A 72,089-nucleotide genomic window follows, 5' to 3' on the forward strand; every position below is an offset into this window, starting at 1 on the left:
AGCTTGGTTGGTTAAGCATCCGACTCTTGATTTTGGTTCAGGTCATAATCTCAGTGTCGTGAGACAGAGTCCCTCATTGGGCTCTGCACTGGGTATAGAACCTGCTTAAGATTCTCTCTCTCCCTCTCCCTGTGCCCCTTCCCAGCCCCAACTCCCACTCCCACATGTGAGTGAGCTCTCTCATGAGCTCTCTCTCTCTCTCTCTCAAATAAATAAATAAATAAATAAATAAAAATAAGGAAAGGGGACAAGATCTGGGGGCAGTACTTAGTGACCACAACCATACCCTTCTCTCTATCCAAATTAGTTTTCTAGAGCCTGATACATCATAGGGACCAAAGAAACAGCCCACTACCATTTGGCGGGAACAGCAATGGCGAGCATGCAGCACACACAGTCTCCCCTCTCCCAAACACACACTGAGTCTGCCTAGCCTGGTGGAGCCCAGCACAATACTGAACCAAAGGAGAAGGCTGGCCCATCCAGATGCAGAATGGGTCCAGGTAGCAGGTACATTTCCACTCATCCCCAAGAGAAGAGGAAGCATCCATCAGTGTGGTCTCCGAGGACACCCCCTCCCAAATACTCAGAAAAAGTTAAGATTACAAGACAACCCAATCCCTTAGTCCTCAATGAACCCCTTACTCGTGCAGCACAACTGTCTTTGGGTTTCTGGGCTGAAGTAAGAACTCAGGACTCTGGCTGCCTTGCCCTTGTCCAGTCTGTTGTGCCCAGAGCAGCTGAAGATCCCTTGGAAACAGCAAACGCACTGCCAGGCGTCTTAGAATGAAGACAGGCTTTATTTTATTTTATTTTTTTCTATAGGCCCTTTTTGAGACAACTCCTGGTCTGTAGAAGAAAGAAACCACGAGACTGGAAGGGCTTGCTGTCTCATCACTTCCAGAGCTGGCCGCTCGGCCTTGTTGCTCTGACTTGACCCCACGAGGGAAAGGGAGGAGGCTCGTGGTTTCTTTCCAGGTTTACCCCATGCCTTCCCTCTGCGTCCAGGAAGTCACAAATGGGGCCAAGAAATGGATAGTTGAACTTGAGGAGGAAAACACAGGAGGCCTCATCCAATCCAGAAGTCATAAAGGAACAGCAGGAAAGGTCTGTAAGGCCCGGGGTAGGTTTCCGTAGCCATCTGCCAGGCTGACATTTCTGAATCATTTCTTAACATTTGGCAAAGAGGTTTTGATGCTTAAAACTCCTTTTTTGGCCAGGGACCTGGAAGTATCACATCTGTACACAACAGTGGGTTTTAACGTTTTTGTACCATAACCCCTTTCAGTTTAAAATATTTGATGCTTTCTGGGAATGTTCTCTTAGGTTGAAGTATTTTCCCTCTTCCTCAGGTCACCTGACAAAGCAGGTTTCCAGAAGTGACAGGACTTTCTTAAAATCCTTAATATTTGGAATCCTTTAATATAATGCTTGTAGGTGATCAGACTTCCTGTTTTCTGATACTCTCTTAGTGGTGGTAACAAGTTCATTGATATTTTTTGAATGCCAACTCTGTGCTAACTGTGCTGGCCCTAGTGGGAAAAGAAAGGAAGGCTATGAGTCACCCACTTAATTGCATAGAATATAATTTCATGCTAATTATTGAGCTAAATTCCTTAGATCTATTTAAGATTGATCAAATAAATGATGATTAAGCATTGAATGGTTACTTTGTACAACTATGAAATGACAATGCGATCTCTACAGATATGGGTAACTATGTTCATTTCCTGGGACTGCTGTAACAAAGGACAAAGGACAAAGCACTGTGGTGGCTTAAAACAGACATTTGTTTTCATACAGTTATGGAGGATAGAAGTCCAAAATCGAGGTGTCAGAGAGAAAAATGAAATTCAAAAAGAAATATGCAGCCCTTTGTTTATGGCAGTATTATTTACAATAACCAAAATATGGAAGCAATCCAAATGTCCCTCTATAGATGAACAGATAAAGAAGATGTGGTATATGTATGCATAATGGAATATTACTCAGCCATAAAAAGGAGTGAGGTCTTGCCATTTGTGACAACATAGATGGCTATAGATGGTATTATGCTAAGGGAAATAAGTCAGACAGAGAAAAGTAAATATCATATGACTAAACCTATGTGTGGAATATAAAAAGCAAAAATAGCAAAAGAAAGCAGAAACAGATTCATATATATAGAGAACAAACTGATGGTTGCCAGAGGGAAGGAAGATAAGGGACATGGGCAAAATGGGGGAAGGAGAGTGGGAGGTACAAGTTTCCAGTTATGGAATATATAAGCCATGGGGATGAAAGCCACAGCATAGGGAATATAATCAATGACATTGTAATAGCATTATCTGGTGACAGATGGGAGCTACACTTGTGGTAAGCACAGCAGAACATATAGAATTGTCAAATCATTGTGTTGTACATCTGAAACAGGTAACATGGTATGTCAACTATACTCCAATTAAAATAAATACACAAATACATATTCAAGGTGGCAGCAGGGTCGTGTTCTTTCTGAAGGTTCTAGGGAATGTCCCTGGCTCTTCCCAGCTTCTGGTGGTTGCTGGTAATCCTTGATATTCCTTGGGTTATAGAAATATCACTCCAATCTTTGCCTCTCTCTTCATATGGACTTCTCCATGTGCCTGTGTCCAAACCTCTCCCTTTTTATAAGGATACCATTCTTTGGTTTGGGCCTACCCTCGTCTAGTATGATCTTATCATAACTCCATTGTATCTACAAAAACCCTATTTTCAAATAAGGTCACATTCATAGGTAGTAAGAGTTAGGACTTAAAACATACCTTTTGGGGGAACACAATTCAAGCCAGTATACTATGTTATGTAAAAATAACAAAAGATTTTCAGAATGTTAAAACAGAGCTGCAAGTTCTTTGACACTCCTCCCACAGAGTGGAGTCTTTGTCCCCTCCCCTGGACTCTCCATGGACTTGTGACTTCTTTGACCGTAGAGTATGGCAGAAATTACATTAAATAACTTCCAAGGCTAGACCACAAACCGCCACACAACTTCTACCCTGTTCACTCTTAGAACCTCAAGGCACCATATAAGAAGTCTGACTACCCTGAGGCCACCATGTTGTAAGGAAGCACAAGCCATGTGGAAAAGCTACATACAGTCAACAACCCCAGGTGGGCTCAGAATTCCAATTCCAGGTGCTAGCTCTATGAAAGAAGAAAGAAGTTTCCAGATGTTTCCAGGCCCCAGATATTCCAGGTATCCCCAGACATTTGAATTTTCCCAGCTGAGGTCCCAGAGTTCATGGATTAGAGACAGGCCACCCCTGCCATCTCCTGTCCAAATTCCTCACCCAGAGAATTCATGAGCCATAGCAAGGTGGTTGCTATTTTACCGCTCTGAGTTTTAGGTTGTCTTGTGTGGCAATAGGTCATGAACAAACATCATGAATAGTACAGTCACATTTTTTTTTAGAAAGTCTGAATGTATGTGCATGCACAGGAGAAACTTAGGAGCTTGACCCCAAACTGTTAACAGAGATTATTTTTGGGTGGTCGGGGGGTGGTTACACTCTCCTTTATCCTTTTCTATATTTTTTAAAATTCTTTAAAATGAGTTCGTATTTCTTAATCAGGAAAAAAGAAATGATTTTCATTTATGAGAAAAGATATCACTGAAATATGGTGGTTGTGTTTTCAGGCATAAGTAATGAAAGACTCCTAGCAAAGGTTGAGGCATCTCTGTGTGGTAACCATAATCAACACACCAATTTTTTTTTAAGATTTTATTTATTTATTTGACAGAGAGAGAGAAATCACAAGTAGGCAGAGAGGCGGGGGGCAGCGGGGAGCAGGCTCCTTGCTGAGCAGACAGCCCAATGCAGGGCTCAATCCCAGGACCCTGAGACCATGACCTGAGCCAAAGGCAGAGGCTTAACCCAATGAGCCACTCGGGTGCCCCAACACACCAATTATTTTGCAATCAAAGCTTGTTTTAGCGATGTGACTACAAATCCCAAGGCTGAGTCTAGTCTCTTCAGGGCTGGGTCATAAGTAAGTAGCCGTGACTGAAAAGAAGTTTCAAGCCTTTCTCCATCACTGTCTTTCTTCAGGTGGCCAGGACTAGAGCTCATACGACCACCCCATTCTGTGGGAATGGGGGAAGGCAGTGGTTGTGCAGCAGTGGGGGAGGAGAGCAGGTGCAAAGACAAGAGAAGTGGGAGTGAACCCTGAGGTCCTAAAAGATGGAGACAGGGTATTGGGGCTTCTCTCCCCTGGCAATGGAAGGGGACAGTTTACCCATCTGCACTGGCTTGGCATAGGGGTGCCCCACACAACCACGGAACTGGGCCTGCGTGCTGTTGATATCATGTCTGCCCCTGCTAACAACGTTTCTACCGTAAAGTGTGTCACTGGAGCACATCATTTTCCTTCAGAGACGTAGTATTCAGAGGTTAACAGCACATCCTGCCAAGAGCACAAACACAAATCTTGGCATGACAAATGAGATCTTGGCCCTCTTGAATGGCCACACTTTAGAAACCAAGGGAAAGCTGGGAGATGCAAAAGGCCACAATTGAAAAGAACAGTCCTTGTGACTTCCACCAAAAAATGTCAGAATGGAGCCAAGGGTGAGTTAAGTATTATATGCATGGTTTCTAAGGAAACTTTAAAAGCAAATAGTGCATCAGGGAGGAAGGCACTCATTACACAGAGAAGTTCCCAATCCCGGGACCAGCCTTCCCTTCTAACTTCCACAGAACACACCGTGTCAAGGACCCCTGGCACAAAGGCACCCAGTGGCCTCCACACAGGTGGAAGGAGTTTCAAGAGACCAGACAAGAATTAGGTGCTAAGATGCTTTAAGTTCTGCTGGACCAACGTGAGATACCTTCTGTGTATATTCCAAGGTGCCATCACTCTACTAACAGCCAATAGCCTTTTCTGCTAGATTTGTGACCCTCTGTGTGCCCACTTACCCATCAGCAGGTACTCGGGTAGAGTTAGCTACTTATGTGGCTCTGGTTTCTAGAGAGGAAGACATGCAGTGGAAAGCAAGGCAAATACTTCCAGCTTCTTCCTTTTCTTCTTCCCATTGCATTGCCCTGACAAAATGAAACATCTTCAGTAGCCAGGCAAGGCAGTTTGGGTCTGGGGAAACTCCACACAATTTATACGATATTCTCTGCCTGTTTTAAGACCCCTGTGGCTGGTCTTCAGTGTTTATACATCTCTGATAGCATCACACTCCGCCCTCACTAACATTTTCTTGGCCAGAAGAATCTCCCTCTAACTCGTTCCAGTGACCTTTGTCCTCACAGTTCCTGAGAACCACAGCTTACCCCATCCCACCCCATCTTAGTGTATATATGAGTGTATTCACCCTCTCTAATATTCTTGTGAAGTTTCAGATCTTATTTTATATGTATTGAATGTTTATTCCTATGTGCTCGTTTCTTGCTACTAGCTTGATTGATTTTTTTTTCTGTTTTCTAATGGATTATTATTTGAATATAAGGCAGCTTGGTTGAATTTTGTTGATAATAGATTTTTTTTCTCCACTAAAATTATTACCTTCCAGAACGCGGTTGGGGAATGCTACCATAGAGTGTCAGAAAGCGGTTATTACATGGGGTGACAGGATAATTCTTTATGAAAATATGGATTCATAATAGTGAAATCTGCTTTGTTATGCATTTTGATACATTACACTGTAAGTTTCTCTCAGCTAGAAAGAGCTCCTGTTTCCTTATTACAGGACATACCATCCATTTTCATAGTACAAACACAACATTCAGCTCGAGTGATGGAGTTATATAGGCCTGTCCCGACACTGAACTTGTTTCAACACACCTTTGCCCATTGCAATTTTGCATCTACAAAATAATAGAATGCTAATGCACTCATGTTTTGGGGGGGGGGTTGTTTTTGTTTGTTTGTTTGTTTGTTTTGTGTTTTTTTTTTTTTTTGGTAAGGGAGAGAGAATGTAAGTGTGTGCATGCACAGGCTGGGGGAAGAACAGAGGGAGAAAGAGAATCCTAAGCAGGCTCCACGGCCAGTGCAGAGCCCAAAGCAGGGCTCAATTCTCACCACCCTGAGATCATGACCCGAGCCAAAATCAAAAGTCAAATGCTTAACCAACTGAGCCACTCAGGTACTCCTGCACTCACGCTTCTAAGTAAAAGATGAGAAGGTCTCTATGTGGCTCATCGCTCACTAAGATAAAATAAGTTGTAATTAATTGTGGCTATTTTAGAACATACAGAATTTCTAGATCAGAGATAATAATGTTATTTACCCATATGAATCCTATCTTAAAAACCTATGAGGAGATCAGAAGAATGGGCACAATGTATCACCATTTGTGTAAAAAGGAGTGACACATCCTTATATATGTTTATATATGTATAGAATATCTCTACAATGATATATAAAAATCTGGCATCAGTGGTAGCCTCTGGGGGAGATAGGAGGATACAGGCAAGCAGGAGACTTGCTTTCCACCATGGACTCTCTTGTACTCTTTGAATGTGAATTCTTTTTTTTTTTTTTAAGATTTTATTTATTTATTTGTCAGAGAGAGAGCTCACAAGTAGACAAAGAGGCAAGCAGAGAGAGAGGAGGGGAAGCAGGCTCCCTGCTGAGCAGAGAGCCCGATGTGGGGCTCGATCCCAGGACCCTGGGATCATGACCTGAGCCGAAGGCAGAGGCTTTAACCCACTGAGCCACCCAGGGGCCCCTGAATGTGAATTCTATCACACATGGGTATTGCACTCATAAATATAAGCTTCTACACCAAGAAGATGCTGAGAAACTAATATTTTATGTTAGCATGACATGGTGAGAATGAGATGGGAATTTTTTAAATTAGCAAATGGGATATAAGTTGGTATAATTGCATTTGACACGACTGAAGCCTTAAAAATTTCCTTTATCTGTATTTCTGATTCTTCTTGCAGGATAGATTCCTAGAACCAGAATTACTACATGTGGTAGGCAGAATAATGGCTTCCACAAATGGTCCAACGTGTCCTAATTCCTGGGACCTGTGAATATATTATGTTACACACGGTGCAGGAGGGAATCAGGTTGCAGAGGGAATTGAAGTTGAGAATCAGATGATTTTGAGAAGGAGAGGTTATCCAGGATTATCCAGGTAGTCTCAGTGTAATCACTGGGATCCTTATTAAGTGAAGGAGGGGGACAGAAGAGTCAGTGTTAGCGTAATGCCCTAGAAGAAGGAGTCAGTCAGCCATTGCTGGCTTTCAAGATGGGAGGGGCCATGAATCAGGGAGTGTGGGCAGCTTCAGGAAGTTGGAAAAGGCAAGGAAAGGAACGAATCTTTCCCTGGAGACTCCAGCCCTGGCAACACCTTGATTTTAGCCCAGTGAGCTCATTTTGGACTTCTGGCCTCCAAAACAGCAAGATAAGTTTGTGTTGCTCGTGGTTTCAGCCACCAAGTCTGTACTAATCTGCTAAGAAAGCAGTATAAAACTACTACATTGTGTCAAAGAAATATTCATTTATAAGAGTAAAAAAATCTGGAGAGAATCTAAATGTCCAGTAACAAAGGAATAGAAAGTCAATGATGCTACATATATATGAAGGGATATTACCCTATTGGCAAGCATTTGATTTTGAAAGTTCTAAAATGTTTATGGGAAAATATTAATTTGAAAAAAAGCCATTAGTAAATCTGTATCCGATTCCAGTTACAGAAATCATACGCTCCTCTATACATTACATCAGTCCAGATTCAGCCACAGAAAAGAGAAATTACTCAAGTTACTTCAAATAGAGACATATAAAAAATCAGACCTATACAAAATCACAGGGAAACTGTGGAAGAGGGACTCAAGAGGCTTCTTGAGAGGTCGGCCAGCCCGCCAAGATCATAGCCACCTCCACCCAGATCACAAGGGGGAATGTCAGATGAAACGTTGCCAGAGGCTGTGCCTCCCAAGGCAGTGGAGAGATGATCCTTTTTCTTCCCCTCCTTTCCCCATAACCACTACATTCTACTCCTTGTAAAATGTACTGGTGTGTACATTCTAGAATGTTCTGGTGTGTACACTAGTGCGTACTGGTATAAAGAATGTTTAAATCTAACCCCACATTTTCCTACCTCCATAGTTATAAACAAGAAGCAAACACCAAAGAAGCTATTGCTGTGAAGAATGTAGGCTCTGGAGTTTGAAGACCCAGATTTAAATCCAGCTCCATTATTTCTGTCTTTTCCTACATGACCCTCCCTCTTGGTGCCTGAGCACCTTTGTGGGTAAAGGGAATAGTACCAGTGCCTTCCCCACAGGGCTGCCGGAGGGCCGACACACTTAGTAAAGTAAACCTGCTCAAAATATAGTAGCCATTGTTTTTCTAGTATTTTCCTATACTTCTCGGGTATTATTTATCATGTATTGATTTTATCATCAGAGAAACAAAAACCTCATTTTAGAAAAATCCAAGCTGGATGTTAAGCTTCCAAAAATAACCCCAGTTTGAAGAAAAATCTATAACTTTTAAAACTTCTTGCCTTGCATCAGGTTCTGTCCGCTGTATATCTGCTTCCTGTTGATAAGGGGAAGAATAAAGACACAAGTTCTATTTAAAAGTCAAGAGTCTGGAGACTGAGTATTTTCATTCTCAAGGCCAGTAATTCTGCACAGCAAATGTCACTCTCCATCTTTTGCATCAAAAGCACCCTGTTTTGACATCTGACAATGAATGGATACATCTGGGGGGATAAAGGGAAGAAGTTGTGAGAATAAAAAGGGGTAAAGGAGACAGTTGTTTTTCAGTGAAGGCTGATTTGCTAGTTTGACTGTTAATTATACAGCATCTAAATGTGGACATTTATAACTGATTAAAAGTAAACTCAGACATCTCCCCTTTGGTAGTGGCTACTCAGTTTCCAGGCTGGTCCCCAGATTCGGGCACCACTGTCTCTCCTTAGGGAACAGGGACCCTGAGGGAATGAGCCTGACAGTTGACATTTTCACACACATGCTTTGTCACTTGACGCCATGGCCTCCCTTTGGGTTAGTCATCTCCAGATTCTCTTGCCAAAAGAAGACTCTTAAATCTGGGGCTCTCGTCATTGACCTGTGCAGCAGAGGACATCTTCTAAGGGCCACACGGGTGATTGACTTTATAACAACATCCACCCTTTTTAATTACTTTTGAAACCTCCCTGCTAGGATGAGTCAGGTTTTACTCCTTGCAAATTCTTCAGAAGGTTTGGGAGTTGGAAAGACATTCACCAGAGCACGGATAGTAAGTAAACCATGACCATCACTGAATTTCAGCATGGCCCATTCTATGGCTTGCTCCTTTTCTACATTAAACAACCTCACGGTCTCCAGAAACCAAAAAGCATCCAAGTACGTGAACTTTAAAGGACTTAAGTATATAAACCCTCATAGGAAGTGATTTTACTTTTATTTCCAAATTCCATTACACACAAGTAAAGGAAGTAAAGCTATTAATTTGGTCAGCATTACAGATAAGGATCAAGCAGGAAATGACTTTTCATGTGACATCATCGAGGGCCTGTGTCAGAGCCGGGACGGGCGGGGCATGTCCTTTGTCCCTTACAGATCTTTCCCAGCCTTCTCTGAATGAAAGAATGGTACAGGCAGGAGCAAATTTAATTCTGTTACCTCAACATGGACTGTGTGACCATGATGCAGACATTAATAATGAAAGAAACAAAGAATGAGAAAAGAGGAAAGTGGGGGCGGGAGGGAGGAAGTTAAAGCTCTAATTATTTAGTAAGATAAACCTTAGCTGGAGAAGCCAATGCATGTTTCTAGGAATTTTATATCCTCATTGAGGAATTGTGTCCTTGTGCCCTTTTTAATAAGAGCATTTCTACTTTAAAGAATATTTAGGATGGTGCTCAGTGGAAATCACATTCATCTCACACATCGTCAGGCCTGAGGATGCAGAAGAAAGACAAATTGCGCTCAAATCCCAGTTTGTGTGACTCTGGGCAAGTTACTTAGTTTCTTCACCTGCAACATAGTATCAGTTATGGCTACCACCCTGGGTGGTTGTGAGGATTAAATCAAGTGATGCTTGGAAATGCCCAGCACTGTTGGCACCCAATGAAAGTTTGAGATAATTTCCTCTCCATGACTGCTTCGTAGATAACTGATTGGTTTTTGTTTTTTCGTTTTGTTTTGTTTTTAGATTTTTCTTTAAGTTGTTAGATTTAGATTTAGATTTTCTTTAAATTTAAATTTAATTTAAATTCTTTAAATTAAAACATAAACGACATAAAATTTGCCATCTCATTCCTTTTTAAGTACAGTTTAGTAGTATTAAGTCCATTACCACTGTTGTGCAACCAAACTCCAGACCTCTTCTCCTCTTGCAAGACTGAAATGCTCTCCCCATCGAACGGCTCCCATCTCGCCCTTTCCGCAGCCCCTAGCAGCCACCATTCTATTTTCTCTTTGTGAATTTGACCACGCTGGGCCCCTCATTGGAGTGACATTTGCCTTTTTGTAACTGGCTTACTTCAGAAAATCAGTTTTTTAGATCACTTCCTGTGACTTGACAGATTTTTACTCAGACAAGTTTTGACAATTGTATATGGCAATATTGCACGATTCCCAACTATTTAGGAAAAAGCATAAAGTTGTCAAAAATAAAGGGGATCCATTATGAATTAGAGCATGTGAGTTGTATGCATGGATTTTACACAAGTAGAGCCAATTTTCAAATCACTTGCCTTCACTTGTGACTTACCCCTTTTACTGCTTGTAAATTCCTAGAGGTCAGGTGGTCACTGGCATGCATTAAGAATATGATAGATACTAATGGACTAATTAATAAATTAGTAAATCTATGAACTGCTAACAAGAAAATATTCATCATAGGGTATTTCCCTTAGTATTGATTCTGTGCCACATCTTTACTCATCGACTAATGGCACTTAGAGAAGGCAAAGAAGGTCATCTTTTGAATCATGGACACTTCTGTGTCCCATCAGCTTTTTAATGTCAGCACATGTCAGATTTGTTTAGTTTTCAAATTCTGTAGTACTAATGGATTTCTAACGGCAGGATTGGCAAAGATTTTAAAAAGACTAAAATATTCAGAATTGGTCAGGGTGAGAAGAAATAGGGGCTTGAGTACAAGCGCTAGTAGAAATCGAAACCTTTAAGAGGGCAGTTAAAATTTTTTGTGCATTCTCCCGCTCCCCACAACTCTGCAAGTTTATTTCTCGTTCATTTATTCCACAGAGATGATCATACAAATGTTCAAAGGTAAAGACCGTGGCAAACTGAATAATGGTCCCCTAGAAATGTCTGCATCCAAATCGCCAGAACCCGAGAAGGTGTAGGTCATGTTCATGGCAGGGAGTAATAAAGATTGCAGATAGAATGAAGGCTGCTCATCAGCGGACCTAATATAAGATGCCACTGGATTATACCAGGTGGGCCCGACGTAACCCTGAGGCTCATTTAAATGTGGGTGAGGAAGGCAGAAGAGGCAGCAGACAAGTGATTCGATGTTAGTGTGAGAAGATGCAACCAACATTTGCGGGTTTTTAAGGTGGAAGGGAGCCAGAAGCCAAGGGATGGAGCAGCCTTTAGAACTAAAAAAGGCAAGAGAAAGGATTCTCGCCAAGAACCTCCACAGCCAAATACAACCCCGCCAACACCTTGATTTTAGCTCAATGAGATCTGTTTTGGATTTCCGACCTCCAGAAATGGAAGGTTATCAATTTGTGTTGTTATAAACCACCAGGTTCATGATCTTTTGTTACAGCAACAATAGGAAACTAATACAATGACCACAGGGGTTTGGAGCAGCGCCATTTGTGACAAAATCTGAAAGCAATCTAAACCCCATCAATAAAAGCCTGATAAAACATCATGTCATTACCATGGATGCGGATGATTTTAGACTTTCACCAAAGAGAGAGCTGCTGGAGGTAACCTTGCCAATCGATTTAAAATGAAAGAGAGGGAAAATATAGCAAAGAAATTCCAGTTTCTAAATTGTCCTGCTTATAAATGCATCGCAAATATAACACAACACAGAGACATAGTACCTTTGGGTCACCCAGTCTTACTTCTTTCTTAAAATAAATCTATAAATATGCCAAGTCCTGTGCTAATCAGGGGAAGGTAGAGAGAAAAGAAGCTGACTGAGTAGGGAAGGAGAAGCAGGCACGAGAATTCTATCAAATGCAGGAAAGGCCAAGGCAGAGGAAAGCATGGGCACATCGGGAGCACAGGGAGGGGTACCTCACTAAGTCAGGGTAGGAAGGCAAGACAGGGAGAGCTGCCAGGAGGAGGAAATGCCTGAACCCAGTCCCAAAGGAGGAGTGGGATTCAGCCAGACAAAGAAGACTTGGAAGGCCTTACTGGCAAAGGAAAAAGCTTACAAAAGGCTAGCTGGCATGACGTCCAGTGCGGAGTGTGGGTGGGGTGGCACAGGAGAAAATCAGTCATCTTAAAAATGCTACACAAAGACGTTTGCAGAATTAGCTGTTTTATGTTCTCAAAACCTATTTCTACGCATTCATAATAGAATCATGAAACCTTCCTTGCAGGAGAGGATGAAGGGATCTGCCTCTCCTTGGCCAGAAAAGAAAGACCTGGTTCCTCGGAGTCGCTGTCCCATGCTCATTCCTCCAGGACTGTCTGCTCCCCAAGGGAGCCCCTCTGCCCCAGGCAAGCTGGAACCACTTCCGGTTCTCTCCAACCCTAATGCATTAAAGAATGAAAAACATTTCGTGGTATATTTTAACCATTTATATTTAACAGATCACTGCTCTTAACACATACAAAATACAATGAAACAAAATTGTGCTTTTCCAATGGATTCCAGACTAAAATTATATTAATTCATCGTTCATTGCAGGCCCTGTGTTCTGGTAAAGGAACAGACATTTGAATTTATATAATGAACGTTTTCTTCTTTCAATCCCTTCAATGATTCTGACTCTCCATAAAACCTCACTTAGACAAGAAAGAAGCTTTGAGAGAAAACCTTTGAGTGCCTTGGAGAATGAAGAGCCTGCCGGTGCTAGGCCCTGTTTATACTGCCTTTAAGAAAGAGAGCAAAGTTGTGCTTCAGAATCATTGGGTGGGGAGGGCAGGGGAGGCTTTTAGAACATACTGAAGCCTGTGCCCCACTCTCTACATTCAGAAACAGCTGGTTTAGAGTGTGGTACAGGCATCTTCATAGTTTTGCAAGTTCCTTAGCTGATGCTGATGTAAAGCCAGGGCTGAGAAATACCATACCGGCAAGTAGGAGAAACTGGAATCCTTTAAAATTTTATTAACTCATTTGCAGATATTTGTTAAAAGATGAACAATAGTAAAGACGAACAATGGTGGTTTAAAAAAAAAAAAAAAAAAGGCCAACAAATGGGAGCAAAAGGAAGATTCGATAAAAAGTCTCACTGGGGACAGACTGCAGGGTACGGGACAGGCACCCTCACCCTGGCCAGCAGGCAGAACACAGGGCACAATGAAGGCCCAACTGCCAACAGCAATAGACCAGAGAGATGTTTGCACATTAAGGGAGGGGGAAGGAATCCAAAAGAATTGTGAATGGTCTGTTAAAGTCTGCCCACTCAGTTTGCAAATGTCATGGGGCCACAGCCTGAGCAGGCAGTTAGGAGGTCCCCTGTGTGGATGGAGAGACACCTGCTGGGCCCTCAACCCCTATGTTGAAGACCCCAGTATTGGTCAGAGGGGGCCTCCATGGCAACCAGGCAGACAGAACCGCACTCAGAGAAAGAAAAGATTCTCAGGCCCTAACCAGGATGGCCAATCTCCTGCTGAAATATGGATAGGTGTCCCCAGAAACTTGAGAGTCGATGTTCTGGGTCAGACCTCTCTAGTCAGGCTACTATACCTGGGGGTGGGGGACAGTGATGAGGGGGCCCCTAAGAACTTAAAAGTATTCTCTGAGAGCTGAGTTATGAAATCAATATTTAATAGATCAGAAGAGTCACTCTAAAGAGAACAAAAGGCTCTTTAATCAGAGCAAGATAGATCATTTAACTAAAAAGTAAGAAATTATCCATCAAAAGGGCAATCCTCAGCCACAGAGGCATAGAAAACAAAGAAAGACACTGTTCTTGGGCTCGCTAAGCTCCACACTGGGGACACGGTGCCCTGGTCAAGGAACTCAACCCGACTATCCTCAGCCTCCACTGCTTCCACCTTAGTGCGGGCCCCCATCATACCTAAATTATCAGAAGATCTAACTGGGCTCCCTGTTTCTGCCTTTGCTACCCCTATAGATTAGCCAATGTGACCCTATCACAACAGGAGGTAAATCATGCTTTTTTTTTCCTGCCCAAACCCTCCAGGGATCCCCCTCTCAGAGAAAAAGCCAAAGTCCTCACAACAGCCTATATTTGGCCTTCTGTGACATGGATCACCCCCCACCTCTGGGAATCATCTCTTCCTGCTCAGCGCTGTACCACCACCATGTCTACCTTCTACCCCCTACACCCTATTCTCACTCCCATCCCATCCCACCTCCCTGATGGTCTTTTAACCAGGTAAGCCCTCCTGCCTCAGGGCTTTTGCACTTGCTATTAGTGTTCTAGAATGTTCTTCCCCTGGGTATTCACATGGCTCCACGCTTGAGTTCTTCAGGTCTTTACTTCAGGTTGGAGGCCTGTCCTGAACACTTTACTTAAAATAACAAATTCTCCCACCCCTCCCCACTTTATTTTTCCCCTTATCCCTTATCACCACCTATATATTTCACTAATTTGAATATTATATCTCCTCCCATTGGAATATAAGTTCATAAGGGCAGGGATGTGGGCTGGTTTTGCTCAATGCTGTATTCCTAGTGCCTAGACCAATGTCTGGGAATTAGGAATTCAATGAATATTTGTTGACAAATGAACAAATCAATCAACCCAAGTGTCTAGGGCGTCTCTGCTGTGCTGGTGGCTTCATCTGGGTTTTGAAGCTAAATGACTCAAATGTGAGTTGATTTGGGGTAACTACCATTTCCATAGCAATGTTTCCACGATGATTTGGTCTCCCATCAGGTAAAGCAGGAGAAAATCCGCTGGTCAGAAGACATGTAGCCTGGTCCCACCCAAAGTTTCTGTAATGAGGAGTAACAGAAGCAGCATGGCAATTTATCACTTGTTCGTCTCACTTAGGGCTTCAGACGGCAAACAGCTCTGATGGCAGTGAGTTCCTGGTCTTGACTGTGGGAGGCCTGGCCACCTGCTCAGAGGCCCGCCTTCCTCCTGACTCCTGGAGCTTGGAGCTTAGCCTGGCTTCTCTTTCAAACCCCGCAGGTTGTGTTTAGGAAGAGCAGACAGAGCAACCACCTGGTATACGGGGATCTGACAGTCCAAGCAGAAGCTGTTCCCTAGTGGCCGGGTAGGGCGTGAAGTGCTGTCGTAGGTCGCATCACTGAGGCACAGATTTGAATCTGGCAGGCCCACAGCGGAACTGCGGCTGTGGCTGGGCCGGGCTGCTGTCTCCTCCCGGGGCCGCCGTCTCCTCCTCCGTCCCCTGCAAGCACAACAGAGGTCCGTCTGTGGAAAACTGCCCACCCCAGCGCCCCGACCTCTGGTGCTGACGGCACGGGCATAGAGGGCTAGCCATTCTGGGTTTCTTTCAGAAGAAGTTCAGGGTTATTCAAAAACCTGGTGAGTCACAAAGATCTTCTGCTTTCCAAACCACAGTTTTCCTGTCATCACCGCTGGTGCCTAGCATCCCCCGAGGAGGAGTAAGTCAGGCACAGGGATGGTCCTCAAGGAGACTACCACCACCTCCTCATGGACTCCAGCACTTCGCCCTGCATTCTCAAGTGGGTTGTGGGATAACATGCTGTGGAGTCAGGGGACCTGGGTTCAAATCCCAGTGCTGCCTCTTTCTGGCTGAGGGACCCTTAAAGAATGTTTGTTTGTAAAATGGTTTTGCAGGAGAGTTCTGTAGATCAAATCACGGAGGTGATATCAGGTGTCCATATCCGATCTAGAGCATGAGGATCACTCGACGTCTAAGTGGTAGGAGTGAGAAGTAGATGTCAGCCCAGGATCTGTGGGTGTTTGGCTGCTAAATGCCATCCCCAAAGTCAGAGGGGTGTAGGCAAAGGCTGAGGCCCTGGGACCGGAGCACTGGGGAAGGCTTTACAGGACAGGGAAGAGGATGAGGGGTTACCACAGAGAACAACAGACTACGGTTCAGTCATCTCTCCCTTCACAGCCGACTTCACACGTTCACCTGAACAGCACATGTCCTCATGCTGAGGTGTTTCAACAAGGAGTAACACAATGAAGACTGACTTGGTCATTCTTGTGAGTCCATGGTCCGTACAAGATCGTTCCTTCTACGCGTGTCCAGTTTGCTTCCAGGTCTTAGGGGGGCTGGCACAGAGCTAGAGTCCACCTTCCTTCTTACAATCTTTTTTTTTTTTTCTGGTACTTCCTCTATCAGTTTTAAAATTTGTCTTTAGTTATCTTTACTTTTTATTTTTTAAATGGAAAATACTTTCAAGTTCAAAAGATACAAAAGGTATACAATAAAAACCTTCCGCCCACCCCTGTCCCCCAGCCACCCAGTTCCCAGACCCCAAAGCAAACAATGTTACCTTGCAACCATTTCCATCTACTTACAGAAATAACCTATGGATATATAAGGAAATGTATTTATTTTCTTTTAAAGTATAGCATATAAAATAGTTCTGCCCTTTTCCCCCACCTTGGTAAAATTCCATATTGCTATATAAAGAGTCATCTTGTCTTTTTTTTTTTTTTAAACGACTGACACCTATAGTTTTGAACCCTTCAGATAACTGCAATTTATCAGAAATCACCTGTCAGCATGAGTACCTAAAAGGTCAAATTTTCTTTCCAGGGGCTCTAGAATAGGAGCCATTAAAAAGCAACATTTTTCAAGAAAGCCCCTTTTCTGGGATTACATGTCTCACCTGCCCTGTCAGTACTTCAGTTCAGATAAAGAACACAGCTCAGGGACTTGATGGTACCCACAGCTGCAGCCTTGTACCAACTCTGTGGCTGGCACCTGCTACTCCAATTGGCTCACATGGGAGTTCACAACTGGGCCAGGTGATTAAAAAATGATCAAAACTAGATGTGGAATACCAACAGATACACTGAAACACCATCGGTTTAAAGCTGAACCTAGTTTGCTAAATCCTTACCTGTTTTCCATCTTTTTTTTCAAGATTTTTCTCCTCAAGGGAACCACTTTGAATCAAAACTAAAAACCGCATTTTCTAAAACTGCTAGGTTGAACAAAAGCAGAATCAAGTTGTCTAACCAAATGCCAATATTCGATTTCAGGGCACGGTTACTCTAAAAGCCACTCAGAGGCCTTACATTTATATTCCCAGAGTGAATGCGTTGACATGATTTAGATTAAGTATCTGCAATTGGTATGAGGTCAGGGCTAAGATACTAAATACTGAGCATACTGCCCCTCTTAGTCCTAAGCTTCAGGTACCTGTGTTTAAGGTGTGAAAGCAGAGACGTCAATACAATCATCATTAGTCTGGTGAACAGAAACGGAATTCTGAGCTGTCTTCTGCAGATATTTCTGGTACGAGCTGCAGGACCACTTTCTAAATACACTGGTAGTTAGGTCTTTAAGACCAAATGGGGAGCCTTATTGGAAAGGGGTTCTCTCTGAAAAGCTGAGCTCCTCCCAAGCCCACCAGGAGGAATTTGATCAGTCTGGGAAGTGATGAACAAGGCTTCCAGGGGACTGAGGACACTGTGCAGGGTTCTGGGAGCAAGAACCTGGAGAGGGGTCTGGACCCTGGGGGCCAGGCTGGATTGGGGCAGCGCTAGCCACAGTAGGTAGAAGGTGAAAGAACCATGCCAAAAGCAGGATGTCCTGCCTGACTGGGCCCTAAGTGGGGATTCTTTAATTTTCCACAGCACAGCTGATAAGAAGTTCTTATGGCTTAAATCCTTCATCTTACTGCTTGTCACATAATCACAGAGGATATTTATTGTTCTTGCTCCTGCCATGCTTTGGGCTTAGGGTTTTTGTCATTCAATTCTCATAGGATTTCTGTGAAGGGGGATAACTAGATTCCACTGCAGACAGAAAACTGTTTCAGAGAGATTAAATGACTAGCTCAAGGTCACACGGTGTTTGGGAAAGTGGCTAACATTTATTAAATACCTACTTCTGTTATTTTTTTTTTTATTGCTTCCCATGTTATCTATAAAGGGAGTACTGCAAAATGATCGATGATTTTACTTACTGGTTAATTTAACACTCTCAAAAATTCAATAAAATCTAAGTAGGCCTCTCCTGCCATTGAGGAAATGGAGGCTCAGAGGCGGGTTGGTGAATTGTCCAAGGTCACTCAGGAGAGAAGCCAGGCTGTGACCCCTAGCTCCAGCACACTGCCTTTCTCACTGTAATGCTGGGTCAGCTTCCCCACTGTGCTTGCAGACAAGTCCAACAACTCAGCAGTTATTAAGCCCTGAGAGCCGTTTCCTGGAGCGCCTGAAAATTTAAATCACTACCAAAACAAGGTCTGGTGCATCTGGCCCCTTTCAAATTAGAAAGCACTTCCAGATAGGCTGATGCGACTCACAGCAACAGAACACCCCGTTTCTAAGCCCCTTTGAAGGTAGCTTCGTAGGGACAACTGGCCTTGTCCTAGGCAGACTTCTGGTACAAGTTCACTCAAGGAAGTAAAACTATTCTTCAAATCAGACAGGCCACTGGAGCAGTACTGGAGCTTCATCTGTGCCACAGGAATGATGGGATTGGGACATCCTGGGAACAGGGCCAAGTGGGAGGAACCAATGATCCCTAGAAAGGCTTTAGCCATGACCCAATCCGATTAACTTGGCCCTCGCCCAGAGGCCTCGGATGAACGCAGATGCTCAGCAGGTTTCCCCAGGTTCCTGCACCTACCTACCTAGCACAGCATCCTTCTGTATTCTGCCCCCAAGTCTACTTCACTTCCCAGAGCTTACTACAGGAGGAATTTTGTTGCTTCTACGTGTGACCAAGTGGAACCTTCCATGTCATAGGCTAACCCTGACCACCTGGAATTTAACATTCGACTTGACATTGGTCCCTGTAGTTCTGCCAGGGCCATTCTGACAGCAACTGAAAGCCATGTATATTTGCATGGAGGTGGGAATTGGAGAGAAGGGGAAACCACTGGGTTTTGGCTCTTTTCCTCTCTCCCTCCTATCACTATGGAAATGTTACACTTTTCCTGCTTCCCCCATTGAGACAGCAGCGCAGCCCATAAATAGCCAGGTACATGGTGACAGGACAGGAGGCTCTCACCTTTCCCAACAGAAATGAATGCAGAGAGGGGACTTTCAGAGATTCCCTTTGCACCAGCTTCATGCCCAGTGCACAAAGCAGAATGGAATACCTATCGTTCTAGCAGTGGGCACCTGAGAAAAGTGGTGGGGTTTTTGAAAAGCAGGGAAATGGCATCCAATGTAGTCTGGTTTAAATTAGCAGATCTGAGCCAAATCCCCATCTAACTCTCAGCTCTATCACTCAGTTTGTATATCTTGGGCAAAAGATACTAGATATCTCTGATCCTTTTAATTCACCTCTAAAAAGGAGATAGATTCTCCAGATTTATTGTGAGGACAGGTGCATGAAGTCCATTTTAAGACATTCCAACCATTTTCTTTCCTCCCTCACATACCCTTTAAGAGAACCTCTCCATCTCATGCCTACCCCATCCCCAACCCACAGCTGATCTGTCCAGCTTGGGTCAGGTGTCCCCCACTGGCCTAAGGAACCCTGTGAACTAAAAGATGTCTGGGTCATTTTAGACATACTGGAAGGTGCTCAGAAAACCAAGCCACTGGGCGTTAAAAAAAAAAAAAAAAGGAAAAAAGAATAAAACAGATTCACAAAGAAAAGAAGCTGACCTAGATTAGAAATCCCCACATAGAAAGCAAGCTTGGTTCCAGATGGGACTTTGGCCTCATGTGGGATTCACCAGGTCCCTGTACCTATCCATGATCCTTTATATCACGAATGAGGATGGTTTGAGCCATCGGATTTCTGGCAACCAACAGCAACAGACCCTAAGAGAGATGGTGTGAAGTACTTTACTCAAGTACCTATTATGTGTCAGGTGCTAGACTCACAGTAGCTATTATTTCAAAACATCTCACTCACAATTTACTCCTATACACCTAATAGTTATGGAAGATACTAACATAAGCAGATACTCAGTGGGACTACCTGAATGCTTAGTCAGACTAGATCGTTTCATGAACAATGTCTATGTCAACTGCAGAAGGAAGCTTAGGACAGTGAACACACTCTTCTATTTTTTTTATATAAGTCTTTCACATTAAATAAACGCCTCCTTGACTACTAGAGAAAAAAATAATTATCATATTCCACTGAAGCTGAGAAATAAAGCAACCTCTGTTTATTTTTTTAAAAGATAAACATGACTGATCTGCACTAATTATAACATTTGAATAAAACAATGTTCAACATTCTTAGTCTATAAATAACTAATACCCTATTTTGCTTATTCTGTTAGCCAAAGATAAGACAAATGAGAAATGCAAATGAGAAAACTGGATAATGCTTATTGATTTAAAGGCATCAGATATGATATTTGATTCTGAGGAAATGAAGACATAAACGGGAAAAAACAACGCCTATAGCAATGAAATTGGTAAAGAATGACATTTAAAGGTCGGTACATAAATTTTACATGCTTGACTTGACAGACTGGAACATTTTTCAAGTCCTTAATTATGAGAACAGCAGCAAAACGTAAGACAATTAAAACCTGGCATTTAAGGATCTGCTGTGTTGTTACGAACACATATATGACAACGATTATCAGTGAAGCCCAGGAAACTACTCTATTTGCCACTACTACTCTATGCATGCCAACGTGCACGGACTTTGTTGCACTTCCAAACGTGTTCCCTTGTTCTGGGTTTAAACTGTACCTTCGGATACAACAGCCTGAGAATCACAGGGTTGTAATGCATGGCTGCAGACCCAGTCTCACTGCGCGACAATTACAGCACATCAATAAGCCCGTTTGTAATGAAAATAGCAAAACCAGGCTCAAGTGGGCACCCTCATGTTATAAATACATCACATATCAAGATTATAAATTACAGAAATAAAGACAAATAATGGCATGAAGGGCATGATAGTTTATTTTAAAAAACTGTACCACACCGATCATAATGACCAGCATACACATTATGATGGCTTTTCTCTTGGGTATTAACATTGCAGTATTTTTGTATACTGAAATGTTTCAATAGGACCAAGAACGTTAGAGAAATAAAGATCTTAGATGAAAATGAACACTAATAATTCTGGTGTCCTACCCCCACAGAATTCATTTAAACCCCTTACGAATCAGTGGCATTATAATGTTATGTAGTTATGAAGAACAAAAGTTCTCTTCTAAGTAGGCAGCATGAACTTATACCTCCTTGTACTTTAGTTTTTATAATTTAAGCATGTCCACCCTGGCTAAAGCACAATCATAAAGACACCTCAGATAATTTCCATGCTACCACTGCACGACTTTAGTGATTTTACTTAAAAAAAAAAAAAAAAAAAAAAACCCACCATCAAAATAAAGAGGCAAATAAAACTGATTTTCAAATCATTTAAAAAGCATAGTGCTTATCTGTCCAATACAGACTCAAACTTAAATCAAATGCTACAATTATAATCTCCAAACTTCTGCAGTAAAGTTAACATATATATATATGGGTTTTGTTTATAGAAGTGTATTTTGCAATCAACAAGAGGAAGTTACTTTTGAGAGAACGATATATTTGGTTACAATTCCACGTATCTGGAGTAAAGACGAAGCCACATGATGTTAAATCTGGCTCTAAGTTACCTAAGGTATAAAATTTTGATCAAAATTATGACACTCTGATCTTAAAAATTCAACCCATATGAGATGTTTTTAGAGTAAATATGCTATTGAGTAATTATTTCAATAATCCTTTCTTTTTTGACTGTCTGCAAATTGACCCTTTCTCTTTTAATCAATGTGACTCACCAAAATTTCAAACTGACCTCTTTACTTCTGTGTTACCATTTCAATACCCAGGGACTTCTGAGGCAGCATTAAGTCTGACTTCATAAAAACAGTAGATACTTTAACCTTTCAGTGACAATTTATAAATCTGTAAACTCAAAAATCACATTATTTATAGCTCAGCAACTATAAAAACATTGAGAGATTTTTGGCATCTGAAGCCAGAATCTCTTTGTGCTTTTTAAATTAAGCTGCTTTTGAATCTTTTTGGTATTTATCAGCCATTCATATTTCCCTTATAATAATAAAATAATATATTTAAAACAATTTTTAAGGTTAAATGTCCTGGGGGTTTATCAATAGTTTAAAAAAATTATTATTTTTTTTCCTTCAGCATTTGGAATAGTAGAAATTATTTCTGGTCCCTCTTTAGATCAACCAACACTACTTTCAATCACGTATAACACTGAATTTTACAGACATCCCTGAAAAGTTTTTGATTAAGTAAACGAGTGAATCACAGTGGAGTCTCAATCAGTTAACAGTGTAGATCCATTAAAAAAAAAAAAAAGAATATTAAAATCTTCAAGCTAGAAGGAAAGAAAGAAAGAAAGAGAGAAGAAAACCCTCCGAAGAATTAAAACCGAGTATGTGTCATCACTGATTCTGTGCTTGTGTCCCCAACTGATTAGACTCCTCCTCCTCTGTGTTCTAAGACATGTTCGTGTCATTCTCCACGCCAAGTTTCCAGGACACTTGCGTGAAGAGGCTATGCTACCACAGCATCTAAGGGAACAGGGTGGCACCATTTCTTCCCTAACAGACTTCGTGTCCAAAGATGAGCATCGGGCCTCCCTCCACGGCGCTCACCAGCGTGTACCAGGAGACAAAACTGGCCGTGCAGGCGGAGGACAGCTGATCCGCCCACCCCGCCCCCAGCGCCAATATGAGGTTACCAACAGGTCTGTCGTTATGTGCACTGGCCTTTCACTCTTTCGATCAAAAAAGTTGTGGTTACTTTTAAAAAAAAAGGGGGGGGGAGGGGATAGAGAAATGAAAAACCAAGAGTTTAAAGGCACAAAGTCGCATAGCTGCTCAAGTTGGAGTTTGTAAACAGAGAATAGGTTGAATTTACGTAATCCCAATCTATGAGAGTAAAAAGGCATCCACAGCAGGCTTCCATCCAGCCAGCTGCTTTGAGACCCTTCATGGGTTTTGAGGTCTACAAAGTATGCACTAAAATACCCATACTTCAAAAAGCAATAAGGCAAATAGTATAATCATTATTCCAAAAGTTACAATGGTAGTGTAGGCATACATAGTATAATTTAGTTACAATGTGTGGTACTGTTTCTATTATATAACCATATTAACTGTTTCTTTCCTACATAATTATATATTCAGCCGAGCTTCAGTTGAACACAAAACCATCCTTGTACCACCACTGATAGTTGGCAACAGCTCTTTGATAGCAGTTTTTATTCTGCTGTAGAAATATCCTTGAACTGAAAAAAGTCCACAACCCAATGTCCAGTCATTAAACACTATCATATTTGTGAAGAGCTTCTTCCAACTTCTGTGTCACTTTTTGGAAAAATATTATTTGCTGCTGTAAGAAATGCTGCATCTGTGATTTAAAGTCTCTTACTCGGATTTGATGGAAGTGGTGAATTTCAGCCAAAGTGGCAAAGGAAATAGTGTTACAGCGATCTTGAATGCCATCGGCCTTTTGCAGCTCCATCTTCCCTTCTTCCACGTGTCGCCTACTCTCCTTTACTTTGGTAAGAGCTCCTGTAGTTAAAAAAAAAATAATTAAGTATATGTACATATGTATCCCAATGGCACAGCTACAGAGCAAACAGACTCTCGAGCATTATAAATACTTGCCCAAGCTATTTAAGGCCCTCTGGAACTTAAAGGGATGACCATTAATAAAAAACTAAGGAATCTGATAGGGTTTCTGAAAACCCCTCCACTGCTGTGATTTCACTACTCTAAACCAGCACTTGCCAAGTGACCAAGTATCTACAGTGTATTTCATCTCCTCCAAGTAGAGAGACTATATGGAACAGATCATAAACTGCAGCAAGGGGCTGTCTCTAAACATACAAAACAAGAAAATGGATTTTTACTTAAGAGAAAGGGTGTGACACCAGGACACACACCTGTAACAAGAAAGTTATCTATAAACACATTACCCCAGAGAAGGTAAAAATCTACTTCCTGAGAAAGTCTCCCGGAAGAATTCTTACAGAAGATTCTAGAATTTGACTCTGATAACATGTTAGTGCCAGCTTTGTGTTTTAGTAATCAGGCCATGTCAGGGAGGGGCCTTAGAAATGATGGCAGTCTGCAATGGGAGGCCACCCTCAGTGGAGTTGGCCAATGTAGGGGCAATTTCATGTTCCACCAGGAGACCCACACCGGAGCACTGAGGCCCTTGTGAAGGAAGAATTTACCACCTTTCCTTGAGGGGCTTAAGGATCAAGGAGCTTTGAGTTTGCTTTAGTGATAACCTGGGAATGAAGCCAGCGGGGCCATAGCCTCTTGTCAAGTAATGTCACCAGAGGGTGTGTGCAAGCATGGTCACTCTGGCAGGTGCCACACGAGGGCGGATTGCCCCCAAAAGCATCATTACATGAAGACACAGAGAGCTAAAGATGTTTAGGTGTAGGAAACAAAGGATCTTCACAGGTTCTTGGAAATGTATGATGATGAAGCTCAAATCACTTGAACATAGCCAGTTCAAGAATTCCGATCTTCCAACTCCATCCACCACTTACTCTAATAACCCATGACCAAAGGGGAGAGAGAAATGTCCCAGACACCTGGCTGGGCAGTCTTCAACATGGTGATACCAAGGGGGACAAAAGAAGGGAAGCTGTTTAGGAGGAGGTGCGAAAGCGGAGGAATTCTGGTTCAGAAATGTTTAGTTTTAGCCAATGGTGAAATACACAAGGGGAAAAGCCCTATTCTAAATTTCTTCACATCCCCTAAATAATACAGAGTTAGACCTAACATTACATAAAACCCTCAGGGGGTAAACAGCGTGCTTGTTTTGGGGAGGCGTTTTTTGGCATAGCTCAAAAACCTAAGAAATTAAAGGTGTTATACATACATTTACAGATATGTATGTACATTTTCATTTCTTTGTTCTGAATGAGGTCTTTAAGTGAGAAGCAGTAGAGACTTCCACCTCACCCCACAGCAGAGATGCGGGGTCTCCTCTGTAGAGAGAAATCATTTGCATTAACATGGCTTCAAGAAGACCCCTGAGCAATCCCGTCAGGAGGCCATCCCTCTGGAAGTGGACACTTGACACCCATCTGCCACTGCCGGCAGGACTAGCGAAGTCACAAAATCTGCCTGCTTGTCATTTATACTAAAGAGAAAGAACTCTCCTCCCAAAAACAGAAAAGAAATAAATTTTTATAGCAAATTTATCTTTCTTTCTTATACTTGTTTAAGTCTTACAATTTATATACAAAAATTAAAATCAAAAGGACCAGGAAAGCATATGAAACAGAAATAAAGGAAAAATTTTTCAAAAAGATGACTGAGAATACGCAATTATGAAATACATGTTTAAATTGGCAAAAAGAAAGACAGACAGAATGAGAGGAAATGGGAAGTTAAGAGACTCAGGTGATTTGACTATTTTATCATGATTCCACTCCCAGGTGCCCGAGCGCACTGGGACAACAGTGAGGACACGCAGTGTCCCACCCTGCACGTCCATGATGTGTCTCTGCGGCATGCTGCATGGATTATTCATTCCAGCTTCTACAGCCTGGAGAATAGAGTCCTGCAGACAGGGCTTCTGAGGCCTGACCGGGAGCTTGGTGAACGTCAACAAAGTTGCAGCTCGTCCAACTCCAAATGAGATCACCAAATTCTTAGAAGCAACCCACTAGTATATGGAATTACAGATGTGCTGCTCTAAAAACCAACCTAACAGTGATTAAGTCTTAAGTTCTCACAATTTATCACACAGGCATACATTTTTAAAACTCTTGGACACAACGGCAAGCATTAAATCTCTCTGAGGCCTAAGGACCTTTGGCATTTAACACCTGTTAAGTTTTTTAAGTGTACATCCCAAAGGAGTCAACACAAATTTAAGACGCATTTCCCCCCCAAGTATGAATTTACAAGTAACACAAATGTTGCTACCTTCAAAGTCCCCAAAAGGCTCAGCTCTGGGGCAAGGATCTGAATTCGTTCAACAAACATTTATGGAAGATCTGATGTGTACAGAGCATATTGCTACAAGGAGATTCAAATATTTCAGCATTCAAGACCTCACTCCCCCCCTGACCCCGTTCCTTCTTAAGGAAGCCACTTGGCAAAGCACACAGAGGACAGGCACACAATCAGGACATGAAGTGAAACAGAACCAGAAAGTACGTAATTCTGCATGGAAGTTAAATGGATCTTTCTCCAAGATAATAAGTAAAACTGTATCACAAGAGAAAATGCTCAGAGGACCTACTACATGCCAGACACTGGGCTAAGGACAAGGCTGGGAGTGGGAAGTGAGCAGGGAACAGACATATATAAAAAGTAAATAGTAGCTTCCAAAAATAGTAATAATATATGCTAGACACTATGCTAAAATGTGTATGGAACCACAAAAGACCCTGAATAGCCAAAGCAATCTTGAAAAAGAAGAACAAAGCTAGAAGTATCACAATTTCGGATTTCAAGATATACTAATACAAAGCTCTATTAATCAAAACAGTATGGTATTGGCACAAAAATAGACACATAGGTCAGTGGAAAAGAACAGAGTCTAGATATAAACTCAAATTTTTATGGTCCATTATTACAAAGGAGGCAAGAATTTATAATGGGAAGAAAACAACAAACAGTGCTGGGAAAACGGGACAGCTATATGCAAAACAATGAAACTGGACCATTTTCATATACCATGAACAAAAATAAACCCAAAAGGGATTAAAGACCTAAATGTAAGAAGTGAAACCATAAAATTCCTAGAAGAGAACACAGGCAGTAATTTCTTGACATCAGTGGTAGACACTTTTTCTAGACATGTCTTCTCTGGCAAGGGAAACAAAAGCAAAATTAAACTATTGGCACTACAGCATAATAAGAAGTTTTTGCACAGCAAAGGAAACTATCAACAAAAAGCCCACCTACCGAATCGGATATTTGCAAATGATACTTCTGACAAGAGGTTTTAATATCTAAAATATATAAAGGACTTCTACAACCCCCAAAAAACAAAATAATCCAATTAAAAAATGAGCAGAGGACCTGGACAGACATTTTCCCAAAGACAATATACAGAAGGCCAACAGATACATGAAAAGATGCTCAACATCACACATCATAAGAGGAAATGTAAATTAAAACTGAAATGAAATGAAATATCATTTTATATCTGTCAGAATGACTAAAATAAAAAAAAAACACAAGAAATATCAAGTATTGGTGAGGATGTGGAGAAAAGGGAACTCTCATACACTGTTTGTTAGGAATGCAAAATGGTGTAGCTACTGTACAAAACAGTATGGAGATTCCTAAAAAAATTAAAAACAGAATTACCACACGATCCAGTAATTCCACTGTTGGGTATTTGCCCAAAGAAAATGAAAACACTAATTTGAAAAGATATATGCACCCTTATGTTTACTGCAGCATTACTTCCAATGGCCAAGATGTGGAAGCAACCTGAAAGTCCTTGACAGAATGGACTAAAAAGATGTGTGTACACACACACACACACTTAGCCATAAAAATTAAATCTTGCCATTTGCAACAACATGGATGGAGCAAGAAGGTATAATCCTAAGTAAAATAAGTGAGCCAGAGAGGCACAAATACCATATGCTCTCACTCATATGTGGAATTTAAGAAACAAAGGGAAAAAAGAAACAAACAAAACAGACTCTTAAATACAGAGAACAAACTGGTGGTTGCCAATTTGTTGGGGAGGTGGATGGGGTATGAGTAACACAGAGCAGTAAATAATGTATTGTTGAATCATTATACTGTACAGCTGACACTAATGTAACACTGTATGTTAATTATACTTGTGTGTGTGTGTGTGTGTGTGTGTGTGTGTGTGTGTGTATAGGAACTTTTCATATGCTATCACTGTCACTAACCCTACTGCAATTTTACAACAGACATTATTTTTACAAGAAAACTGGGAAAGCTACTCAAACTCTTTGAGTATCAAATTGGCCAGGTAACCAGATCAGATGTGGAGATGGAATGTGAATGCATTACTGACTTCAAAGCAAACACTATTTGGAAATATTTAGAAAAGAAACTGAAGCCTGAATGGGCAAAAAAGCCAGGCGGGCCTAGGTGACCAGGGTGCTGAGGGATAAAAGCTGGGCAGCTGAGAATCAGCTATGTCTTCCCCACGGGCCTCCCCACATGCCCCATACTTGTGGCTGAGGCTCCGGTAGCAGCCTTCTCACCTTCCTCATCAAGTCCCTGGCTTCTATTTTGATACACAACTCAGAAGGCCTTGGGGGAACTATATAGGTTTTGAAAATTTCCCTCTAGAATCTTATTAATCTCACTGAATTCACTAACTGTGCCTTCTGTAAAGCAATTTAATATTTATAAGATGTCTGATTTTCTTGTCTTTGTAACAACACGTAGGTGCCACAAAACAAAACACTGAAAAAGCAGCACGTACTTCACGATTTTGAAAAATATGAGCCCAAACGTACATAGAAAGGAAGGGGTGTCTTTCTCTGACTTGTCCTCTCTGCTTAGATCCTATTGAAAGATTATATAAGTTAAGAACTACAACCAAAAATAGTAACACACAATCACTTTAGGGATACAGAGGCTGATAGAGTTGGACATCCCAGCAAAAAAATTACTTTATTTGCAAACAAGGAAGGACAGAACAAACCATTAAGGAGAGTTAGGACCCAAAGGCCAATTCCACTTGGAATTTTGGTTTAACCCACTTATTGCAATTCAAATCCATTAGCATAATATATCAGGATTACGGCAGCAGAGGAGATGTAAGAGATTTTTTTTTTTAAAGAGACATAGTTCCTGTTTTGGGAGCTCAAATTATTTTTTAGGGTGACTTCCCTGCTGGAAACAATTAAGGACCTATACAAAACAGCATATGAATGTACTGAACAGCACACTTCAAAGGTACAAACTCTGGTAGAATAGTGAGTGCCATGTATAAGGAGTTGTGAGATTGTACCATGAATTAAGAGCAAATTTTGAAACAAATTCCTTTTTAACTGAAATGTAGCTGAACTGATTTACTCCAGATCTGCTTTCAGAAAAAAGATGATTAACAACAAAACAAGCTGATGGCGAAATACTTTTCAAAAAAAAAATCATTAGGAGGGGGCACCTGGGTAGCTCAGTGGGTTAAGCCTCTGCCTTCGGCTCAGGTCATGATCCCAGGGTCCTGGGTTAGAGCCCTGCATCGGGTTCTCTGCTCAGCAGGGAGCCTGCTACCCCCTCTCCCTCTGCCTGCCTCTCTGCCAGCCTGTGATCACTCTCTCTCTGTTAAATAAATAAAATCTTTAAAAAAAAAAATCATTAAGAGTTCCTCAATATATCCTGAATTGAAGTGACAGTGGCCCGGGTCCCTCTAGGAGCATACAGTTGCTGGTTGTTAAAGTTCAGGATGACAGCAACATCCTAAGCCAATTAAAAAATACATGTTATACCAAAATAACATGTTATAAAAAAAATATTTTGCAAAGTTTTTTTTAAGAAATATTATTTCCTTTAAGAGTAAGGCCATTTTGGCTTTAAATATTCATCTCACAACCCTCCAGCTAGTTTTTCCGTTTACCTTTTAACACCTGGGAAGAGTTTAGTGTAATTTAACACATGGGAAGAGTTTAGTGTGATTTCTTTCTTTCGAGAAAGATAAAGTCCAATTATTCAGTAGGCTACTTATAGAAGGTAACTAACTGACTAGTTTACTGCCTAGGAGGAAACGGAAAAGAAGTGACAGCTTTGAAAAGCTCAAGCTGTCCATCTGAACAAATCGCAAGGGTGCTTCAGCTCTTGGGGTGTGACAAACAGAACTACTTTCTGGGGTTCCCCAGAAGCTTCTGTCTACCCTCCCTCCGCCCACTGTGCTTCTAAACCCTGCGTTCTGTCAAGATAAGCATGGAAACAGATTTCTCCCACAAAAATGGTATTATCAACACTGGTAGGATGTAAATGACATAGTATTATTAGAACTAGAATTTGGGTTTTGTCATAGGCGGCTGTGTTCCCACAGTTCATGTGGCAATTCTCAAAGTGGGAATTATCTGCATGTGTTTCTACATGTCACACACTCATATTTAAGAAAGGCAGAGATAGACAGATTTTCAATCAGGTTTAGCCTCTAAGGAGTGAGAGGCTGGAGAGAAAAAAATATCGGGACAGAGTTCGATCAGTACACACTTGCTACTTTTAGGATGGCTTTAAAAATTAACGTGTAGCTGCCTGAGAAACAAGAACAGAGGTCTGGAACCAGCCGCAGAGCTGGAACAAGGCATTACGGCATCACCTAAGCATTCTCTCAGCTGCACGGTTTCTTACCAAACCCAAGAGGAGTGTAAATAAAAGTCAAAAACGTTGCCCAGAATCTAAAGAACAAAGGGAACACACATTTTTATCATGGAATAAATACAAAAACAGGCAAAAGTTTTCTAAATCCATACTTTTTAAGTGGCTGATTTAGGAGGACTCTGCCTCCTGCCGGCCCCTCCCTTCAGAAACACCATCCTGCCACATGGCCCTCAAAATAGAAAAAGGAAATGAAAGAACACAGCAGAGAAATGACTCCCGAAAGCTGAAGGTCCAGAGTGGTCACTGCAGGACTAAACAAGAGCTCCCGCAATACTCACGGGTAGGACAATTTAAAATCGGTGTGATGAGAGAGAAAAGCATTTTAGAATGGGACTATAAGTACACAACTATGAAAGTGTTTCTTGGACTAATGGGCAGACATTGGGTAGTGCGCATCTGGAATGATACATGAACTAAGATTTTATTATGAAAAGAAAACATTGGCAAGGATTGAACTCTGAGATTAAATAAGAAGGGGCTGACAACAGTGCAGCATGAATACATTCTTCTTCATAAAATAAATAGCCGAGAGAAGGGTAACATTTCTGGTTTAGAGGAAGAGAAACCTGTAAGAAGGTAATACATGAAACAGTGCAGCCTCCCCAAGTTATGCAACTGAAAATACATTCTTCTATTTGAAGTAAAGGAAAAAGTAGGATTGATAGGGAGGCAATATATTTCAACCATTCCCCATGACTGTGCTCCCCAACGGGCAACAGGAGCCCAGCCCAGGACCCCAGGGCCCCAGGCTGAGTCCAGCACACTTCAGTTGCTTTTCTACCTCAGGGATCTGCAGAAGGAGGCAAAAAGGAACAAAAAGGCTTATGGGTTAAGAATGAACTTTCGGTTGGGCACTTGATTTATTAAATAAGCTGGGTGAATTATTAGAGTCACTGCACAAAACAGAAAGTTCACTGAGGAACTAATAACCCTAAGACTTTATTCCAAAAGGAGCAGCAGGAACCCAAGGACTTTCTTCTCCTTGCTCCAGCCCTGACAAGACACCCACTGGAGAAATCAGTGGGGCTGATTCTGAGGTGACAAGGGGAGAGCTGGTCCCCAGAGTTTCCATGAGTGTTGCTATTGTCTTAAGAGCCGAAAGGGCCTTACAAGAGTTTCTCTCCATCTTACAAATAAGAGGCTAAGTGCCTCGTCCAGAGTACCACAGCTTGTGCAGCGCTGGCGGTACAGTGGTGAGCGTGGCTGCCATTCGAAGTACCACAGCGACTTCGAGACAAAGAGCTCCCCATCCCACCTGCCAGCCAGTCCTGCCACTTTCCATTTAACACTCCCTAAAGGGCCTCTGCTCCACTCTGTTGAAGAGGGTCCCTTCTTTTCCACAGTGGGAGCCATAACATGAAAACTAAACCAGTATTTTCACTTTGCTTTAGGACCTATTATTAACAATCTCCTGGACGTCTTCGGCCTTGTTCAAGTTGACTCTGCACATGCAAAATTCCTTCCTAACAGGTTTATTTTTATACTTACTGACACTGTCCAGGTGCAACGAAAGGTACTCTGCCCAACTGCCTCATCACTACCCCAAGCTCCACAGAACTCACGTCTTAAATCCAAACCCACCCCCCACCACTTTCTTTGGATCTTTCCAATGGCAGCCATCTTACACAGTTTTAAAGCAGGCTCAGGGTGCAAAGAGCCAGGCACGAAATAACTACGTACTGGTTCATAATCCACATATGCTCAGTCTGAGGGATAATTATGCACGCTTCCAAAAAATGCAAAGTAATTACAACTAAGGAATTTAATCGCATAACAGGGGTTCATTCCTATTACAACTTTAAAGGACTCAAATTCATTTTATAGAATAATTATGATCCAGGAAGCCAGTACCATTTTCAAAAGCATCCTATTTTTTACATAGCATTAAATTACCTCCATCAGTAAAAACTGTCATGTAGTCAGTTAGCATGTATCAAGAGCCCATGGCCCACTGAACTAGGTGCACCAACAAACGCAGTCAGTCACACTATACCGTATCATCTCCTTCTGATTTACAGACAGAATCACTTTCCTGGACACTTCTGACCCAGCAAAATGGGACAGGGTAATAAAACCTCTCAAATGCTCTGCTGCTTCAGGCATTTTAACCAGGGAGAGCCTTCAACTCAGTTGAAGTTGTGTGGCCTCCTTTCAGCTTCCTTCTTTATGTCCCTCTCTTCTACTCCCCCTACCACCCCGGCCCTACCCCGGCTGGGGCTTGCTGGCTGCTCCAACTGCTCCCACCTCCAGCCATGGCCAGTGTCGGTACCTGAACTTTGCCTTCCTTCCTTCAACTAAATCTCTTATGCTCAGTAGGCTTTGTCCCTCCTAGACCAATTATACAAAAGGCCTAGTCACTAAGCAACAGGGATCCAAAGGCTACATTTTCTCCCTTTAAAAAAAAAAAAAAAAAAGAAGGAAAAAACCCCCAGCACTTTATTTAATTTTGAAATCATGAATGTGGCAAAAACATTAACTAGACTTTGTCTTCCCAGGGCCTTGTCCTAGAAAACCCGAAGCCATGATGTAAGGGACAGAACAGGAGGTGGGCTGAAAGGCAACAGAGCAGAGTAGAAGTTGCCCAAGAATGGACTAGGCCTGTTTTTCTTCATTCCCTCCTACACAGAAAATGCTGAAAGAAAATGCTAATTTGGTCAATGTGACCAATTTGCTCCTATCCCCTCATCACTGGTCCCCACACCCTCTGGTCCTACTAATTCCCCATTAACCTCTGCCCCTCCCCTTTCCTTCCTCCCTTTCGGTCTCCACCCACCCACTGGTTGATTATGCTTTCCCCTCTCTGCTCCAATATTTACTTTTCTATATTTTTTGAGTAAAACATCTCAAAAAAACAAAGGCCAACATCCATTTCACAGAGACAGGCAAAATGGCTGTCCATCCAGACAAAACAGTCATACATGAATCACACATACTGTGTAAGCCAGTGCTCTGCAATTTACGTGTCTCATTTCCTTCTCTTTAACCTCAAAAGGAAAGCAATTACCACTCCCATTTTCGGAGGCAGAAAGTAAAGTTGAGGGATGGTAAATCACTTTACTGAAGACGTCCTGTGGCATGGGAACCAGGTCTACCTAGCTTCCAACTCAGGTAGTTGGCTCCCTTGTCCTTGGCCCAATGAAGCTGCCCCATCCATCATGTCCACGCCCCTCAGAGGAGCCCCAAGGCTACACACCCATGACAGACTCCTCCGAAGCCTCATCTCGGATATAAGCAACCCAAGATCCACCTCCCTCCAGGCTCTCAAATCTCTGTTCCTGCATCAAGTCATACCGCGGGGGCTCCGGTTTGGACCACATTAATAAACTCTGGGGGTGCCAATAGGAATACTGAACTCAAGTCAGTGAAAGCAATTTTTTGAAGGGACTACAGGTCACTAAAGTCAAGAATTATCAAAATTCAAAGGTAAAATTAATGTAAAATTTACTTTCAATTCATAAATAAACAGGAAAGAGAACTTTTGAGTAATTTTAAAAAGGAGGGAAGAGGGTCAGATACAAGGATAATAAACTGGAAAAAGAAAAAAAGATATTGGTTGCTGGATGATATAAAAGTTAATCATTTAAAGAACTCTGGCCTTGGGGCGCCTGGGTGGCTCAGTGGGTTAAGCCTCTGACTTCAGCTCAGGTCATCATCTCAGGGTCCTAGAATGGAGCCCACATTGGGCTCTCTGCTCAGTAGGGAGCCTGTCTCCCTCCTCTCTCTGCCTGCCTCTCTGCCTACTTGTGATCTCTCTCTCTCTGTGTCAAATAAATTTTAAAAACTTAAAAAAAAAAAAAAGAACTCAGGCCTTTAAGCTTGGTTGGGTCCGGAAGACAGACTAAGTGGTAGTATGCTCCTGGTAAAAGCCTCCTTCCGTCCTGAGGAAGCTGCCCTTCCAGCTCCAGTCAGCAATCACCAGATGTCTAAGGGCAAGAATGACAGTATAAACGAAAGCCACTCACTTGAGTATATCACATGGTATACCGTTCGATTACTTTTACTCACCATGCACATGCATGCCCACACCGCACCTTATTCCAAAAATGAGGGAAACTGCATGATTCTATCTCTTGTGGCTTATTTGGTAGAATAGGCTGTTCTTTGCAAGGAAATTTTATATAAAGTTTCTTGTGTTTTGGCTTATACTGAATATTAAATACGTATTAGAGTTACTAGGGTGATGCAGTTAAGAGGACTCCGGAAACACAGCATGTTTTTACTTCAGAAGAGCCTGGATACAAAGGTGAAAATGTTTATTTGCCTATGGCCATGCAAATATAAAGACTTGAAAATTTGAGAACAGGAAAAGAAAAGGATGTATCATTTCTTTTCTTAAAGATTTTATACCCATAGAATCCTAATAAAATGAGGTAGAAAGGATATCCTTGAAAACCATATACAAAAAATACTTTTTAAACTTTTTATAACAACCAAATTTGTAAAATAAAGTCCACATAATGGTTTAGATTCAAAGAACACACTTGATGTGGCTCATGATCCCTAATTTCCTAATTCTTCTTAATTTCTCCATTCTTCTGTTAGCTGACAGCCGTGAGTGGATACGGGTCCCAGTCGAGCAGAGTTAGGGATGTTGGCCAGCTGCCAGCACTTTGGGTTCAGACGACCTCTGACATACAACAAAACCTATCTGAACCAAAGAGAAGAGTGAACTTTGGAAACTGCCTTTAAGTTTCTTTTTTTTCTAGGAAGATAAAGGAAGACCCGTGCTATAACATCTAACGGAAGCGGCTGAACAGACAGGCCGCTCTACCCGGGGCTGGAGAGGGAGGTGGCCCCAGCTCCGCTGGGAAAGCAGGGAGCCATAAGCCACCCCCCCCCCCCCCCCCCCCCGGCCCGGGCCTGGGTGGTACGAGTGCTTTTGAGAGCGCCACAGTCAACACTGCTCTTAGGAGAGTATTTTCAAAAACTAGATCTCTTGCTTTCAAGTATTTTTCCCTAACAAGGTCTAGTTTTTAACTTTAGAATTGTAATTGTAAAGCTGGGTATTATAAACTACCACTTAAGCTGTGGGGGGAGCCCCATATCATTTGTTATCATCCTTGTGGCACCAGCTGTGGCCACTATGACTGTGTGAAAGGTGAAATGAGACAGGGTCACTTCTGTCAAGGGGTTTTAAGCCACGAAGAAGCTGGGCGATCTGTATGTCCTCATGTCCTCACTGCGTGGGGCCAAGAACTTGTGAACTGGTCCAAGAGACCAGTGTCCCAAAGATTCAGCCCAAACACCTGCAGTTGCCACAGTGAGACTTTGCTGGGTGACAGTCTTAGAAACCAATTATATTCAGCCCAGCCTTTAGTTTTCTGCCACCAACACCAATCGAAATTCTTTGTATGCAACGTATATAAGCATTCCCTTTTGATTAAAAATCCCCTTATTTTGTTCCCTAGGAGGCACTAGTTGGGCTTCTGCCCAAATCTGTGTTCATGGAACTGTACTCCTGAGACCCCAAATAAATGCTTTTGGTTTCAGCTCAGCCTCTTTCTTCAGTTGACAACTAGTACTTCACAGCACTTTACTATCACTAAGCTCTGGGGACAATTCTGAAATCAGCTGCTTCAAATTTAAGAACACCTCTGACCCTGGGGTTTTCCTGCTTCTTCACGCAGGTAGGGACCAGGTTTCCAGGGGTGATGAGTCTTCACTCCAGCTGTATCTGGGCTTCCCTGAACTAGACCATAAATATATCATTTTTTAAAAAGACCTGAAACACATGTCATAAAACAAAAAAACTTACAGAGGACCCATGCTGACACCCACTTTTATTTAAAGTTGTCTCACTGCGGACAGTAAGTAGCTTTTGTGATTTTCACAAATGTCAATATAACTACATACAATAAAGGACCCAAAAATAGGATTTCTAAGACTCTCTTCAGCCCTGTTCTGTATCTTTCCTTGTAATTCTGCGCCTCTTCTTAACCTGCCTATTTCTCTTCCTGGCATCATTACTTTCTGTCACCAAATTTAATACCTGGAAGGGAACTCTAGACTCCTCAGGAGAGCCACTCCTCACCAAGTCTGGCCACTCTACTTGGCAGGTATCTCAAGTTTACCTGCTTACTTTCCAAAGCAACCTTTCTGCCTGGATGACCTGGTCTACTCCAGTGGCCCTCTCATCTCCACACTCAGCCAATAGGAAGAAGCTTCCAGAAGCCCTAGCCCTGGGGCCAGGCTGCACATGGGGACACCTCCAAGAGCCCGCAGTTAAGTTTCTGTGGCTCACCTCCCATCTGCAAAATGGGGATAATGAGACTATTTACCTCAAACTCTCCTATGAGGCTTAAATGGATATGATGAATATAAACAGGGAGCATCATGCCTGGCACATGCTAAGCCCTCAAAATACGTATTTTTATCATGATTCAGATGTCGCTCTTCAGTTTCACACCTTTAATGGCTGTTGCTGTCCATAGAATAAAAAATTTTCTAGCAGTCATGCTGATTGTAACATAAAGAATATCGGGTTTAAATCAAGGCAAGAAATGAACTCAAATTCTGGCTCTTATTAGCCATGCAATCCTGAAATGCACTCAACTTCCGGGAGCCTCAGTTTTCAAGGTATCACATGGGGAGAATACCCCTTTGGGGAAGTTAACAGCTGTACTGGGCTGAATAGTATCCCCCCCATTCACATCTACCTACAGCCTGTGACTGTGACCTTAGCTGGAAATAGTCTTTGCACATATAATTGGTTTAGGTGAGGTCATACACAGGCCAAGAACAGCAAGGATGGCGGGCAACCCCCAGAGGCTGGAAGAGGCATGGGAGGATCTCCCTAGAAGCTTTATATGGAGTGTGGCTGTGCTAACACCTTCATTTCGAACTTCTAGCTTCCAGAACAATAAGAAAATAAATTTGTTTTTTAAGCCACCCAGCTTGTGGCAATTTGTTATAGCAGCCCCAAGAACCCAATACAATAGCTAATACTCAATGCTTCCAAGTATTCAGCATGCAAAATGATGACTCCGTATTATACTTGAGGAAACTGGTTACACAGTGAAACTGGTGGGAACTCCATGCCCCTTGGGTATAGGGGGCACGTCTTCATGCCCGCTCCTAAATGGAATCAGACACAGTGTATGTAGCTGCCCACAACACTGCTACTCACAGTAAGGACTCCAAAGTGGTAGCAGTGGCTATTGCTACTCATACTCTGGCTCCCAAAACTGCCTGACCTCCAAGTCAAGGGTAAACAAACATCTTCCTTAGGGGTAAGATAGTAAATATTTGAAGTTTTGCACGTCAAGGCAAAATTGAGGCTTTTATACCCAGTGAAAATGGAATAATTCAGAAAGGTAAAAGCCAGTCTTAGCTCAAGTGCTGTCAACAGGCACACGGGTGGGTTTGGCCTGCAGACCCCTGCTCTATCTGCCAGTACCTCTGTTGGGAGCTCCAGTCTCTCGTCTGCTGGTCATCTTATTCTTCTCCCCGTCCCTTACCTCACTCCTGTAGGCAAATACCCCTTCCGGCTCCCCTCCCCAACCCCACAGACACAGTCTCAGTTTAGGATTTCATGTCTTGCCTGAATCACTCAAGAGCCTCCGATCTCACCTCACCCTGAGCCTCCCTTTACACCTGTCACCAGGACCTGTCCATCTAAAGTGTAGGCCTGAGTGTGTCAGTACCCTGTTTGATCTTCCATGCTGCTCCCCTCCATCCCCTCCAGCAGCTGCTGCAAACAGCTGCAAACAGGGCCACAACAAAATCCCACGGGAGCTCACCCAAGATCACCAATGTACAGGCCACATGCCCCCAACATTCTGATTAGAGGGTGGGGCCCAATTTACAGCTGTAACCACTCCAGAGCTGAATCTGAGAGGCAGCCAGGATTTCATCCCTGATTTTTATACATGATCCATTCTGCCTGCTAGGCAAACTTCTAGTTTTGTTTTGTTTTTTTTGTTTGTTTGTTTGTTTTCAAAAATGCTCTCAGAGTAAGATTGGGAGAAGCCACCCCTGCACTCTCCCCTCTCCCCATAGCTGACGACACCCACCATGGCACACGCCCATGACTGCATGTGTCATACTGTATGGTGACCAAGCTACTCACTTGTCAGCCAGGCTCGGTGACTTGAGCACTGTAGGAATGTATCAGCTATTACATGCTCATTCTAAAGCATTTCCAAGATCAAGAATGCACTTTCTATTTTCCTCTGAGAAGTCAAACTATGACCATCTTTCAAAGGCAAAAAAACAAATGCTACCCACCCAAGCCCCTAACACAGTTGACAATGACTCTTCATCCTCTGGATGCCCATGCACTCTTACCACAGACACTAAGTTAACTCAACCTCTTATCTCCCAATTCTCTGTACAGACATCCTACTTCCGTTATAGAACTGACCCTTCCGTGAGGGCAGGCACCCACTGCTCAACACCTAATAAGCTCAGGGCTTTGTGTATCCAAGTCATTCAAGAAGGTGAAACGTACTCTCTCTACATCTTGTGCTTGGAATTAAGCAAAAGGGACTCCAATAATGAAAGCTTACCAAAGAGGAAAACAGTTTATATATGCAAGTTTAAGCATCAAGAATCAATATAAAGTGAAATCATGAGGTATGTAAAATTAATTTTTCTGGCATATAAAATAAAGCATTTTTAAACTTTCTCCCTTCTCTCCAATAAGTTTTGGAAATTTACTTCAAAGATATGTAAGTTTAAGACTTTTAAATCACTTTCACATTAATTAATGACTTCACCTATAAAATATATCCAGATCCTATCTTTGTTTCCTACATTCTTTTATAAACTCCAGTATCCATCATCACATGAATAGAAAAACACATTCTCTAATAGAAAACATCTATTTCAAAATCAAAAAGTACTTACTGAGTGGCTGCTTTTCTCATTTAACAAGCATGCCTTAAGCATTTACTATGCACATACAAAATAGTGGAGCTACATACCAGAGGAACATAAAAACATGACCCCACACACTACCCACTAACCGAACGATGTATACTGTTTGGCGCACCAGTGAGCATTCTACCAGCCATGACTACTTGGAAAGGACTGGGCTCCAGGTAGAAAACTCTGAGAAGGAAACTTGATCTAAGGCTTAACTGTCTGTGTATGTTTTGGGGGGGGGGTGCTGTCAACAGAAGGTAGGAGCCCATTAATCTAAAAGGTTGGAACTCAAGTCCTGATTCCCATCCCTACCTCTCTTCCACTCACAGCCTTCCCCATTTCAGTGGATGGAAACTCCATTCATACTGTTGGTCAAGCCAAAAACTGCAGTTTAAAAAAAAAACAACAACAAAACTGCAAAGTTCCCCTTGATGACTTGTCTTTCTCTCACATGCCCCATCGGATCCCTTAGGAAAACCTGATGATTCCACCTTTAAAATATATGCAGACTGGGATTCCTCCTTGCCATCTCCATAGTCTCCACTCTAGTCTGCTTCTACTGTCTCTCACCTGAATTATTAGGGTAGTTTCCTACTGGCTTTCTGCTGCTTCTACCTTTGACACCCTACCTCCTCTCCATTCTATTGTCAACACAGCAACTGTATTAAGTTTGCTAAAAGGTCCAGGTGGATGTCATTCCTTGGCTCAAAAGCCTGTCATGGCTCCCACCTCTCTAGGGCTTTTACTCTCTGTCCTGACAATGACCTACAAAGCCCTACTAATTGGACCTTTCAAGACCTTATCTCCTACCCAGATCCTCTTAGCTCCAAATCACCTGGCGTTCTACTACCTAGCAGAACACACCCACCTTAGTGCCTCTGCTCTAGAGGTATTCTCTGCCTGAAAGACTCTCCCCCCAGACATCTGTTTGGCTAACTCCCTCACCCCTTCCACGTTTCCACTTAAATCTCACCTTCTTAATGAGACCTATGTTGATCATCCTTTTTCATACTTCACTCTGCCTCCCCATGCCCTCTTGCCCTGCTTCACATTTACGCTTTCCACTACCACATACGTGATAATGTACTCACTATGTTTGTTTTTCCTTGTGTCTCCGCCCTGCTCACACGTAAGCTCCACAAGGGCGGTGATCTTTGTTTTGTCCAACGATGCAACCCGAGCATCTTTAATAGTGCCCAATTTGAATAAAATCAGATTTATCTCCCAGAGGATGCTCTGAAAAAATCTAATGATCTTGGCTCTCCTCCCTAACTGCTGTCTCCCTATCTGCCAAATAATACAAAGAATTTCTTCATCAGCAAAGTCCAATAACAGTGAGAGATTAAAAAAAAATTCTAAGAAAAGGACAAGTGAAGTAACACTTGTTCATAGTAATGTTTAATCAAGCTACAAATACAAGATTATCAATACAAGACTGTTTCTATTTTTGGAGAGGAGATAGTATTTAGAATTCGAAGTGAAGTACATCTTGTAGGAGGGAAAGCCCATCGCAATTTCTCTCTCTGGTGGCGCTACTAACGACAGCCCTCCTTTGGATCAGAGAGAGATGTCCAGCTGTCCACCACACCTCAGCTTCCGAACACCTGAGCTCTGACCAGCAGGAAGGTGGCCAGGTAGTCACCACTTTTACACTCATAGCTCCTGGTGGGGTAAGCCCTCAATGCATGTTTGTTGATCTGAAACAAAAGTTCATGAATGTTCTTTCACATCAACTTGTCAGTTGCCGATATCAACTGATAAAGTATGTTCATGCTCCCATATTACAAAAATCACATAAACAGATAGAATGCTATTGAAACCAGCATGAACCAACGTCTAAATGTTCATCGTATACTGTCCTAAGTATTTTATTTTCAATGTATGGATGTTGCTGGTTTTTTTTTTAAAGTCAATCAACAAATGATACTTAGGAGATCATGAATCTCATATTTACGGACGAGGGAACTGAAGCTCAGAAGTGTCAAAGTGATTTGTGCAACGATACAGGTAATTTAGAGGAAGGGAACAGCTAGCGGACAGGAGACAATTTACACAATCCCTTAACGTGGAGAACACACAGTGTGACTCTAAATAACTCTGGCATTTCTATCTGTTATCATCCTTCTGGTGTGCAGTACATGCTAGCCATGTTAGAATACAATATTTAACCACTATACCAATGAATTATTGGGTTTTGATACTTTTGCCTTCAATTCTGGTGGTAAAAGGCTACCAGGATGGAAGATAAGACTACTGGAATTGTCTTTTAAAGAAGAGTTCTTCCGATTTTAAAAATATCTTTCTACTTTTCAAAATCAAGCATTTAGTGAGTAACTACTGAGAACCAGGACATTTAATCCTCAGTGTGACCTTATGAGGAAGCATGCCCACTTTACCAACAAGAAAACGGAGACTTACCGAGGTTAAAGTAACTTGTCCAAAGCTCCTCTCACAACCACACAGTGGTCCCCAGATTCCACAGCAGCCCACAGGGAGGAGACTCTGAACATGAGGCTCTTGGTTTAACATGAATCACCTTTGTTTGTGGAGCTAAGCTCCCCTGTTAGAGTCAGGCCAGCACCATCTCTTCTGCATAGCCTTGGGAGGGCTCTCAGCAAGCTGGCACATGGCTTCTCTGCCACCAGTCAAAGACTCAGCGAGGATCACAGTCCTGCCTACCCCCCCCACATGTGAATCTAGCTTGTGCTTTGTAAGTGAAAGGTGACAGATGGGACAGGTCCTCTGAGTACAGACTCTCCAAACAAGATCTAAGCACTACTGTGCCATTTTATTTGAGATAATCATTTAGTTTGTGGTATCACAGTTCCATAAATAGATGGTGAATTAAATCAAACTTCATATTAAACTCTGATTTTAAAATACTCTGAAACAATAAAGCAATAAATTTTTAGTCAGCCTGAAGAAAAAGAATTTAATTTAAAGGAATTGTCATGTTTATCAGGGAACTGACACCTTCTCACAGAACTTCTTCATTCTTTAGGTCCTGCCTTCCTGTTTGAAAATCTCAAGATGGGGGCGCCTGGGTGGCTCAGTGGGTTAAAGCCTCTGCCTTCAGCTCAGGTCACGATCCCAGGGTCCTGGAATGGAGCCCCACATTGGGCTCTCTGCTCAGCAGGGAACCTGCTTCCCCCTCCCACCCCTCTCTGCCTGTCTCTCTGCCTACTTGTGATCTCTGTCTGTCAAATAAATAAATAAAATCTTTAAAAAAAGAAAATCTTAAGATGACCAGACAGGAACCTGTGGGACATTTCCCAACAAAGGGGAGCTTTAACTGAGCCCAACAGTTACCTGAGGAACATGAGTGGGAGCACAGGTACCTGCCTCTTTTTGATTCTGCTGTCATCAGCCTAACAGGCTAAGATTCCTCAGTGTGATTTCAAGAAGAATTCATGGCTCAAAAAAGAAGTCTGAGAAACCAATGACGGTGATTATGAGCAGTATCCCCACCTAGCTTCATGACCAAGACTGTCTGTGGCTGGTCACACTGACGTTTTAACCAAAGAACTCAGTCATCTCTTTCAAAAGCCCCAAAGGTAACCTCATTTTCATTAAGAAAATACAGATAGGGACAAAGGTTACAGCTAGAACTGAGGTCTCCTTTAAAAATAGCTAGAGGTTGGGATGCCTGGGTGGCTCAGTCCGTTAAGCCGCTGCCTTCGGCTCAGGTCATGATCTCACAGTGTTGGGATCCAGTCCCACATCAGGCTGCTTGCTCGGCGGGGAGTCTGCTTCTCCCTCTGCCCCTCCCCCTACTCGTGCTCTCCCTCGTGCGTGTGCGCACACTCTTCTCTCTGACAAATGGATAAATAAAATCTTTAAAAAAAAAAACAGATCGAGATAGAAGTATGGGAGAGGAGAAACGGGTTCAATTAAGGCGGAGCTAAAACAAAACAAAACAAAACAAAAAAATGAAGGACCTCAATTGCTAGCCCAGAAGTTTCAAAATAAGGACGAGTTTGTAAACAGCCCGCTTATTAGACCTTTTCTCTGTATTCCTGGCACCACCCTCTCAGGTCTATTTTTAGTCACAGAAGAATGGGGAGCAGACAGGGAAGGGCTAACTGTGGCCCAGCCCTACCTTGGGTGCCCTGCCAGGACTCTAGCTATCTTTAATTAATGTCTGAGGGACATAAGACGGACCCTACACGTGGTGAAAGAAGCACAATGGTGAAACTCTACCCCAAAGAACGGACAGGCCCACAACTGGTGTACCATGCCTGACGTCCCTGGGCTGTGTTTTGTTGAAAAGAAGGCTCCATCTGGAACATTTAGAGAGGGCAATGTGGAAACCCGGCATATTTAATTTAGGAGTACAGAAAACAGGACTGCCTGTTTGTTTACCTAGTTTTGCCACCCTGCTTCACAGACTCACACTACATTTTATCAACAAATCACTTTCACATGACCTATACATTTTCTCAGGAATAAAGAAGTTTCCTTTTAAGGGACTCCCTTCTGCTGTGTAGTCCACGTTCCTAAATAAAGATAAAACTAACATTTCTCGTCACCCCACATTTAAAGTCTTTCCCTTTCACGATATTCCCCAGGAGAAAAGCCTAAAGCTTTTAAAACACAACAACTCACTGCCATCCAGATTAAGCTTTATTAAATATTAGAGATTAATCATACCTTTGGAACAAAACTGAATAACCTAAGAAACTGATGGTGAAATCAATTCTATGTACTACCCCAAACTGGCCAACATCAGCATTCTAAAGGCATACTACAGGCAGGGATGATAAACGGGAGGAGATAAAATGCTACCATTTCAAAAAAAAGAAAATCAGACCCACAGGGTTACAAAGCTTGGCAGTGACAGACATGTGACTAGTCAGGAGTCAATGAACTCTCTGTGAACAAAGAATTTAAGGGACTCCTGTTAAGACAGAGGAAAGTATGAATAAAATTCAAACAGCTTCTGAATTCCCATCTACTATACTTCAGACTATAGCAAACTGCCTTCTTCCTACACTCAATTCCATTAACCAAAATAGGTCTGTTTATCTAAGACTCCATGAGGTGATGAAAAAATAAAAATCCTAGCATTCTCTTTCAGCTAAAGAAACCATATGGCTTTCTTTGCTTCTGCAGAACATACTTACACTTAAACCATTATTAAGTTTAAGCAATGGTTTTAGTACTGAGTATAGTCAGAAAAAAGCCAGTCGACCACATTTAAGGGTACATGTGTTCTGGAGCTGGTTCCTCACCAGACTCAGACGACCTTTCTGAAACCAGCTGTATTTTCTGAATAAATGATGAAGGCAAGATGCAAAGCAGATGAACACCCTCACGCCGCAGAAATATTAGTCACCTGGGTGAATGCCTGGGACATTCTGTAGAAAGGGGTCTGGCAGGGCCTGCTTCCCCTCCCAGTTTTTATTACTTAAGCCCATGTAGAAAGGAGGCGATGCCATGAGATGACCAAGTGAAAAGAAAACTATCTGGAGAGTATGTACAAAGATTGTCAACTGTTGGAGAAATCTGACAGGACTGGCAGTTGAACTACAGCAGAACCTTCAGCAGTGATGAAATGGACTCTTCTGCATCTGTTGTCCAACGTGGTAGCCACTAGCTACAAAGCACATGAAATACAGCTAATGTGATTAAGGAACTGAATTACATTATTTTATTTTAATTAACTTACATTCAAGTGGTCAGATGTGGCTCACAGACCCAGCATCGAAGAGCACAGGTTTAGAACACTGGAAACGCTGACCACAGCAATCTCCCAGATAAGAAAAAAGCTCAGAGGAGACTAATGTTCCTATCCTTTCCCCCAGGAATTAAGGGGAAAAAAACTTAATTAGCTCCCCTTCTTAACTGTGTTAGTCATTAAAAAGCACTATCTAATCATTTCTGTCTCATCTGAATGTGGACCTAACATATGGTAGAACACATAAAATGCAGAAGTACTGAAACTGCTTTTTCTCTTCCTGTAAACAATGAGAACTTAAGAGCTGAAATAATTATTTTGAATTTTCTCCCTAAATTGAAATGTAAACTTTGAACCAAATACTTACACAAAAGATAGCTTAAGCTTCTTATAGATTTTTTTTTATCATTTTTTTCATTTTGCTTTCCTCTCAAAAGTCATGGTAAAAATCTTTCATATGATTACACTTTGAGACCTTAGAGGAAAAAAACAAACCTGTCAACAAAATCCCCAAGTGCTCAGACAAAAAAAGATTCATTCCAATAGCAACTGTGTAGTTAAGTCGGGGTGGGAGGGGGAAGCTGCTCTTTACAACCACAAGTTCTGAATACTCAGAACATGTTCAAAAAGCTTTAGCTTAACTTATGAGATCTGTTCCATCTGTAGTCCTAAAAATCGCCAACACTAGCATCCTTGATAATAACTGGTTGCAGGCAAATCCTTTCAGCCTTATGCATCGCACACTATAGCTTTAAAATGGCAAGTACATTCTAAAGACATGTCATCTAGGGACACACACTCCCTGTACATTATACACTAAGGCTACAGCAGAAAAAACTATACTTAACATTAACTGATTTTCTTTTTGAAACTTCCTAAAGATTTTGTTTAGTGCCCCTGAATCTGTTTAAACAACATAAAATGATACAGGCTTTAATGAAGGTTTTCAAATCCCAAGAAATAGAAAACGATTTTAGTTCTAGGATTTAAAAATAGTAATAATAAACAAACTACACAGTTTAATAAACTACAAAATCTACTGCTTAAACTCAAAATCGACCTTAGAACAAACACCATACCTTTTCTAATCAATAGTTCCAAAAGCAGGACACTTGGCAAGGCTGTGTGTGGTCTAAGTGACAGTGAAGTCAGTGAATGAACAGAAGCAGCCCAGTAGCAGCCAGTCACCTGTGTCTGCCTGCAGATGTCTGTACCTGTCTCCACCCTTTCAACTATTTACCAACTATTTGCATAAACTCACAAAATATGTAAAAAGGCAGCATGGGCCCAGGTTGATACAACACAATGGTATTTAAATATAAGGTCTTATATTAAAGGCTCAAAGAGTCAGTCCCACCCACCGGCACCAGCCAAAAAAGTCAAGGAATCACAGCAATTTACACACAAAAAGGCAGGAGGAATGCAGCTGCAGGTTCAGTACCCTTGCTCAAACATCGAATTCCATCTCAGACTGCATTTACAAAATGTAAATTGCCAAGAAAGTTACTACTTTCTACCAAAATTAGTACCGCAGATGCTTTAAGATGCTGCATTGCAGCAGGGCCAACAACACACTCAAGGCTTTGGAAGGACCCCCCCCCCGACACACACACCCCTTGGTAATACCAGTCCAACACCTGGAAGTGGGAGGAGAACAGCAGAAAGAAAGGAAGCAAAACTGCTGTCTCCAAAAGTGGAAAGGGCTAATGTGTGGATGAGGAATAGACTTACTTTGTGTGGTTCCAGCGAAGAGAAAGACAAACAAGAGAGGCAAATTTTAGTTCAGTGCAAGGAAGAGAATATCAAAGATCAGGGTTGTTCATAATTGGACTGGCCCACCTAGAAAGGCAGTGAGCACCTCCTTACTGAAGGCCAAACTCTGGATCAAAAACCTCTTTGTGATCCAAAGAGGTTTCCACCATCACAGGAAGTTAGACTAGGTAACTCCCTCCCTCCTCCCACACCCACACTGAACCGGACATTCACAGGCCAAGACCACCTCCCTAACTCCAACTCCTCCCAGTTCTCTCACTCCAGGCTTTACAGCTCTAACTCATTTTCAAAGAGAAAAAAAAAAAAATCTCCAAATTTCAGCGCTTTAACAGAAGTTAGAGACACTAACAACTACTAATCAAACAAGCTCTGACAGTTGGGCAGCTCACTCACTGGAATACAGAAGCACCACCCTCAGACATGATATTCACATTCTGTGCATTCTTTGTAGTTTCCCACATCATTTTCCTAAATAATACTCTTTAAATTTAGTTAACAGACTCCAAACTCAAAATGACTGAACTTAAAGGGATTAATTTTCTTCAAACTTCCTGCAGTGAGAGTGAGCCACTCACCTCATTCTACAAAGGCTGCAAGCAAGGAGCCTACACAGGACATTTTTAAACAGCCCCGGCTAGAACCTCAGAGAAGTGATTCTAATTTCTCCATCAAGCCAGGGACTGAGAGGTGTGGAAGGCAGAAATAGGACTTACCTTACCTTGCAGATATCCGACCTTTATTTGCAGATATCCATCCTTCCCCATTATTTCCATGCTTCCTGAAACCCATCACTAAGTCACCCCACAGTGTTCAAATGGATGCCTAACAGGGTTTGGGTCCTCTTCTAATTCTACCCTAGGCACAAGATTACAGATCCCAGAAGCTCGTTACCCAACTATTCAAACTCTAAAATGATAGCACCGTCCTAAGAAGTACTCTCAGAACTTTCTCTGAAGAGTAACCCACTCCCTGTCTGGAAATACTTTGAGGCAGCTACCTGCCCACAATCCCTCATACACTCAGAAAAAGAGACCAGCTGTCCACATCCCTGTTTGATTCCCAACCTGTAGGACAACAGTCTGAAACAGATTAGGGTATCTCTGTCCAAATCATCCCTTTCAGCCTCAACAACATATTCCAGACCATCTGCTCTAACGGCCAGGCTTTACCTTTCTGAACGTGAATGATGTCGGGGAAGTTGGCCAGGTGCCCCTGATACAGCGCTAACAGGTCCATGACCGGGTCCAGGTCCTGCCTGGGCTGCTCGGCAAAGAGCTCGCCGATGGCGTCATAGGCATCTCCGGTGAAGGCGATGGCCTGGTTCAGGCCGACAGAGAAGGCCTGCTGGTCCAGCTCGAAGGCCTGGCTGAGGCAGCGGAAGGACTGGCCCACCTTCTGATACTCCTTCTTGAAGCCTGTCACCTGCTTGCGCGCGAACTCGTTGGCCGTGTGGTTGAGCTGCAGCGCGCTGTCGTCCATTTTCTTGGTGAAGCACTTGAAGCCGTCAATCTTGCTCTCCACCTCCTGCAGGTCGAGGGCCGCGGCGGGGGGGCGTGCTCAGAGTCAGGAAGAAGTTGGCGCCCACCATCTCGTCTTTCTCGGCCTTCCGCTTGCCCTGTTTCCAGGCCTTCTCGTCCGTGCTGCTGGGACAGGTCAGAAAGTGCTGGAAAACGTCGCACTGCGCCAGCACCGGGTGGCTGGCCATGTGGTTCATCCACCAGATCAGGCCCTTCCTGCGCTTGGAGATGAAGTCCTCCTCGAAGCGGCCGGTGGCCTGCTTCTCGGGCAGGTGCGGCACGGAGATGACGGGGAACTTCTCGGCCAGGCGCGCGTACAGCCAGTCGAAGTGCTTGTAGCGCCGGTGTACCGGCACCTGCGTGTGAGTGGGGACCAGTTTGTAGGAAATGTAGCTCTTCATGCCCTTGAACTTGGTCTGTTTGGTGGGATCGTCGATGGTGCACTGGAAGGGGTAAGGGTTCTCCTGCCATTCGGGACCGTAGGGCCCCAGCACCACACACAGCTTGTCCCCATCCTTCACGAAGCCAGACGCTTCGCCCAGCACGAAGGCCTCGCCGCCTGACTTGACGAAAGTGGAGAAGCGGTTGAGGTTGCGGCTTACAGTGGCCGAGCTCTTGGCCCCTGACGGATGGTGCTGCGGGGGCGCCGAGCCGCCGCGGGACCCCAGCGACAGGTCGGAGCGCGTGGACAGACGGTAGCGGCTGGCCGCGCCGCCCGCGGACGATGAGCCGTCGAGGTCCGGGTACGCGCCACTGCCCAGCGCGCCCGGCTCGTCGGCCACCGTGGAGCTGTCGTCCCACTCGTCGTCCCAGTCATCGTCGCTGCCCTGGCTGGCCTGGTAGCCACCGCCGTAGAGCTGCTGAGGCGACGGCTGCAGGGCGCCCCCGCCATACGGGTAGCCCGCGACCGGCGGCTGGAAGGTGCTCGGCGGCGGCGCCTGCTGCGGTTGCAGCAGCGGCTGGAAGGCGTCGGGCGGCGGCTTGAAGGAGGCGGGCGGCGCGGCGGGCAGGGGATCGAAGCCGCCAGGCGGGACGTTGGCGTAGCGAGCCGGGGCTCCCGGGCCGCCGTCGCCCGCCGGGCCAGGCTCCGGGGCGCGGATCACCTGCACGTACGAGGCTGGGAAGAGGCCACGGTCGCCGCGGCTGTTGACCCCCTCGAGCCAGCCCTCGATGTCCTGTTCGCTGCACAGGCTCAGCACCTCGTGCTCCCGCAGCGAGATCTCACCCGGGTTCTCCGACCTAAAGTCGTACAGCGCCCGGGCGCGCAGCGCCATGGTCCCGGGGCCCCGGCGGGCGGCCCCCGACTCCCTACGCCGCGAGCCCGGGGCCCGCCCGAGGGGTCCGCGGTGTCTCCTGCGCCCCGGCGCGCGGAACGGAGCCCAAAAGACAGCGCGCAGCCCCGCGCCCCGGCCCGCCGGTCGCGTCCTCCGCGCCGCTCCGCTCGCAGCGCCGACTGCCTTCCTGGGCCGCCGCCGCCGCCGCCGGCTGGGGGCGGGGCCCGCGGCCTCCCACGTACCCAGATGCGCTAATCCACGGCCGAGAGCCGCGCGCCAGGCGAGAGCAAGCGATGGCCGAGCCGCCGCACACGCCGGCAGGGCCCACTCCGCGGCCGCCACTGCCCCCTCCAGGCCGGCGCCGCGCGGTCAGGCGCCGGGTGAAGGTTTCCACTCAGAAACCTTGTGTGGGAATTGTTTGGGCTCTTAGATTAAAAAAACGTATCCTAGAAAGTAAATTAATGGTCGCATTCCTGACAAACGTTCCTACTCTGAGTGCTCAGTGAGTGCTTCTAGAATAATTTAGCCACACATCTAATGAAGGATTTTCAGTGGATATTAGCGACAGCACCAAGAAGAAAAACAAGATGCCTGTGCCCGGCGCTGTCCGCTCTTTTTCATCTTCCACCCGCTGGAACCTTCTGGCAAGAAGGGGAGGAGGATGACTCGAGCAAAGTAAGGAAGGTGTTGTGCTTGACAAATTAAGAGGCTAAGGGCGGTAGAGAGGGTGGGAGGAGGTGTCGGTGTAGGAGAGTTTACAGTAATATAAGTGGGCACGGGGAGCTGGCATTTTGAATGTGTCCTTTCTCCTCCCCGAGACCAGGTAGCGCAGGGGACGAGAGAGAGCTCTCAGTTCGGAGTCAGGCTGTTGGGTTCGACTCTGCCTTCTGACACCACCTAGGTTATGACCTTGAGCAAGTCACTTGTACCTCCCTCCTGGGGTGGTTGTGGGATTCGATAATCATGTGGTCCCTAATTTACAGATGAGGAAAATGAAAGGGAGAGATTAATACATGGCAGATACTGTACAATGGGGAGTACAGTTCAGGTGTTTGCTGCCGCTCTTGCTAATGTTACTGTTATTTGGGAAGGCAAAAACCCTGTCCTCCTTCGTAAACAGAATAGGGATCCTAAAATTACAGTCCCAGAGCATATGCACCCGAAGGGACCCCCGTGTTCACATCTGACTCCTAATCTGAGATCAGTGACCATCTCTCTCCATTCATCTTTGTCTCACTCAATTTATATTATCTTTAAGATAAGTAGATTTTTAAAAATCACTTCCTGAATTATTAATCAACTCCAATCTCCAAAGTTGCCTTGTTTCACATCTTTTTTTCTTTCTCTGTGTAATTTGCCTGAAGCGTTTTCTTCTCATAATTATTAAGTCTAGCCTAATTATTCCTTTGAAGACACCTCTAATTGGGATTCACAATTCATATGCCATTAATTTCAGCCTGTCCTCTGACCCTTTTCAAGCAAATCTGGGAAACAGGCCAGAAGAGTTTACAATTATTCTAAGGAAGGGCTGTGGTATTCTAAGCATCTTGCACAAAATCACCAACCTAGTATACCAGAATTACTCCCACAGTGTTTATCCCTAATACAAAAACCTTAATTCAACTCTATAAGCAAATTCTGAATTACAGTATTTTTAGCTGAAAATTCTGGGTCACGATCCTTCTTAACAGTAAGCAACAGAGGTCACTGAATTTCAATGTCAACAACTTATGTGGTCGGAAACATGAAGTCAACACTTATGAAACACCTAAAATATAATTGATTTTACTTATTAATTATGAGAAGCTCATCTAGAATATTTAGGATAAATATGTTGAATTTCACCCTTACTATTCATCTGGTAGCTACTTTTTTAGATTAAAGAGTTAATTAAGTAACATGAAACTTGCAATGCTTCAGGTTTTGAAACAGAGAGACTGAAAATCTATTTCAGGTATGGAAATTCCAGGAATTTGAGGTGATGTCTTTTACAGACGGGTTGGGCTGCTCCTTAGAAACAGTGGTTGAGGAGCTACTGGATGTCAGAGGTTGTTTGCAGTACTAATGCCCATGCAAGTGTTCAGTTTGTAGGAGTCTGATGGGAGGCCAGTCATCAGGTTTGATGAAGGACAGGGACAGGCTGTCTATGGTGCCTGGCTGTGTGGCACCTGAGTGGCTGGAAATGCCCCCTTAGGGTCTTGGATATTTTTTAAATGTGCTCAAGTATTAGAAATTTGTAACTGTTCGCTCAGGGACATAAAGAGTAACACGTTTTTAAAAGGTTTCTCTAGTGGGGCGCCTGGGTGGCTTAGTTGTAAAGCGGCTGCCTTCAACTCAGGTCATGATATGGTATCATGGGATCATGGTATCATATGGAGTCATGGGATGGAGCCCCGCATCCGGCTCCCTGCTCAGCAGGAAGCCTGCTTCTCCCTCTCCCTACCCCTACTTGTGTTCCTTCTCTCACTGTCAAATAAATAAAATCTCAAAAAAAAAAAAAAGATTTCTCTAGAAAACAGAGCATATTATTCATAAGTTACATAATCGTTATAACCATCAACTATTTCTATTTCATTACATCTTCATAAAAACATGTCATTAGGGGACACTAAATGGCTCTACACACCCATATTTTCACACTTCTTCCTTTGGCCTGAGCGGCCTTATGTGGCCTGGCCCCTGCCTCTCTTTCCATTCCTTTCTTCCACTAGAGTAAAACCACAGTGGTTTCTTTGCTATTTCTGGAACAAGCCAAGCACATTTGTGCCTTGGATTTTTTTAATAGACTTTATTTTTTTAGAGAAGTTTTAGGTTCATGGCAAAATTGAGCAGAAGGTACAAGAGATTTTCCATATACCCATTTCATCTATGTGCATAGTCTCCTCCCCACTATCAACATTTCCAGTCAGAGTGAAGCATTGGTTACTGTTGATTAACCTGCACTAGCACATAGTTATTGCTCAAAGTCCGTAATTGACATAAGGATTCTTAGTGTTGTACCTTCTATAGATTTGGACAAATGAATAATGACATGTATCTGCATCTATCATTGTAATATCATACAGATTAGTTTCACTACCCTAAAAATCATCTGTCCTCTGCCTATTCATCTCTTCTTCCCTCCTAACCCCTGGCAAACACTGATCTTTTCTACTGTCTCCATAGTTTTGCCTCTTCCAGAGTGTCATACAGTTGGAATCGTACAGTATGTAGCCTTTAACCTTCCTCCATGTCTCTTCATAGCTTGATAGCTCATTTCTTCTTAGCCATAACAATATTCCGTTGTCTGTATGGGTCACAATTTATTTATTACTTACCTACCTGAATGATATCTCAGTTGCTTCTAGATTTTGGCAACTATGAATAAAGCTGCTATAAACATCCCTCTGCACGTTTTTGTCTGGATGTAAGTTTTAAACTCCTTTGGGTAAATGCCAAGGAGTAGGATTACTGGATTGTATGGTGAGGGTGTATTTAGTTTTGCAAGAAACTGCCAACTTCCAAAACAACTCTACCATTTTACATTACCACCAGCATGAATGAGAATTCCTGTTACTCCACATCCTTGTTAGCATTTGGTATTGTCAGTGTTCTGGGTTTTGGCCATTCTGGTAAGTGTGTAGTGGTATCTTATTGTTTTAATCTACATTTCCCTGATGACATATGATGTAGAGCATTTTTTCATGTGCTGATTTGCTATCCATATATCTTCTGCAGAGAGGTAGTCTGTTAAGATCTTTGGCCCATAAGGGTTGTTACCTTATTGTTGAGTGTTTAAGAATTTTTCTGTATATTGGAAATAAATCTTTTTTTTTTCTTTTAAAATTTATTCATTCAACACAGAGAGAGAGAGATCACAAGTAGGCAGAGAGGCAGGCAGAGAGAGAGGAGGAAGCAGGCTCCCTGCTGTGCAGAGAGCCCGATGCGGGGCTCGATCCCAGGACCCTGAGATCATGACCTGAGCCGAAGGCAAGAGGCTTAACCCACTGAGCCACGCAGGCGCCCCTGGAAATAAATCTTTTATCACATGTGTCCTTTGCAAATATTGCTCTCGGTCTGTGACTTGTCTTCTCATACTCTTGGCATTGTCTTTCATGAAGCATATGTTTTTAATTTTAATGAAGTCCAGCTTATCAATTATTTCTTTCATGGATCCCACCTTTGGAGTTATGTCTAAAAAGTCATTGCCATGCCCAAGGTCATCTAGATTTTCTCTTATGTTATCTTCTATGAGTTTTATAATCTGCATTCCATATTGAGGTCTCTGATCCATTTTAATTTATTTTTGTGGGAGGTGTAAGGTCTGTGTCTAGGTTTATTTCTTTTTCCATGCAGATGTCCAGCTGCTCTGGCACCAGTTGTCAAAAAGACTATCTGTGCCTCTTTGTGTTGTCTTTGCTCCTTTGCCAAAGATCAGTTGACTATATTTATATAAAACTGTTTCCGAGCTCTCTATTCTGTCCCATTGATCTGTCTGTCTGTTCTTTCACCAATACCACACTGTCTGCTTACTGCAGCCCTAGAGGAAGACTTAAAGTAGTGTCAGTCCTCTTTGTTCTTCTACTTAAGTATTGTCTTGGCGATTCAGTCTTCTGCCTCTCCATGTAAACTTTATGAAGAGTGTTGATCTAGAAGATGAAGCTGGGATTTTTGAAAGTTTTTAAAAATATTTTATTTATTTGTCAGAGAGAGAAAGAGAGAGAGAACACAAACAGTGAGATTGGCAGGCAGAGGGAGAAGCAGGCTCCCTGCTGAGCAAGGAGCCCATAGCAGGACTCAATCCCAGGACCCTGGGGTCACGACCTGAGCCAAAGGCAAATGCTTAACCAGCTGAGCCACCCAGGCATCTCAATGCTTAGATTTTGATTAGGATTACATGGAATCTACAGATCAAGTTGGAAAGAGCTGACATCTTGAGTATTCCTATCCAAGAACATGGAATATCCTCCTTTTACTTAGTTACTTAATTTCTTTTTTTTTTTTAAGATTTTATTGATTTATTCAACAGAGAGAGAGAGAGATCACAAGTAGGCAGAGAAGCAGGCAGAGAGAGAGGGGGAAGCAGGCTCCCTGCTGTGCAGAGAGCCTGATGCGGGGCTCGATCCCAGGACCCTGAGATCATGACCTGAGCTGAAGGCAGAGGCTTAACCCGCTGAGCCACCCAGGCGCCCAAGTTACTTAATTTCTTTCAACAGAGTTTTATTTCTCCTCATAGAGATCTTGTACATATGTTGTCAGATTTATACCTAAGTATTTCATTTCCAGAGTGTACTAAGGTACATGGAATCATGTTTTCAATTTCAATTCCACTTGTTCATTGTTAGTATGTGTAGGAAAACAATTGGTTTTGCATATTAACTGTGCATCCTGCTATCTTGCTATAATCACTTTTGAGCTCTAGGGGTGGGGAGCAGGGTTTAATTGATTCTCTTGGGTTTTCTACATAGACAATCATGTCATCTGCAAACAAAGATGGTTTTCTTTCTTCCTAATCTGTATACCTTTTATTTTGTGGTCTTCTTCATTGCATTAACTAGGACTTCCATTATGATGTTGAAAAACATCAGTGAGGAAGACTTCTTTGCCTTGTTCCTGATCTTAGTGAGAATGCTTCAGGCTTTTTACCATTAAGTGCAATGTTAGGCATAAGGTCTTTTTGTAAATATTCTTTATCAAGTTAAGGAAGTTCCCGTCTATTCTTAGTTTACTGAAAGTTTTTATCATGAATGGGTCTTGGGTTTTATCAAATGATTTTTCTGCTTCTATTGAAATGATCATTATGATTTTTCTTCTTTGACTTATTGATATGATAGGTTATATTAATTGATTTTCAAATGTTGACCCAGCCTGGCATACCTACATGATCCCACTTGGTCACGGTATATAATTTGTTTTATGTGCTATTGGATTTGATTTGATAATATTTTGTTGTATTTATGCTCATGAGAGATATTCATCTGTAGTTTTCTTGTGACATCTGTTTGGTTTGGGTATTAGAGTGATGCTGGCCTCATAGAATGAGTTAGGAAGTATTTCCTCTGCATCTATCTTCTGAAAGAGATTGTAGGGAATTTGTATAATTTCTTCCTTAAATGTTTGGTGGATTCACCAGTGAACCTGTAAGGGCCTATTCACCCAGAGCGGCCCCACCCTGGTTGAACTGCCATTTTGTTGTAAAACTTAAATTGACCTTGCCCCCCCAGGGGAACTTACTTAAAACAAGTCCCGGAAACCAGTCCCAGGTAACAAAGTCCAAGTACAAGGGTGGGTCACACCAGGTGGAGGTATTCAATCAGTGGCGGCGCACACTGTCTCCTAGCTACCAAGGAGTATGGGCCCCGCCCTTTGGGAGCCTTTTGGCACCAATCCTAACCAAGGTGTGATAGGCTAAATCAAATGTCTACTAGGGTAAATTGTAATTCAGTTGGTCACCTAGCATCACTGTGGAGTTTCCTGTGTGTGTTACAATCTCATTGGCCACCTTTGTGTGGCCAGGCCCAACCACATGGCCTTTGCTCTACTAAAGTTAGTCTGGAAAGAGGGAGGGGTCGTCCTCTCTGTAGGGGCGACCACGACCAGTCTGTTTGACGGTCGGTCTGATTCCTGATGCTTGGCGTGAAATAAGGCTTTGCTTGACCTTCGCTTTGTATCAGTCTCACTCCTTTAATCACGGACCCATTATTGGGGTACCCAATTTTGGGGGACCCAAAAAACCCACCTGGGCCCAGTACTGTTTGTTTTGGAAGGTTTTTCATTATATTGGGCCTATGCAGTTGTCTATTTCTTCTTATGTGAATTTTGGCATTTTATGTCTTTTAAAGAATTCGTCCATTGCGAGTAGGTTATCACATTTGTAGGCACAGAGTTGTTCATAGTATTCATTACTCTTTTAATGTCCATGAGATCTGTAGTTATATTTCCTCTTTAATTTCTGATAGTAGTAATTTGTGTTCTGTTTCTTAGCCTGGCCAGAGGCTTATTGATCTTTTCAAAGAAACAGCTTTCGATTTCATTGGTTCTGTTGATTTTCTGTTTTCAATTTCATTGATTTGTGCTCTATTTTTTTAATTATTTCTTTTCTTCTGTTTACTTTTTATTTAAATTGCTCTTGTTTTTGTTTCTGAAGGTGGAAGCTTTGATAATTGAGTTTAAATTTTTCTGCTTTTCTAATATATGCACTCACAGCTGTACATTTCTCTTTGACCGTTCTCATTGCATCCTACCTCTCACATTTTGTTACATTGTCTTTCCATTTTCATGTGGTAAAAAATATTTAATTTCTCTTGAGATTCCTTCTTTGATCCATGTGTTATTTAGAGTATCTTGTTTAATCTCCATGTATTTGGGTATTTTCTAGCTACTTTTCTGTTACTGATTTTTAGTTTAGTTCCACTGTAGTTTGAGAGGAGACATTATATGATATTTATTCTTTTAAATTTGTTAAGGGGTGTTTTATGGCCCGAAGTATGGTCGATTTTGGTGAATGTTCTATATGAGTTTGAGAAAAATCTTTATTCTGCTGTTGTTGGATGAAGTAGTCTATACCTTTCTATTATATAAAGCTAATTGAGGGTGTTGTTGAGTTCAGCTATGTTCTTACTGATTTTCTGCTTGCTGGATCTCTCCATTTCTTTTCTTTCTTTTTCTTTCCTTTTTTTTTTTTTTTTGAGATTTTATTTATTTGAGAGAGAGAGAGTGAGTGAGCACAAGCAGGAGGAGGGGCAGAGGGAGAAGCCAACTCCTCACTGAGCAGGGAGCCCCATGCGAGGCTCAATCCTGGGACTCCAGGATCATGACATAAACAGAAGGCAGACATTCAACCAAGTGAGCCACGGAGGCGCCCTTGGATTGTCCATTTCTTATAGAGAGGTGTTGAAACTTCCAACTATAATAGTAGATTCATCTATTTCTCTTTGAAGTCTTGTCAGTTTTTGCCTCATGTATTTTGCCACTGTGATGTTTGTGCATACATGTTACAAATTATGTCTTCTTGGGGAATTGACCTCTTTATCATTGTATAATGTCTTTCTCTATCCCTGATAACTTTCCTTATTTTGAAATCTGCTCTGTCCAAAATTATTATAGCTACTCCTGCTTTCTTCTGATTAGTGTTAACATGGTATATGTTTCTTCATCCATTTACTTTTAATCTGTATGTCTTTATATTTCAAGTGGATTTTTTTATAGACAACATATAATTGGGTCTTGATTTTCAATCCATTCTGACAATCTTTGTCTTAAAACTGGTACATTTAGACCATTGACATTCAAAGTGATTATTGATTGAATTGGGTTACTATCTACCATATTTGTTACTGCTTTCAAATTGTTGCCCTTGTTCTTTGTTTCCATTTTTGTCTTCTACTCTTTTTCTGCCATTTGTGGCTTTAAGTGAACATTTAATGATTCCATTTTTTCTCTTTCCTTACATATCAATTATACTTCTTTTTTAGTAGCTCCCCTAGAGTTTGCAGTATGCATTTACAACTAATCCAAACCTGCTTTCAAATAACACTATACTATTTAATGGGTAGTGTGAATAGCAATATAACAACAAAATAATACTAATTCCCTCCTGTTCCTTGTTTTACTGATATCATCCATTTCACGTATCTATAAGCACACATAAATGTGTAGTCAAATAAAGCATTGCTATTATTTTTTTGAACAGTTATCTATTAGATCAATTAAGAAAAATAAGAGATTTTGGGACGCCTGGGTGGCTCAGTTGGTTAAGCAGCTGCCTTCGGCTCGGGTCATGATCCCAGCGTCCTGGGATCGAGTCCCACATCAGGCTCCTTGCTCATCAGGGAGCCTGCTTCTCCCTCTGCCTCTGCCTGCCATTCTGTCTGCCTGTGCTTGCTCTCTCTCCCTCTCTCTCTCTGACAAATAAATAAATAAAATCTTAAAAAAAAAAAAAAAGAAAAGAAAAATAAGAGATTTTATTCTACCTTTCCTTCTTCCTTCTCCAATATTCTTTCTTTATGTAGATTGGAGTTTCTAATCTATACCATATTCCTTCTCCCTGAAGATCTTCTAACATTTCTTGCAAAGCAGGTCTACTGCCAATAAATTCTTCCCATTTTTGTTTGTCTGAGAAGTCTTAATTTCTCAGGCTTTGGAATTCCAACATCCCTGACATATATGAACCTGGTTGTGATACTTGCTCGCTCTCTCTCTATTTCAACTGTGGGGTGTTTTGTTTTGTTTTGGGGTTTTTTGTTTGTTTGTTTTGCCTTTTAATATGCCTTATAATATTTTCTTCACAGCCAGGCATGTTGTACTAGGTAAAAGGAACTTTTGTAAATAGGCCTTTTGTTATGTGTGGTAAGGTACAGTGGGGAAGAGAAGTATTTTATGATGATGATTAGGCTGCAGTCTTTTAGTGAGCCTCTGCCTCAGGACTGTGAACTTCACATGTGCTTCTCAGTTTTTTCCCTTCCCATAAGTAGCACAGAATGGCTACAGCGAGCTAGAATTGGTTATTCCCTTTCCTCCGTGTCAGTTAGGCCCCAATATAACTCCAGCATGTTAGGCTCGGGTTAAATAGTTTCTCCTGAGGTCAGACCTTGTTAAAAGAACAGAATGTTCTAGCATATTTAAAAATGGTTTCTTTTCCCCTTCCCCTGCCAGAAGCACTAGAAGATTTTTCTCCAGTATTCACGGTGAAGACCTGGTAGAGATCCAGGGGTGAAACTCACAAAAGTGTAGGGATGCTCTAATTACTGGGTTTCCCAAAAGTTTTTAACTCTGAGTTGTCCACACTGATCCTCCAGCAACTCACCAATTACAGTTCAGGTTTTCCTACCATAGCACTATTTCCTACAGAGATTTGTGCTCTGATATATTGGGATTCTCTGTATTCGTCTGTCATTCTCTCCACTATGGATATAGTGGATTGCCCTGTGACCTCACATCTCTTATGGATCTAAGAAGATTTTATTTTTTCAGTTTACTTAGCTTTTTACTTCTCCTTAGAATGGATTAGCAACTTACAAGCTCCTTACATGTCAGACCAGAAACCACAACTTGCCTCAGGTTTTGTCTTTGCTGGTTTTTTGCTTGTTTGTTTTGTTTTGTTTTGTTTCTATCTGGAATCTTCTTCCCCCTGAGATCCACCGTGCTGATTCTTCACTTCATTCACAATCACCGTGGCTCCTCTATCCCTCTTTTCTTCTTCTGCCTTAGAGAACCCCGAAGTAAGATGGAGAGGGCCTGGGTCCTGGGGTCACCAGCCCTCATCAGACTTTATGAAAAGAGAAACCTTTGTTGGTTAAGCCACTGAGATTGCATGATTTGTTTATTGATGCAGCTGACTTTAATTATCTTAAGTAATACTCTCTCCCTCCTTTGCACCACCCCTCACCATCATCCAGTGCTCCTTTTTGTAGCACTGATTACCTACCATAAACAGATGTATATATTAATTGTCTCCTTTGTATATATTAATTTGTCTCCTTTTCAGAGCAGGAAAAGGAGACAAATAACCAATAATAATAATAATAATTAGGTAATAATAATAACTACCTACCATAAACACATGTATGTATTAATTGTCTCCTTTGTATATATTAATTTGTCTCCTTTCCAGAGCAGGAAGTTTGTCCCGGGCACTGAGGATACAGCAATGAACAAAACAGTCGTGGTAGGCAACTAGCAAATATTTGTTCATTGAATTTCCTCCCTGGAGTCAGCTCTTCTCAGCAGCTCTTCATGTGTCTGGGTCTTTTTGTCTCTGCCCCTCTGTTTCCAGCTATAACAAAATGCTTCTAAGGGCAATTAAATGACACATCTCTTCAAATCAACAACCTTAAAGCTAACTCAGCAACCCAGAACAGTACTCCAGATTTCCTGAGATTGCTGGAAATTCACCATTGGTTGATTTATATTTGTATTTGGCTGTTTGTATAGTATTATAAATTACACTATATTTATATTTACTTGAAATCTCTTTGTAAAATATACCAAACATTACACAAATATATACATAGGATTTCATAAGAACTTTCACTTCTTAAAATCTTCTTTCCTGCTGTGCTTTCACCACAGCTCTTCCAGGGCCAGAGCAGATATTATCTCAACTGTCGCAGAGCAGGAAACCCAACCTCAGAGGGGTCTCTCATGACATCACATGGTGGAGGAGTAGGCCAGGGGCTACTTAGCTGTCCTGAGAACTTTCATTTTCTGAATCATAGATCTGCCCCATTCTGGCTCCATAAAACTGCTGTTATTGAAGAGTAATGACCACTTGCTGGAACCTTTGTACCCTAGAATTAATAGAAGGCCTGGATTCAAAGAAAGTGCTAGGTCTGGAAGGAAAGCTACTTACCGTACCTCTTTGTCTACTTGGTTTCACCAGGAATATAAGCTACATGAGGACAGGGATTTTATCTGCTTCGTTCACTGCTGTATGCTCTGCATATTAGGTCAAATGAATCTTTTTCAAATGAATGAATAAATGAATGAACAAATGAAGCTTTTTGAACCTGTTTCTCAGTCTGAAAAATGGGAATAAAAAACTCACTTCAGGGGGTCATAACAGGACCTAATGACGTAATAAGTTCATATAGTGTTCATAAGTTCACACAACACTCAGAATGTAAAATTAATTTTAGTGTAATTTAAAATATAGTTGAATTATTAATTAAAATTAATTTCTCAAATTGTATAATTTGTCTATGAGGTGAGTGGAGAGCTCATTGACTTGGATGTATTTTCATATTTGGATTTTACGATGTGCATTTCTGCAGTATTATGTATAGCTGAGAATGTACCACAAGTCTTTAAAAAATTATCCACTGCTGTTAAAGAAATCCCTCATTTTTCAAAACTGGACCTCTTTCACACATAACTCATTCCTACTCCAAAATCAAACCAAGGACCTGATCCAATATTCATTACCTGATAGCCCCTTTTATAAATTTTTCTCTTTCCTCAAATATGTGTTTCCTTAATTAACTCAGCTAGTAGCTGATGAGTATGTTCTTATAGATACTTTTCTGTCCTCCTTTTGAATAGTGACCTGTTTTTCTTCCCATCATCAGTATATACACAATGTCATAGTTTATAAATCAGCTTTCCTTAATGTTTTATACCAGAAGTCACAAATTGCCAAGCCATGGCCTTGAATCTGGCTGAGTTGTTTAGTTTGACTGGCATTTAAAATGTAGGAGACTTCTCATTCATTAAAAAACAGGGACTTTTTACTTCTTTTGGAAAAAAAAAATCAGAAGATCTGGCTACACTGGGCCAGCACCTCTGCATAGCAATTATTAGCTTGTCCCCTTTACAGAGGGCTGTTATTGCTAATTTATCACAGTCCCCACTACTCTTTGGTGTCTTATAACCAAGACTACCTTCCATCTCAGGCCCTGTAGACCTAGACAGTTTGTCCCTCACACAGCTTTCAGGAAGAGAACAATCACCCCATCACCCTATGGCATCAGCACGGATAATTCAAATCTCTCTCTGCCACAGCTCTCTTCTGAGCTCCACACTCATTTCCACATATATTCTGGACATTCTCCACAGAATATCTGTCAGTCTGTCCTTCCTTCTTTGCTTGCTTCCTTCCGTCAAGAAAATAGGCACCAGAATGTAAAGAAAATACCTGCTTTATCCCTTATGTAGCTGGTGGATGAAATTGGCATGCATGGAAACCATATGGCATGTGCTGTGGTTAAGGTGTATGCAGGAAGTTATGGAACTTAGCAGACCAGGAAGGGAAGTAGGGGAGTAGTCAGGGAAGGCTTTTGGAAGCAAATCGAAGCTGATTTGATTAACTCGGGCAAAAATGGGATGGGAGAACCGTAGAGGATGACATTTTTTCCAAGAGCATTGATAGAAGCCAGAAACATTAAGGGCCCATTCTGCCTCCTTCATTTATTGTACCAATGTTTGAGTGTCTACTCTGTGCAGGCCATTCATAGAACTAGTGGTAACCAAGACTGAAATAGTCCCATGGAACTTAGAATCGAGAGGAGTCTGGGAAACCAAGTAGATGGAGGGTCATTCCCTGAGATGAGGCATCCATGAGAGTCCAGGGAGGTTTTGGATATTGAGCTTGAGGGACCTGCACCCTGGTGGAAATGCCCAGTAGGCAGTTGCACAAAAGTCTGGAATCTAGAGAGAGATGGGGGCAGACATGAAATTAGAAGTTAGTCCATAGGTGGTAATTGAGGAGCTGTGAAGTAGGAAATTACCAGAATGAAAGAGCATACACAAGAGATAGGAACAGCAGACTGATGACTAGAGCCTCCTTCAGGCACTCCTTTTCCTCTGCAAAGGATGGATTGCATAGGTAAGAAGAAACATAAGAGGGTCATGTCTTAGAAAATAAGAGAAAACAATTTCAGGGAAGAAGGGGAAAGATCATATCAGAAAACAATGAAAACCATCCATTTAGATTTAGCCAAAGAGGTCATTCAACAGATTCACAGTGTCCCAACCCCTTTGGCTGACCACAGATCTGCTGCCTCTTGGGTTTTTAACCCCCTGATGATGCTATTAGCATGCAGAGATGCTCCTACAGAGGAAACTTCAGTTGCCACTGATTCCTACTGCTGCTCCTTCATTTCCTGCCTGTACCCTGAAGGTAGCCCCTCTTACCCAGTCAACTACCCTACACATTTAGGCTATATTTCTTACTGTAATGGATTGTTGCAAATGCCCTTTGAAATTCTGGTATTACTTACTTCTCTCTTCAGCCATACTATTGCTCCATTTCCTCATCAGGCTATATGGGTGTTGAGATTTGGGACTTTCACATAAGTTCTTTCTTCTACCTGGAGTACCCACCTTTCTTCACATGCTTGACAAAACCATTAGTCATCTTTCAAAATCCTGTTCCTCTTCTCCCAAGAAGCTTTTAGTAGAATAACTGATTCCTTCCCTTAAGTTCTCAAAGCATTCTGTTCATACCTGTTTCATGGAGTCTATACCAATATGTTATAGATGCATTACCAACCTGCCCATCTGCCCCCTTTACATGATTTCAGATGAACACTCCAAGAGTTTGAGTTGATGGTTTTCACACACTGCCGTTATCCTGGGTTTATACCTGTATTCTCTGTGGCTGTCTTAATGGCAGGAATGAATACAGGGGGATAGTCAACTATTTCTTTTTTTTTTTTTTTTAAGATTTTATTCATTTATTTGAGAGAGAGAATGAGAGAGAGAGAGAGCATGAGAGGAAAGAGATCAGGGGGAGAAGTAGAATCCCTGGTGAGCAGAAAACCTGATGTGGGACTCGATCCTGGGACTCCAGGGTCATGACCTGAGCTGAAGGCAGTCGCTCAACCAAATGAGCCACCCAGGTTCCCCGATAGTCAACTATTTCACATTGAAAGTAATCAGATGTGTAGTAGCTACAGGAAATGTAAACGTATTATAAATGTGGACATTGACCAACTTTGGGAGGAGAATTAAAGGAGATGTTGTGGGATAAACACGGTGGGTTTTAGTTCCTAGGTGCGTAAGTGGAAAGAATCTTCTGTGTTCATCCTTTAGCTCAAAAAAGAAAAATGTCATTTTTAAAGTTAAAGTATAGGAGATTGGGGGTGGAGGAGCATCCTATTACTCCAAGGAAAAAAACCTAGTATTCTCAGAGATCCCTTCCTTCCCTTATTGCTGATAATGTTGGCCTTCTCTGGAGCAGCTGTGTCCATAATTCTCTGATTAATTCTAATGGGACCATTATCTCATTAACATATCAGGAGTCCATTCATTCATCTTGCCTGCAGGTCAGAAATTACAGGAGAATCTAAAATTCAAAGAAGTAAATCAACAAGCAAACCTACAGTATAAACAATCAAACAAAACCTTAGTAAAATTTTACTAAAGATTGATTTTCACAATATATTGAGAACTCCTCTAAGACACTGATCAAAACATACTAATGTCTAAGACAAGGAAATGATTGGAAGAGAAATAATATGTATATAATAGAACATTTGTCACACTAAGAACTTAACATAGCTTTGTAGAAGAGTATTGCTATCTACAAATTAGAGTTTGTAAGGGTAACACTATGAGCTAATCTAGCAATCTATCCTACATGGGCTAGGTACAGAGCAGAACTATTATTTAAACATGAGAGGTGGATGCTTCAGTATGAGATATAAATAACATTTTAAGTAAGAAGTCATCAATTCAAACGCCTGCATGGTACAGGCAAGTCACATGATCAGGCCTGTTGGAGGGGTCCAGACAGATAGGGAGTTGGGGGCTTGCAGTAAACTGAGGAGAGAGTATCTCATCTAAAGAGAACAGAGATTCATCCCCTGCCCCTTGGTAACAGGCCAGGTATGGACTCTATATTGCCGTATGACTTGATTTTGCTAAGAAGCCAGTAGTCTTCATGTGTATATCAAAATGTCCCGCTTTTTAAGACATTATGTGAGTCAAATGACATGTCTCTGAAGGCAACATTTGCTCTATTGGCTTCCAGTTTGCAGCACTCATTTTGAAAGTCCAGGTTACTTCTTACCTACCTTAATCCTTGCTGGAGAAAACATCTGAGCCCTGTGAGGTGATGCTGCGTAACATAAACTGTATTTCTCCTGGAGATGCTTTAAGAGCTTCAAGGAGCTCAGGCCACAAGCAAAACAGTCATCTGGAGGAGAATTGCCCATTTCCAATCAGGGTAGTAGAACTGATTTTCTCCAGAGCAGCTGTGAACCTGCGCCTCCTTTAGAGAAAATCTCTGCTCCCTTTAAGATGACAAATGTCATTCAAATGTCTCTTGTCACAACAGGAAAAGGCAGGCTGCTTGGGATTAAACATTTTCCCTGTCCCATCTATGCATATTGGCCCAACTGATAGAACTTGTTTATAAAAATCAAAGGAAGTTGGGGCGCCTGGGTGGCTCAGTGGGTTAAAGCCTCTGCCTTCGGCTCAGGTCATGATCTCGGGGTCCTGGGTCTAGCCCCGCATTGGGCTCTCTGCTCAGCGGGAAGCCTGCTTCCCTCTCTCTCTCTCTGCCTGCCTCTCTGCCTACTTGTGATCTCTCTCTCTCTGTCAAACAAATAAAATCTTAAAAAAAAACAAAAACCCTGATGCTTGGAATCAAACTATAAATGACTGATACATGTGACGATATATGGGAGTATATGAGAAAATACTTTAAAAAAAATCAGAGGAGGAGTGAGGAGTAGTGGAATGGATCAGATGACTTTTCTTTTTTTTTCTTTTTTAGAGATTTTATTTATCTGACAGAGAGAGATATCACAAATAGGCAGAGAGGCAGGCAGAGAGAGAGGGAGAAGCAGGCTCCCCACTGAGCAGAGAGCCCAATGCGGGGCTCAATCCCAGTACCCTGAGATCATGACCTGAGCCGAAGGCAGAGGCTTAACCCACTGAGCCACCCAGGCGCCCCCAGATGACTTTTCAATGGCAGAAACAGCACTGACATCAACAAATTTGCTTCAAGATCTACCGCGCCACTAAATGCCATCATCACAGTTTTCTTTCTTTTTTTTTTTTTAATATTTTATTTATTTATTTATTTGATGAGCAGAGAGAGAGAGAGAGCACAAGTAGCAGAGCAGCACGTAGAGAGAGAGGTAGAATCAGGCTTCCCACTGAGCAGGGAGCCCAATGTGGAGCTTCATCCCAGGATGCTGGGATCATGACCCAAGACGAAGGTAGATGCTTAACTGACTGAGCAACCCTCACGGCCTGTCTGGCTATATTTCTGAGTCAATTTAGAAAACTGTGATGAGGGACGCTTGGGTGGCTCCATTGGTTATGCGTCTGCTTCGGCTCAAGTCCTGTTCCCGGGGTCCTGGGATTGAGCCCCACATTGGGCTCCCTGCTCAGTGGGAGCCTGCTTCTCCCTCTCCCTGTGCCCCTCTCCCTGCTTGTGCACACTCCCTCTCTCTCTTTCTCTCACTCTCTCTCTCTGCATCAGATAAATAAATAAATCTTTAAAAGAAAAAAAGAAATATACCTAGAGAAGAATTTGAAAAGGAAAAAGTATATATTGGATTCATTTTATCTAGGATATTACACACATACATATGCATATATCAGAGACACTGCTTTTATATTGGATAAATTTTTTTAAAAATTAAAGTTCAGGTAAATAAAACAATAAAAATTCACTGAACATGGACAATTTTCTTTTTAGCAAATCTTATGAATGAACTCCTTAGGAAAGAATCCTTTTAACATATGAAACAGACATGTAGAGGTTCCTTATAAATTTACATTCCTATATAAATTCATACAAATTCTATAAATTTATGTTTCTATATTAAATATCTGGAGATGAGTCTGATGGCTAAATCAGGCATGTAGAAAAATTATAAACCTGACATATTTTTTTGAACAGCATTGTTTTACTGGGAAGTACATAAGAGGCTTAAGCTTTATGCCTTGATGCAAAGAGGCAGGGTGGGTTGGGAGCTGGCAGAAGACCTCACACTGTGTCATTTCTGTGTCTGTAAGGGAAGAGCGTTTGTGCCACCAGGTAGACTACCAAAGCTGAACTCTCAGGAGGAAGAGATTTTGCCCCAATGAGATAATCGGGCTCTTCTCGACCCCACCAGACTCCCAGGGGACCCAGCTTCCACGGTAAGTCAAACTACTACTAAAGGAAACAGAATGCATGTTCCTATCTAACTAAAGTGGGATTTTTTCTTTCCAGAGGAATCCTAAGAAAGCTGTTAGCATTGCCCATTTGTGCTGCTGATTGGAATCAGGGCTTCCATAAATTGTAAGCCAACTTGATCAGCATATTGAAGCATAGTCTGGATCTGCAGTTGTATAAGTGTGAATACTTGGAGAAACTGCGTGTGGGGGAGAGCCGTGAGAAGGGTCGTGTGGGGACAGCATTTGTCCGCCATTCAGCCTTCAGTTGTATCTAATGAAAATCTACAATAAGAAAGGAAAAGAATCTCCAACTTTGGCTCCGATTGGTCCATAAGTACTTTTCTGGTCTTCACAGAGGGGCAAGGTTATGGGGGGAGAAGGAACTTGCAATAATACCCACCTTACAAGTTAGATGACTTGACTGAAATTTTTCAGGATATTTCTGTTGGTTTTTTCCCTCTGTTCAGAGAGTCATAAGAACTGGCCATGCTTAGTTCATCAACAATTTAACAAATATCTCTTAAGCACCTAAATGTGCCAGTACTAGAGATAAAAATATTAATAAATCATAGAAGTCTGTGGGGATGGGAACAGGAAGTTAAGGCAAAGAGAAATAGACACAAATTAATCACTTGATCCTTTCAATACAGTGTGTTAATCAAATATGTTATATAGACAAATATATATGTGTTATAGGTGAGTATATATGTATATATATGTATATATGCATATAGATACATATCTCATATGTATGTATAAAATACCAGGTACTAATTTTATGTAAATTACTGTGTTAATTATATTACAAACATTATCACACTTAATATTCACTCAAAAGTGTTGTTTTGAGGATTGTCATTCCCAGATTATAAAGGAGGAGAATGGAGACTCAGAATATAAAACTTTACTAAGGCCAAAAAGCTGATAAGTGCTGTTACGGGATTAAATCCGGGTGGGTCTGGTGCCAAGCCTCTGTTCTCAGGCACCTCACTGGACTCCTTCTCATGGGAAAGACACATAGAAGAATAGGGGTAATGCCTGAGGTTTTACGTTTTATTTTGTATTAGGTATCTGTCTTTTGTGCAGGTATTAAATTCACATGACTAAAAACTCAACAACACTAAAGCATGCAGTGGGAGGTTTGGCTCCCATACTGACCACTCTCTACTTCCAATCTTCACCATCCTTGTCCAAAAGCAAAAACTTCTGTAGTTCCTTGTTGTTACTCAAGAGTTCCCTTACACAAACATGTTTATTCCTCCCCCTCCACTACACAGAGAGGTACGCAATACACACTGTTCTGCAACTTGCTTTTTAAATTTAATGGTGTATCTTAGAAATACTTCCATGTCAGAATATAGTGTCCTCTTTCCTTCTTACAGCAACACAACATCGTATTATATGGATGTAACATAATTTATTTAAATGTTCCATTCCCCATTTGATGGACATTTCTGGGTACTCTCTTGACCATGCCACCTTATAGAATTCTCTTACTGATGGTAGTTTTTCTGTTGTTTTTGGGGAGGGGAGGGTTCCTGGATCACAATATCTTTTCCAAATATTATGCTTCTACTTTCCTTTTCTTGTATCATGTCATTGGCTATTATAAGACCCGAGTTTTGTTTTTTTTGTTTTTTTTTAAGATTTTATTTATTTATTTGACAGAGAGAGATCATAAGTAGGCAGAGAGGCAGGCAGAGAGAGAGGGAAGCAGGCTCCCCGCTGAGCAGAGAGCCCAATGCGGGGCTCGATTCTAGGACCCTGAGATCATGACCTGAGCCGAAGGCAGAGGCTCAACCCACTGAGCCACCCAGGCACTCCTATAAGACCCGAGTTTTTAAAGGAAAAGGGCTTAGTCAAAAAGAAGACTGGTATTTGAGGCAGGGAAAACATCAAAAACACAAAGATGTGAAACACTACGGCGTTTACTGAGAAATACAGAAAATCAGGAATATTAAGATGTAAAATAATACGAGGTGAGGTGTAAAGGGAGAGAAGGGGAACATATGCTGTAAGGAAATGGGGCTGTATGAGGATGGGAGGTGTTTGCAGTGAGTGACATGACAGGATCAAGCAATACTAAGACAGATCCATTGAAGGCGGCAAGCCTTAGGAACTCTTGAATGATTTCAGGTGAAACGTGTTCAAGGTAAACAATGTCGGCAGGGAGAGAAAAGGATAATAACAACACTCAGCAGATAAAACTGGGGAACATTCATGCACAGGCATGAAGACGGAGACTCTGGAAGGACAGACGATGTCAGTAAGCAAGATAAAGTGTGCAGGTGGAGGAATAAGTTTTAGAAGGTAGAGGAGAAATTTGACTTTCAAAATGATAATCTTAAGATATACTTCACTAAACAAAGTGTCCTGTGGTACCCCAGCTTTACTACCTGACGGGCCGGATGGGTGTGTTGATTTCTTATTTGACAAATCATAGAGCTTTTACGTAAATCCAGCTTTCTTAATGCCAAAATCAGCAATCATTCCACTGTGCATGCTGTTTTAGAAATAAGTAGAGCATGTGAAAACATAATTGAAAGCAAGCACAGATGATTAAAATGAGAAGAAAAACTTCAAGAGAAAAGAGTAGATGTAGTGTGCTGCATAGACGGACTGGGACCACACAGCAGAATCCCAACAGCTGGGGCTTTGGCCCAGTCTAAGTGACCCAAATTTAGAGACTACAACAGAAAATAAGTTTTTGTAGATTATGCATATTGTACGTAATCCCCCTACATCATCTATGTTGGGAAGGTCATCTGCCATGAGCTCTGAACATCCCTACACATGCTTGCTTGGTCTGTCAAGAAACCAAGGCCCTGGCCACGCTTTACCTAGCCTCAAAATCAACCTTGAGGACTGAGATAATATCTCCCTCTGGGACAAAGCGAAGGCTGTTCACTGCGGGCTATAAAACAGTGTGTTCCCCAAACTCAGAGTCCTCTGCTATAGTGCAACTCACTGCATGTTCAGGTGGCCATCTGGGCCCCTCCGGGTTGTTCTTGTGAGACTCGGGAGGGGTAGGGGCAAGACGAACCAAGCAAATGTTCTGGTGGTGATGCTGCGTGCTGTGCTATGCGTATTAAGGTCCTTTCTCTCTGAAGTATGAGTGGATAGCTTCTGCCAGCATTTACGAAACAGTAACGGGCTAATGTATTAGCTTAGAAATAAGGTAAAGTCATATCCTAGATCCTGACCATCCCTGCCCCTGACAGTTTTGAGTCATGGTACTCAGTTTGCCCTTATTAGCTCCTGGGAGCCCCCTTAGCCACCAAGAGATAGATATGTAAGAAAAAACAAGGTGAGGGCACCCACTTGGCCCAGGCCCCTTTGTGCTTGAGCAGGCCTCCCGTTGAATCTCCTCCCTTCATGCTCATTGTTTCTTCATGATATGAGAGGATGTCATAGCTTATGGCACTGCCATTATGAATTTTGTTTCTTATAAACAGAGTGAGTGCAGCAGAATTGTTCAGAGTCTTTCTTAAAGCTCAGCACTGAAAATCCACTCAACCACTTCTATACTTCTGTCTCCAGTTTACTGATTGTGCTCCCCACCCTGACCTTTTGCTGTGCCACCAGCATCAATCACTATGCCAGAATCACCATTGCTGATAGGATCAGAGAGAGAAGAGATCTGAGAGAGGAAATGCAGAACCAACTTAGGAATGTAAAGTAACCCATTAATTGCTTTCTCATTATTTATATGACACTTTCCCCATGGTAAATAATCCTTTGCTTTGGCCTGAGACCCAAAAGGCCTCCCACAGCCACAGGACAAAGGGTAAATCAGAAATAAACCAGCTCATGCAAGGCTAGGCTTACCGTCATCTGGTGGTTCACAAAACCTTAAAGCTTGAACTTGAGTTAAGCTGATCCCAGATTGCCAGCAACCCCTCAGAAGCAAACATTTTTGAGGATGATTTCAGAACTCTCTGCTTCAAAATACTTCTATAAACTATGTTCAAGTACAACACCAACGTTCAATGATAGCCAGAACTATGAGGAGACAAGACCATGAATAAGATCCAACAGAAAGGATAAACAACAGATCTACAAGGAATCTAGGCATGGGAACCATTAGACACAGACTGTACAACCATGATTTCCATTTCCTCACAGACCTTTCCACGTGTGGTTGATATAATCTTGAATGGCGCATACACTCTCACCTAATCAGTTGCTTGTCCTCCTCTCTGGTCATTCCCATCTTCTCCTAAAATTCCCCTCTTTCATTTTACTCTTTCAGAACCTTCTCAGTCTCTTTTCCCTCAGACATCTTCTCTTCTGTTTTCCAAGGTGCTCAGATTTCTCTGTAATAGTTAAATATGCTGGCTCTGCAGACACCCTGCCTGAATTCAAATCCTGGCTCTACAGTTTCCCCAGGGCAAGTTGCTTAACCTCTAAGCCTCCATCTCCACATCTGTCACATGTACCTACCTTAGAGGGTTGTTATTAGGGTGAAATTAATTAATACAGGCAAAGTGTTTATAATGGGGCATCTCATCAGACAATGCTCAGTAACTACTAGCTATGAAACCCCCAAACCACTAAGCTTTAGTGTGCTAGGGTTATAGTCAGGGCACATATCCAGCTGCTTCCCTCTGCCTGGAGGTTCTGATCTGAGTTTCACTTTATTCTTGGGCCACTGTCATGACAATCTCCCTGCCAACACTGGCCCCAGGGACCTACTACCACTCCAGAGCTATGGCACAAGCTTGGACAAAAATCCACCACCCAACCCCATCACTCACCTCCTTAACACCAGCGCCACACATAGGGGCTCTGAATGCCTTTTTTGATTTACCAAAATACTGAAAGAGAACAAAAGAG

The 72,089-nt window shown here is 42.3% G+C and overlaps 1 protein-coding gene across 1 annotated transcript; it reads right to left on the reverse strand.

Moving 5' to 3' along the window:
* Positions 1–22,265: 22,265 nt before the first annotated feature.
* On the reverse strand, positions 22,266–49,671 carry LOC111140935 (sorting nexin 18). Its single transcript, XM_022493203.1, is given in 3 exon segments — positions 22,266–23,760; positions 48,040–48,421; positions 48,423–49,671. Coding segments are annotated over 3 exon segments (1,875 nt in total). The 5' UTR covers positions 49,662–49,671; the 3' UTR covers positions 22,266–23,506.
* Between the last annotated feature and the right edge of the window lie 22,418 nt (positions 49,672–72,089).

This window comes from Enhydra lutris, unplaced genomic scaffold (assembly GCF_002288905.1).
Source record: "Enhydra lutris kenyoni isolate GAN:26980312 unplaced genomic scaffold, ASM228890v2 scaffoldscaffold5, whole genome shotgun sequence".
Classification (NCBI taxonomy): Eukaryota; Metazoa; Chordata; class Mammalia; order Carnivora; family Mustelidae; genus Enhydra; species Enhydra lutris.